A 70,806-nucleotide genomic window follows, 5' to 3' on the forward strand; every position below is an offset into this window, starting at 1 on the left:
CAAGTGCGTCTTGAGCCTTTTCTTGAAGGTGGAGAGACAGTCAGTATCTCTGATGGAGGTGGGGAGTTGATTCCACCACTGGGGGGCCAGACAGGAGAAGAGCTTGTGTTGGGACCGGGCGGTCTTGAGCGGTGGGACCACCAGGCGGTTGTCTGAAGAAGACCGTAGGTGACGGGTGGGGGTGTAAGGCTGCAGGAGAGACTTGATGTAGACGGGTGCAGTCCCGTTCACTGCTCGGAAGGTCAATACCAGGGTCTTGAATCTGATACGGGCCATGATAGGTAGCCAGTGAAGAGAGATGAGGAGCGGGGTAACATGGGAGCGTCTGGGTAGATTGTAGACCAGGCGGGCCGCTGCGTTCTGAATCCTCTGAAGAGGGCGGGTTGCACATGCTGGGAGACCAGCGAGCAGCGAGTTGCAATAGTCCAACTTGGAGAGGACAAGTGCTTGGACTAGCAGCTGGGTGGAGTGCTCAGACAGGTATCTCCTGATCTTCCGGATGTTGTAGAGGGTGAATCTACACGACCGGGAGACCGCAGCAATGTGGGCCGTGAGGGAGAGCTTGTCGTCCATGGTAACCCCAAGGTTCCTGGCAGAGGATGAAGGGGTCACCGTCGCAGATCCCAGGGTGATTGAGAGATCGTGGGAGATGGAGGGTTTAGCCGGGATGATGAGAAGTTCTGTTTTGGCGAGGTTCAGCTGGAGGTGGTGCTCGGTCATCCAGGCGGAGATGTCTGTGAGGCAGGCCTCAATCCTAGCTGAGATCCCCGGATCGGTCGGGGGGAACGACAGGTACAGCTGCGTGTCGTCAGCGTAGCAGTGGTATTTGTTTGCTTTGATATTGTTATCAAAATCTATCTTCGTTTTAAGAATGTTATTCTCATCACAGGGATGTAGAGTTTATCCCCCTTCCGTGTTTGACAGAGCAAGACTGGAGCGTTGGAGGGGCCTGAGGTGGACGGCTTTGTTAAAGACATGATGGAATTAGTTAAGGTGAGCAGGCATATTTACTGAAAACATGGCCACTGATATAAGGGCAAGGTACCTCTATGGAAACATTTAAACAACCAAAAGAGACACATCATGTAAGCAAATCTTAACAGGTAAACTGTACATATTATTCTCTCCTACCCCATTTCCTCTCTCCCCACCCTCCTACTCTTCCCAGCCCAGCATCATAGGTCCTGAGCTGGACAAGCTGCAAGCAGTGTTGCTTGGCCACTGATTTTAGTAGGCTATGTAGTGGTTTTCTGTTATACCAGAGGCCTGTTCCATAAATCCCGCTCAAATAAGTTGGACTGAAAGTCCCAAACCTGACTTGAATTAGATTCATTAGTCAAGCGGGGCTAAAGCGGTTCCATAAAGGCCAATTTCAGCTCACGCACTCCTACTAATTCAAGTCAGATTTAAGTAGGCAAGCTAATTGCGTGTGCACCCTATTCTTAAACAGCCCGAGAGGTAAAACATGGATCGGTTTTTTTTTTTACATTGTTTAAAATAAATAGCCTACTATTAATCAATACATTATCCAGTAGCCTAACTTTGTAACATGGTTTTTGTGCCGGGAAAATGGAGGATAGATGTAGGCCTATGGATTTAGGTTTGTTTTGCAATTGTAGGCTACTGTTAACAATTACATAGCTATGATAATTATAGCCTACTCGGCTAGTTACCATTGTAACCGAGTTCGAACTATGTTGAGCTAGCTTTATGGAACTGAATGAACTCAAATGAGTCCGACTAACTAACACAAGTCTGGCTTATTCAATAAACTCGCTTTATGGAACAGGCCTCTGTTTTCTTTGTTATTGTAGGTTTTGATATATGATGTTTAAAATTAAAATAAATAAATGGTGTAAAGTTAAATGCAAAGTAGCCTACTCTAGGGTTGCCACCCGTCCATTAAAATACGGAATCGTCTCGTATTTGAGAATAAAATAGCGCGTCCCGTTTTGAATCAAAAAGGAACGAGTTTTGTCCTGTATTTTCAGAGTTGTCTTCAACGCAGCATCCCATGCAAATCATCCCCCCCGCATTCTGTGAAGACTCGTCATATTCTACCCCTGATTGGGTAATACTCGCTGCCACCGTTGGTTTGATCGGTTTGTTTCAGGGTCACGGCCAATCAGAGTCAGAGGAGGGCGGGTCTCTTGGCGGAGAGTATCTGGAGCTCCAGATACCCCCCCCCCCCCCCCCCCCCCAACTTTGTTGGCCTATGTTTATAATCGTCTTAGCTGTGTATTCAGCTATGACGATATGACCACTTGAGTTGTGATAGAGAGAGACTGAGTGCATCTGTTCACACTGATTTCAATAGCAGATATCTTTTTATAATGTCCATGTATCAATCGGCTAAATGACTAAATAATCCCCCCCCCCCCCCCCACCCCCCGTTGCGGCAGGCGTCCCTTATTTTTCTGTATTGAAGGTGGCAAACCTATAGCTACCAAGACGAACACAGCAGTAGTCTAGTACTGTACTGTAATAGTACAATTTACCGGGGCAGCTTCTCCACACAGGGCTATATCGCATGTTGCGTTGTTACTGACAATGATCGCTACCAGTTTTTATGAATGAGCGATTTTCCACTAAATAAATGTCAAGCTTATTTACGTTTTTGGGGACATATTTTCAGTTAGCAGATGGTACTGTTTGAATCGCGATTCCATCTTCTACTGCCGGCTAACGTCGTAGAATAATCTTCAAAGGGGGTTCTTTATTAATGAATGAATGCAATATGAGTAGGCTAAATGCCTGAAAATATCACGAGAAGGGAAAAACTTAAAAGGACGTTTAAGTCATAGAGATTCGGTCAATTTTTACACCGGTCTGCCAAATGTATTCGTTTTGATTCAACTATGAGGCTGCCTCTAGCAGGGGAAATGAGAAGACATCTATTTCATTCTACACTTCACCTGTATTTTGAGTTGTAAATGAGCAGCAAAAAAAAAATGCTTTTAAATCTATGTAATCTTTATAAATAATAAGTATGCATTTTTATATAAAATATACAGAAATATCAGTTGTAAAAATGGAATTAAAAAACGGACCCCTGTGCAACCGAAGCAAGCAAGCACACCCTACAATTTCCCCAGAAATTGTACCCTCTCTAGTATTGTATTATGTTATGAATGTTCTGAAAATAATAAACAATGTTTGATCCATACCCTGCTATATTGGCTTATGAGAACATGACATTTGGTCATGTCCAGGAGAGAAATATGCTATATCTATGAATTATGTTGCTTGTGATATTGATAAATGGAGTTTGGTATGGTATGGTAAGATGTCTCTGTGGTACAGCCCCCTGCCCTGACACAGGGCCCAGTCCACTGGAAGTGCTTCTCATCTGTTGTGCATGGACGACCCCCACCCTACAGACACCCAGCCTGAGAGCCAGGCTGTATAGGGTGGGCGTATGGGCAGGTTGGTCAAGGCCTGGGACTGTCAAAAAATCCTTCCCTTAAGCCTAGGGTTCTCCCCTTTGGTCCTGGGCGGGCTTGGTGACAACAGCTGTGGATCAGGGCTGGGCTGTGATGTTGTGGGGGTTGGTGGACAGAGGGGTGAGTGTGGGGGCGAAGGTGCCATGTTTTCTGTAAGTGTCTCCTGTGTGTCGTAGGAACTACATGAACGACAGCCTGAGAACCAATGTGTTTGTGAGGTTCCAAGGTAAGCCTGTGCCTGCATCTTCCTCACTGCCAGAGCCCTGCAGGTGGGTGGTGTAGCTCTCTCATCTTCTCTCTTCCACCCCACGTCTCACCCCTTCACCTCTCTCACTGTTTGTAGATACTAGTTTGATCTCCAGTTGTTATTTTATCTTGCTATCCTTCTCTCTAGAAGCCCCTGCCCTCCAGACCTCACTGGTATCTGCTGTTCAGAGCCACTGACGAGATCAAGGAGATCTGCCTAACCACTATCAAATTCTACACCAGGAAGAAGGTAACACACACACAAAAAACTGTCCGCACTAAGCCACATATATATTCTTCTCTGTCTCCTCAGCCTAACTACAATCATCTGGAGAAGGAGGTGAAGAGGAGGAAGATGTTCCTGCAGGAGGCCAAGCTGAAGGCCAAGGGGCTGAATCCTGACGGGACCCCCGTGCTGTCTGCCCTGGGGGACTTCTCCCCCGGCTCCAAACCTTGTGAAGGCAACCTTTTAGTCTTCATTCAACCTTTATTTAACAAGGAAAACCTGTTGAGATATAATCTCCTTTTCAAGGAGACCTGGCCACGAATGGCAGTAGAGCGATATTCAAAAGTTACATTGACCACATGTATGACAGTACAAAATCAGTACGCACCTACTTCCAGTTATAACCATTGCCTTCCTTGTTCAGTAGATTGGACTGCAGCTTGGTCCACTACCAGAGGATGACGTGTGTGTGTGTGTTCTCCCAGGTTCTCCTAATGCTTTGAAGTCAAGAAGGAGCCTGACAACCCTGCGCTCCAAGGGCCCACACAATGGGTGAGACCCCTACACGCAAACATATACCCACACTACTACACACATACACACATACACACACTACTGCACACACAACACCACTGCACACTACTGCACACACACACACCACTGCACACTTGCCGGACCCTGACGATGACTCCTCCTGGGGCTCCTCTGACTCAGACCAGGGGGACGATGCGGCCCAGAGGAGCTCAGCTCTGCGGCCTCCTGGAGGGCTCCCGTCCTGGCCTGCCTCCTTCATTCAGCTTTGATTTCTTTCTCTTGTCCTCTGCAAACACTCCAGCAAAACCCTTTTTTAGTTTCAATGTAAAGTTATGGACTATGGAAGTGTAAATGTCATTTCCATAGTCCATAACTTTAGGCTTTAAAAGAACTGCTGACATATTGTGAACGCTTTGATTTATAAAATCCCTACTCAGTGGAAGAAGGAATGAGTATAAACAACAATAAAAGGATCGTTCAGGAACGACATCACGGCTTTTTGCACAACATAGACTATAACAGACAACTTACAAGGGTTGTGTTTGTTAGATCTATGATTTGGACAAGCGTGCATTCTTCTAAAACCGTACTCTGTACAGAGTACATGCCTCTAAGCCCCCAAGCCCCCAACACAAGACCCCTCTTCTAGAACGAGGTGCTGCGACGGGACGTATATCACTGCACTTCGTGCCGCTCAGTGGGGGTTTCATAAACAATTTATTCCACACATGACATTGTACAGAACACGGTCTGGTTGCGTGCATTACCACAGTCTACCACTAGATGGGAGCGGTAGCCTGTACAGATGTGCAACAGATGTACTCACTGTGTCAACTCATTGAGAATCTCTTCTGTGCTGTGAATTATATTCATAGGCAACACTCAGTCACACACCAATTTATATGGTAAGTCTACATTGTGATCCTTGCAGGTGTGCGCCAGCCGCCAGACCGTTATGTAAATCTGACTTTTGAGGTAAACAACGATACAGATCCTCGATCGCTAATTTTCCTGGCAGGACTACGCTGTCTCTACAGTGATTCTAACAAATAAATTGCAGTCATTCAATGCATTCTGTGTGAAAGCAAGGTTGAGTTTAGTCCACAAACTTGTTGTGTTAAGTGTGTGCTAAGAGTTTTGTAATTTCAGTACGAACAAATGTGCTTAACCGATTGTATTTGTTTTTTTTTAATGATTTTTTGTTGATGCTTGCCAAACTGTTTTGCTAATCTGTTTTGGATAGGTCACCGATTTCGTTACAACACCTACACCTGTATTGTTTAGTCTCGGGCTAGGGCAGAGATTGCAGAATTCAAGCGACAAACAACTGCAACAGGTGATTTAACTTTATTTTCTATTTGACCAAATAGCACAATGTTTTATTCTCCATCTTTCAATGTATTTTGCCTGTACATAAATGAACCTCGCAAAGTCATCGCAGATTAAAGTTACCATTCAAAATATTTATTGCTTTTATGAGGAGGTGGCAGAACCTATCGCTTATTGCCTGATGTCCAGTGCCCTTGGCTCGAGCACTCACGACACCAGCATAACAGAACTGAAGAGGTGCATTTACGCTGAACGAACTTGATGGGTACGTTTTTGGGGGGTAAGTCTTGCCTCATAAAATCATTCACAGCTGGGCCACTCAATGATTCTCTAAAAGGAGAGAACTCTAAAAGAGAGAATCATTCATTAGTTGTGTATCTCAACACCTTTGCCAAACTTAAAATAAAATGATATGACATTGTACAACATTGTATCCATAGAGGAACTTGACTCAAAGTATGGTGTCAAAATGAAGACTTTAATTAGAGAATCATTAAAAACATGATCATGAAACTATAACACTCTAATAAAGTAAACAACAATAAAAAGAAATAGGTGAAAATAATGCCTGTCTTGCTTGTTCTGGTTATTGATCTTCTGCTGTACTTTCTTTGTGCACAATCTGGTGTATTTAGCAGGACTTACAGTGAATGAAATCAAATGTCCTCAGACAGGTCTTTCCAAAGTCTTGGGTTGATGATGGTAAAATCCTTAACAATCCTTCAGTATTGACACAATTTTCAGAGTTCATCAGAACTACTAAGTATTGTATTCCCTAAATTACAGATACAGTTTCAAGAACAACCTGCATGACCCTCAACAGCTCTTGTAATTAAAACAATAAACAAATCAACCAATTTTACTCAACTGATGGGTCAAACACACAGACACTCTAAAGGGCTACAGAGATAAAGAGGTCAACCAGAAATTAATATTGAGCACCTTGATGGGTTTCTTATGAAATTACCAATGTGTGCTTCAAAACTGAAAGGTGTCAGCCAGTGTCTGCCAAGATTCTACCCAGTCTGACACAGCTTCCCCTCCATTGTTACAGGGGTAGAGTATCTTCCCTGTGTCCTGTCATGTTGGAATGTAGATCTGGTGTTACTGCATGTGCTGTCCCAGTCGGTGCAGGCCAGTAGTTATTCCAGCTGTGGGTCATACACAAGCTCTCTCAGGTGGTGACTGCTAAGACAGCTTGGCCCCAGTCATCACTGCTTTGGGGTTTTTCTATTGTGGACACGCAGGTGACTCTTCAGATGGCTATTTGTTTTACCTGAATAGTCACAGAAGTCACAGCTGTAGGGTTTCTCTCCAGTGTGGATTCTGCGGTGACCTGTGAAACTGCTACCACTGCTAAAGGTTTTACCACAGAGGTCACAGCTGTAGGGCTTCTCTCCAGTGTGGATTCTGCGGTGAACTGTGAAACTGCTACCACTGCTAAAGGTTTTACCACAGAGGTCACAGCTGTAGGGCTTCTCTCCAGTGTGGATCCTGCGGTGAACTGTCAATTCCCCAGTCTGTTTAAAGGTTTTACCACAGAGGTCACAGCTGTAGGGCTTTTCTCCAGTGTGGATCCTGCGGTGAACTGTCAATTCCCCAGTCTGTTTAAAGGTTTTACCACAGAGGTCACAGCTGTAGGGCTTCTCTCCAGTGTGGATTCTGCTGTGATTTTTCAAATAGCAAGCCCGGCTAAAGGTTTTACCACAGAAGTCACAGCTGTAGGGCTTTTCTCCAGTGTGGATCCTGCGGTGAACTGTGTAACTGCTAGCACGGCTAAAGGTTTTACCACAGAGGTCACAGCTGTAGGGCTTTTCTCCAGTGTGGATCCTGCGGTGAACTGTCAATTCTCCAGTCTGTTTAAAGGTTTTACCACAGAGGTCACAGCTGTAGGGCTTCTCTCCAGTGTGGATCCTGCGGTGAACTGTCAATTCCCCAGTCTGTTTAAAGGTTTTACTACAGAGGTCACAGCTGTAGGGCCTTTCTCCAGTGTGGATCCTGCGGTGAACTGTCAATTCCCCAGTCTCTTTAAAGGTTTTACCACAGAGGTCACAGCTGTAAGGCTTCTCTCCAGTGTGGATTCTGCGGTGAACTGTGAAACTGCTAGCCCAGCTAAAGGTTTTACCACAAAGGTCACAGCTGTAGGGCTTTTCTCCAGTGTGGATCCTGCGGTGAACTGTCAATTCTCCAGTCTGTTTAAAGGTTTTACCACAGAGGTCACAGCTGTAGGGCTTTTCTCCAGTGTGGATCCTGCGGTGAACTGTCAATTCCCCAGTCTGTTTAAAGGTTTTACCACAGAGGTCACAGCTGTAGGGCTTCTCTCCAGTGTGGATTCTGCTGTGATTTTTCAAATAGCAAGCCCGGCTAAAGGTTTTACCACAGAAGTCACAGCTGTAGGGCTTTTCTCCAGTGTGGATCCTGCGGTGAACTGTCAATTCCCCAGTCTGTTTAAAGGTTTTACCACAGAGGTCACAGCTGTAAGGCTTCTCTCCAGTGTGGATTCTGCGGTGAACTGTGAAACTGCTAGCACAGCTAAAGGTTTTACCACAAAGGTCACAGCTGTAGGGCTTTTCTCCAGTGTGGATCCTGCGGTGAACTGTCAATTCTCCAGTCTGTTTAAAGGTTTTACCACAGAGGTCACAGCTGTAGGGCTTTTCTCCAGTGCGGATCCTGCGGTGAACTGTCAATTCCCCAGTCTGTTTAAAGGTTTTACCACAGAGGTCACAGCTGTAGGGCTTCTCTCCAGTGTGGATTCTGCTGTGATTTTTCAAATTGCAAGCCCGGCTAAAGGTTTTACCACAGAAGTCACAGCTGTAGGGCTTTTCTCCAGTGTGGATCCTGCGGTGAACTGTGTAACTGCTAGCACGGCTAAAGGTTTTACCACAGAGGTCACAGCTGTAGGGCTTTTCTCCAGTGTGGATCCTGCGGTGAACTGTCAATTCTCCAGTCTGTTTAAAGGTTTTACCACAGAGGTCACAGCTGTAGGGCTTCTCTCCAGTGTGGATCCTGCGGTGAACTGTCAATTCCCCAGTCTGTTTAAAGGTTTTACTACAGAGGTCACAGCTGTAGGGCCTTTCTCCAGTGTGGATCCTGCGGTGAACTGTCAATTCCCCAGTCTCTTTAAAGGTTTTACCACAGAGGTCACAGCTGTAAGGCTTCTCTCCAGTGTGGATTCTGCGGTGAACTGTGAAACTGCTAGCCCAGCTAAAGGTTTTACCACAAAGGTCACAGCTGTAGGGCTTTTCTCCAGTGTGGATCCTGCGGTGAACTGTCAATTCTCCAGTCTGTTTAAAGGTTTTACCACAGAGGTCACAGCTGTAGGGCTTTTCTCCAGTGTGGATCCTGCGGTGAACTGTCAATTCCCCAGTCTGTTTAAAGGTTTTACCACAGAGGTCACAGCTGTAGGGCTTCTCTCCAGTGTGGATTCTGCTGTGATTTTTCAAATAGCAAGCCCGGCTAAAGGTTTTACCACAGAAGTCACAGCTGTAGGGCTTCTCTCCAGTGTGGATCCTGCGGTGAACTGTGTAACTGCTAGCACGGCTAAAGGTTTTACCACAGAGGTCACAGCTGTAGGGCTTTTCTCCAGTGTGGATCCTGCGGTGAACTGTCAATTCCCCAGTCTGTTTAAAGGTTTTACCACAGAGGTCACAGCTGTAGGGCTTTTCTCCAGTGTGGATCCTGCGGTGAACTGTCAATTCTCCAGTCTGTTTAAAGGTTTTACCACAGAGGTCACAGCTGTAGGGCTTCTCTCCAGTGTGGATCCTGCGGTGAACTGTGTAACTGCTAGCACGGCTAAAGGTTTTACCACAGAGGTCACAGCTGTAGGGCTTCTCTCCAGTGTGGATCCTCATGTGCCTCTTAAGGTTACTGGATGAGGAAAGGCTCTTCCCACATGTATCACAGTGATGTGTCTCCATAACTCAGCTCTCTCTTTGTTCTCTGTGTAGTCTCTCTGGATCCTGTCTTGTATGTAGTCTCTGGAAGCTTGTTTCTCTCGTTGATCCTCTGTCTGGTTACTGCTGTTTCTGGTTGAGTCTCTCTATGGTTGAGTCTCTCTCTGTAGTCTCTCGGATTGAGTCTCTGTTGTCTCTCTGGAGCCTTAAGATATCTTCTCTGTCTAGTCTCCGCCCATGACCAAGTATGATTGGCCAGTAGGGGATCTGGATGAAACAGTTCCAAGTTAATGAGAACTCAGCTTTCCCATATGAAGGAACTCTTTTGTCTGTCATAATGTCCACTTTGCACATGTAATGTTGATCATTTGGTGAGATGTGTATGTTTTTCAGGTTTGTTTTTACTGGAGAAAAACACAACTCTGTGACAAAAAAACTTTATCTTTGGCATACAACTCCTCTTTATTTTAATTGGGTTTTCTTCAAAATTATAGGCTATATGATTAACCTACACAATACAGATTAAATGCAAATTAACCATAAAATGACTTTGGATTGGAATTGCAAAGTTTTAAATCCAAATCTCTATTGTGTGTGTCTTAAGTTCTATTTAAAAACTGAGAATTTGTTGAGGAAAGTCATCTATGCTTCTATTTCATATGTTCTATATCTCTGTTGAATGATGAATATAATCTATGCTTCTGTTGAATAAAAATACAATCAATGGTTCAGATATACCAAAATGTGTAATGACCATGTTGAACATGTATTCCAGATACAATCAATGCTTCAGATAAAATAAGTAATGATTATAATTATGCACCAGTACATGACAGTGTCTGAAAGAGTGAGAAGATGGTCATTCTCAGATAATGTATCCTTTCATGAGAAGAGGAATGCAATTAGTCAGCGTACTGGCAGGGAGGGGTGCACAGGGTGATGTGATTTGCTGCAGAGAATGTGGAGGTCAAGGCCGGTGAGAGGCAAAGGATAGGGGAGGCAAGATTACCGCACCATGACCGCTCCATGACCGCACCATGACCGCACCATGACCGCACCATGACCACACCATGACCACACCATGACCACACCAAGGGACAAGGAAAGGGAACAATGGGCCTCACAACTCTTGAGAGTCAACACCAGGTCAGAAGAAACCAAAGGCTTTTGTCTTCTCTACTCTACGATGCTAGACTGGTAACATTGACTGGTATCGCCGATCTACACTGAGACACCTTGGTGTATTGTATTCATTGTTTGATTTGCATAATTTGTCATCTTATTAAACTATTAAGAAATTGGGCTGCCATTTCACCTGGTGTTCTTCTCCACCCAAATTAGAACCTCAACAAATGGTGACCTCCGACGTGTTTGGGGGAGAGATCTGGAAGAGTAGGTCCCCAAGAAGGGAACCCAGAAGGCGGAGTAAGGGGGCAGGGCGGTGGTGGTTGACTGACACTCACTCGGGCCCATCATAACCAGGTAAGCAGAGCCTGTTTAACCGAAACCTGCATAGCTTAGGACCCAGTAGCTTTAGGAGTGAGTGTCTGTAAACTGCTGTTAGGCCTGTGACCAAAGGCTGCTAGAACCAAAATGACACTGTAAAGAAACTTGTAGTTCAGATAAACTCAAGGATAGATAGATCCCTGATGTAATTTGTAATTTAAAGAAAAGCATTTCTTTTCCAGAGCAGCTGTAGGATTAACCAGACACTGTGAGTCTTGGAGCGATACAAGCCCAAAGCAGCAGTGAAGAGGGTTAGTGGGGGTAAGAACCAGCTAGAAAGGTTTTCAGTAATCAGAGGGAAGGCTAGGGTTAGGCTGTTAGGGATTGCAAACCAAAAAATGTGTAACCCTTGAAGAGGTCTGTCCTTCAGTAACCACTGATTAGTTAACGATGATTAAATATAATGATTACTTTATTACTTTTATACTGTTTAAAATGCTCTGAATATAATAAACAATGTTTGATCTATACCCTGCTAAATTAAGCTCAGGAGCACATAACCCTTGGTTATGTCCGGGAGAGAAATATGCTTATCTATTAATTATGTTTCTTGTATCATTGATAAACCGTTATTATGCTGTTTTCTTATGCCTGCATGGCCATAAGTTAGTTATTTGTCAGGTGCGACTAGGAAATGCCTGTGACACGAAAATAGAAGGAACATCAAGGCCATTTCTAGGAGCCCTATCTAAAGACCTAAACAAAAGCTATCTAGCATGCAGTATCCTTTTTTCTGTGCTTGTGATGGCTATGCTAATCGTCTCATATCCTCCCATATTGTGATACTATTTAAATCTATTTAACTCCCTTGATTTCCTGTATTCATTGTCCAGCCTTCTGAGTCACTCAAGTTGAGTATATCAGACACCTACACCTTACTGGATGTAGTCCACGGTATGGTAAGATGTGTCTGTGGTACAGTCCCCTTTCCCCCGACAAAGGGCCCAGTCCACTGGAAGTGCTTCTCATCTGTTGTGCATGGACATCCCCCACCCTACAAAGGACAAAGTTAACCTTGAGAGTCTGCGTTCCTGTTTCTGTGTTATGGTTCTACTGCAGTGTTGCTCCCCTCAAGCTTGCGCTCGCCACCCCGGCCTTGGACACAGCTGTGGCTTGCCGCAAGCTTTAGCTCCAGCCTATCTCCACCATCCCTCCCACACACCCAGCCTGAGAGCCAGGCTGTATAGGGTGGGCGTAAGGGCAGGTTGGTCAAGGCCTGGGACTGTCAAAAAAGCCTGCCTCAAGCCTAGGGCTCTCCCCTTTGGTCCTGGGCGGGCTTGGTGACCACAGCTGTGGATCAGGGCTGGGCTGTGTTGTTGTGGGGGTTGGTGGAAAGAGGGGTGAGTGTGGGGCCGAAGGTGCCATGTTTTCTGTATGTGTCTCCTGTGTGTCGTAGGAACTACATGAACGACAGCCTGAGGACCAACGTGTTTGTGAGGTTCCAAGGTGAGACCATCGCCTGTGCCTGCATCTTCCTCACTGCCAGAGCCCTGCAGGTGGGTGGTGTAGCTCTCTCCTCTTCTCTCTTCCACCCCACCTCTTGCCCCTTCACCTCTCTCACTGTTTGTAGATACTAGTTTGATCTCCAGTTGTTATTTTATCTTGCTATCCTTCTCTCTAGAAGCCCCTGCCCTCCAGACCTCACTGGTATCTGCTGTTCAGAGCCACTGACGAGGAGATCAAGGATATCTGCCTAACCACCCTCAAACTCTACACCAGGAAGAAGGTAACACACACACACACTGTCCGCACTAAGCCACATACATGTTCCACCACACTGTTTCCTACCTTTTTGGGATCCTTGATTGCAAGGGCATCTTCTCTGTCTCCTCAGCCTAACTACAATCATCTGGAGAAGGAGGTGGAGAGGAGGTAGATGTTCCTGCAGGAGGCCAAGCTGAAGGTCAAGGGGCTGAATCCTGACGGGACCCCCGTGCTGTCTGCCCTGGGGGACTTCTCCCCTGGCTCCAAACCTTGTGAAGGCAACCTTTTATTTTTCATTCAACCTTTATTTAACAAGGAAAACCTGTTGAGACATAATCTCTTTTTCAAGGAGACCTGGCCGCAAATGGCATTGGAGCGATATTCAAAAGTTACATTGACCACATGTATGACAGTACAAAATATGTAACCTACGCACAACTTCCTGTTATAACCATTGCCTTCCTTGTTCAGTAGATTGGACTGCAGCTTGGTCCACTACCAGAGGATGACACGTGTGTGTGTGTTCTCCCAGGTTCTCCTAATGTTGTGAAGTCAGAGGACAAGTCCCCAAACCCCCAGAACCTGAAACCTGTCAAGAAGGAGCCGGACAACCGAGCACAGGGCTCCAAGAGCCCACACAATGGGGGAGACACACACAAACAATACTGCACATTCACACACTACTGCACACACACACACACACACACTACTGCACACACACACACTACTGCACATACACACACACATTACTGCACATACACACACTACTGCACACACACACTACTGCACTTACACACACACACTACTGCACATACACACACACACTACTGCACACACACACACTACTGCACACACACACACACACACACACTACTGCACACACACACTACTGCACATACACACAACACCACTGCACACACACACACTACGGATTGCATTTTAGATATCGAAGTCTGTTAAATCACATTTCTTCTTCAGCTCTCAATATTTCCTGTTTATTACCATGAAAGCATTTCGGATCAATCGTGCATTACAACAGAGGTCCGTGTCTGATGAATGGAGGGCTTCTGAGCATGTCCAGGTGGGATACTAATGGAACAGGAAGATGTATTAACAGAACACAGTATGGTGTCTCATGGAGAGCGTGGGTTTCCATGGAAACCACTCCGCCCCATTCATCAAGAGAGGCAGGATCTGGATCACAAGTAATCACCTGACCTGTGGGCCACACAGTGGTCCAGTCGGATACAGCTAACACACTGTACACACACATATATTTTATACATATATAAATCTCAATATAAAGTTGAATCTGAACACAAATTACATCATTAAGAAGCACCAATATAACCAATGTTACCAATAATACATAGGAGTGTAACAAAAGTGTTTCTTTGGAAACACTATGCTAAAATGTACTTTACCATAGGCCTTCTAAGTATCTGACTAATATGGCAATGATATCACACATCAGTGAAAGTTTTCCCGTAGGCTGATGCAGCAAAAGACTTCCTCACAGCGTATGTACCATATACTGATCCGGAAGTTTATCTGCAAAGAAAGCAACCCATTATCAGATATGCAGTCAACAAACATGAGTAGAACGTTAGCGTGATAATAGTATCAGCTGCTGGAGCTGTGACCATGAACACACGTTTATTAATCTGTTGACAGTTACCTGTCAGGTGTCTCACCTACCACGCGATGGCTGGCAACAGACACCTCGATAAACAGATAGCATATGTGTGGCGGCCAGCGGAAACCCGTCAAATGTCGCGGCCGCTCATTGTTGGCTATAAGCCAGAGATTTGTTTTGTATAGCCTAGTTAACACCCTAAACTTCATTGTAATGTACAACAAGTTGATTGCTTGTGAAAAGCAGTTAATTTCAACGGGTTTTGGACATGTTAGCTAGCAAGATTTTCAAGCCATGTCAAATCGAATTATGAAACGGAGTGGAATCTTTCAATGCAGTTTTCTTGCTTTCTATCCCTTTTTGACACAGGTCAAAAAGGGACAGAAAGTTACTTTTGTAACTTCAGTTGTGATAAAGATATTTGAGTGATTTAAACAGATTTGTATTCAGGAGAGTTTGCAGTTTCCAAATATGTATAATACCCAGAAAGTCACATTTTCACCATATGAAGGGTTTCCGCAGGCCGCCACACATATACTGATATAAAATAGACTGATTTGGCAATTACATGCACCTGCTCACACACACATGCTCTCTCTCCACCTCCTCAAATTTACCCATCTTAATATCTAAGTGTAAGGCAAGGGAGACCTCTCCCGGTAAGGAAGGAATCATTACAGAGAACATTTGAATTGTTTCTCAGATAGGCTACCTACTGTAGCTAGGCTTCTGCTGTTTTGTTACACACACAGTTGACCGCTCATGCATTTTGCTCTTGTAGCCACTAGGTGGTGCAAGATTACCGAAATAATAGCTGCCGTGCTTCAAACTATTAGGGTTGCCAGGTTTGATTATAAACTAAAACAGTTTACGTGGCTTTCAAAGCCTTAGACGAATAACGTATTGATTATAGAACAAAAACTGTCAGCATACATATCCTAAAAACGTTGACTGCTTTGCCTTAAATATCTGTAGGTGTTGATGTTAAACAACGTTGGTTCAAAAGAAACATATTAGGCTACAATGTGTAGGAAGCCCATGATGACGTCCTATAATTGGTCTAATGAAAATATGTTTGGCAGAGTGGGAAGAGCACAACAAGCTCTTGTGGAGGTCTCAAGCGCCTTAATAGGGGGATAAAATCAAGTCATCTGGCAACCAAATCCTTTACCCCCAGACTCGGCTTCAAGCGCTTTGTATTGTGTTTGTGAGTCAGCTTGACGAGTCTCCATCGGAATTTACGCTGCTTGCGCTGTTCTCTTATCGAACACACTGAATAACCTTACTGGATTTTATTAGTGACATTTTATATCCTACTTTGAATATCACAATGATATCGGCGAGGGAACCATGGACTGTTTCTCAGAGTGGAATATAGAGGGGGCTTTAATTTCGTCGCCTTCGGTTCTCTCACCCCTGTTCTGAGAGAGCTTTGAACCCAGCCACAGGGTCGTGCTGGGTTGTTGTATTTCAGGTAAAGGTATAAGTGTTGCTAGCTTACAAAATATCGGACGGATATGTGGATAAATATCCCCCCACCTAAACAAAAATAAATAAATAAAGGACATATTCTTCTCATTAGTGTCCTTTGAAATTTGAACTTTACGGCATTGTTTTTTTCCTACCAATTATGCACAGGTTACCAATACATAAATAGAATGAATACATTGCACGCAGTATTATTGTTTTATCTGTTGCACAATCAGACTTGCACTGCTGACAAGCTGTCAAAAATCCAAACCTGCTTAGTTATGTGCTCCTAAGTCGCAGTATATTACAAGTGAATGTTTACACAGATGTCTTTTAACAAGACAAGTATGTCTGCATTTCTGTATAAATAGACTTGATATGCAGGGGAGATTCTAGGGCAAGCTGGGGCCAGGTGTACTGTGTACTGGTGTACTGCAAAATGCCATTATGTTTATGATTATTCTCCTTTCAGGGCTTGTGTTCAGGTTAGATATTAATCAGACAAACACCTATGTGTTCTCCCCAGGGGAACGCATTGGCGGGCCAGGCCTTTGAAAGAAACAGTTAAGAAGTTATAGCCACCAGTCGTCTCACTAAAGGCTGATAACAGATGGTGTCGGCAAAGTAATACGTGTCTTACTAGAGAGGGTACAATTTCTGGGGAAATTGTGAGGTGTGTTTGCGTCAGTTGCAGATGGATGCGTTTTTTTCTAACTTACATTTTACAAGTAATATTTCGGTCATTTAAATAGGTAGCCTATGCATACTTATTATTTATGAAGATTGCATAGATTTAAAACCATACATTTGTTGCTGCTCATTTACTAGGCTATTCCAAATACTAAGAGTGACGTCGTAGCCACCCAGGGGCCTTGAAGGCCTGATTTACAATGAAATAGGACTCAGAGACATTTAGCGTTAACATAATTGTCCTTTAATGCCGGATGTCAGGGTAAGGGTACTCACAGATCATTTCTGGAAAAAAGCATCGTGCTAATTATAACAAGGTCAAAATGAACGATTCAAGTAATTACAGGGGTATATGTTTCTTTCAGGGGCATCAATATGCTCTATTGATTAATTTACTTAAATGGCTTTAAATAAAAGCCATCTAACATAAAAATGTGTAGACATCCATAAATACCAACAAACTACAATCTTCATGTTTGTTTTACCTGGGATTGGGAGCAACAGTGGAAACGCACGTCATTGAGAGATGTGTGGTCGACCAGCCAACTCTTGTACTCGTCCATCTTGGTTTCAATGCCGCAGATGCCCCCATTGCGACATTCGTGGCTCCAGGTGCCGTACTCTCCCCACTCATTACCGTTACCCTCCAGAACTGGGTCGCTGCTGCAGCGGAATTTGATGTTATTGACGGCAGTGTCGTCATCCAATATGCCCCGGTGTGGCTCCACACGCAGCTGGAAGGAGACGAGTGTTCCCGTGGGGCAATACTGAGGGCTCGACCAGTCACCATAGCTGGAGACAATGAGTACAATGGGGAAGGGAGAGGGGGGAAAAGGTCAAAGAGATCATGAGGGAGCATGGAACAGACAGAAGGTGCTCTTTTGGTGAATTACCAGGGATATACAGGTAAAGTTACTCAAGTTTCCTCAATTCTCATATCTTAACAACATTTTTACAAAGAAATTACATGATCAGACAGAAGCCTGACCTGTACCCTATATTTAATCTACTCACACAAGGCAGAAGGCCAAAGTTTACAAAGAAGTTTAACAAGTCCGTAAGAGCTAAAGTGTTATCTTACTATCCAATGTGAGACTCGATTGTATGAAGGTAGCGCCTGTCCTCGCCTTTGGCACAAATGAGGCGAATGCCATTGAGGGAAGTGTCATCACTAGAATATTGATGAGGTTGCACCTGAAAGAGAGTAGATAGACACATGCTAGCATGAAATTAACCCAAATAGTAGTGTGGGTTACTTCTATGCACAACTGTATTGATTCCAAAACTGACAAACATTTGAACCAAACTCTCACAAACTTGCAATTTGTAAATTGACACACACAATACATAGTTTTTACCCTCAGACTGAACCCAACAGCATAGAACGTGTCAGGACACATCTCAGGCCATTTCCACGTCCCAAACTTCTCTCCATTGGACACGGTAAGCACAGATGAGTAGGGTCTGCTACTGTATGCCGTGCCTGCACGCTCTATGGACGTCTTCTCCCCATATGCAGAGAGGCCAGGGGACAACGTAGCAAGGACCACAGCAATTGGGAGAAAGATGGCCATGTTTACAGTCTCTCAGCCTGAAGACACAGAAAGCCAACTGAGAACTGATATCTCTTATAGCTTGACCTGGCCTAATGTGGCCTCCACATTGTAAATAATTAACATATAAATAACAGTCTTTTTACCAGCATGGGTAGTAGAACAGGGGGGTATTCCAGTAAGCAAGTTCAACAGACTGTGAACCTAACCCTGGTCTCTGACTTGATTTACTGTAAAATGGGAATCCTTTACTTTTCGGTTCCAGTAAAGCTGATATGAACTAGAGAGCAAGGCCGTAGCCATAGAGTCAACATTGGGGGGGGGGGGGGGGGGGGGGGGGGGGGATACAAATTTGAGGGAATGCAGACCTGCAACCTGCAAAAACTCATTTCAGGGAGGTGGCTCTTTTTGAGCTAGGGGTAGCTTGGCCCCTGCCTGATGGGAATGTTGTTATCTATATGTTGATTATTTACAGTCTTGTGAACCAGCATGGGTAGTAGAACAGGGGGGTATTTCAGAAAGCGAGTTCAACAAACTGTGAACCTAACCTAAGTTGATTTACCGTATTTTGCGTCATGAAAGCTTTAGGTATATGCAGGTAGCAAAATGGTGTTAACTTCACTTATGTACTGAACCATACTATTTAACTTACTATAATATTATCCTAAACCGTGCAACGATACAGCGACGCAACATTTCTTTTTGAAAATTTGTTTTTTTGGGAGCTAAAGGTGACGTAATTTTACAACAAGGGGTCTTACAGGGTTAAGATGGCGCCGCGACCACTGTGTGACGTCACATGAAACCCATGAATAGGCTACTTGCTCAGGTGCGTTAGGTGGGCTAGGTTTATTTGCATTTAAAATACCTTTGTTATTGGTTGCTCTGAATGTAGCGTTTGTTTTCTCTATTGATTTTGTTACATTGTCATCATGATTATCTTACTATTTTTCTTTGCATTTTAAGTTACTTGTCCTTGTGTCTGCTTTCAATTGTTGGACAATAGAAGTGGCTGAACTCCTAAGTCACTCTATCAAGAGAGAGCATTTTTATGTGTCCCTGAAAAACAAGAGGTGAATATGAGTTGTATATGCTGGTTTTAAAATGTAATCCTATTTCATGTATTTTTAGTTGTTTTATGTGTCCACAGGGGGATTGTGTTGTGAACTTGAATCGCTGTTTTTTCAACCACCACTGTTCTACCATTTAGTCTGATTGTTAGCTGAGTTCCAGTTCAAGTCTTTTATGGTCAGATGCACAAAACAACACAAGGTCAGACTGGGCACTGAAATTCTTAGGACAAGACAACGCAAAGCAACCTGGCATAACACATGCATCACATTTTTGTAATGTTTCCAGTGTTGTAAAATGTATATTTACTGGTTTTATAGCCAAGAGTTTTTTCGTGCAGAGGCCCAAAATGTGTTTACTTATTCTCTTGTCTTTGCAAAGACATATTTGGCCTACTGCAGCCACCGAGTACCGGTGATAGGCAATTTGAATTTGTATGTGTCAGGCAATTGTTCTTTCATATAGCCGGCGTCGCTATTTTGGTTTGCAGGATGGGTTTACAAAAGGAGAAGCTAAACCGATCAATGAGTTTGATTAGCCTACTATACTTGCTCAGGTGCAATAGGTGCGCTAGGTTTATTTGCATTTAAAATACCTTTGTTTTTGGTTGCTCTGAATGTAGCGTTTGTTTTCTCTATTAATTTTGTTACATTGTCATCATGATTATCTTACTATTTCGACGATAAACTGTTTGGTGTGAATGTCACATTTTTATCTTCTCTCTCTCTGTAGATCTGGAGGAAGTACGACGCAGACAGCAGTGGGTACATATCTGCAGTGGAGCTGAAAGTAATTTTGACCTTACCGTAAACAGACTCAAAGTAAAGTCCAGAAGTCTCCTAAAATAATGATGTTTAATTCCCTGTATTGTTATATTGAACTATAACGTAATCCTGTCATCTGCACCAGCATGTCAAACCCTAACCCTAGTTTGTCTTACTCTTACACTGGTGTGTCTGTCCTTTAAAACAGAGTTTCCTAAATGATCTGTTTCTACAACAACAGACAACTGTATTCTCCAGCAAACTGGAGGAGTACACAGATGCCATGGTAAGAGGTGACATCATTGCGTTTGCCTGAAGGAACATATACCGTATATGCGTGAAACACACATGCAAGCAGCTAATATAACCCAAACTCTTTCCCTATAACAAAGTGATTTATTCCTCTGCAGGGTGCGGCCTATGAGATCAGACAGCAGTCTAATTAGCTTAATGCAACCATCACCCTCTAGTGTGGCCGACATTAACTCAGTCCATAAAACAGTTTTTGTCTCATCTTCATCTTGGCGCAGCATCAAGCATTTCAGCTGATGCTACAAAAGTGACAAAAAACGATAATTTAAACACCTGACTTGAGCACCTGACATGAACATTCTGTATGAAAAGTTAGATTTATATTTCATTAATAGAAATAGAGGAAACTCCTGATGTACACTACTCGTGCTGTGGAGCTTGTCCAAGTTTTCTCATCTGCCAATACACTGTTCCACAGTCTCCATTTCAGAATTTGTAACTCAGACAAATGTTAAATTACCCTCTAGACTCATAACCCCATTTAGAGGAGAGCAGCTCTGACTCTGGGCAGATAGGGAGATCACAGCGCTCCAGAGAGACTAAGACAGACACCAGCTGAGTTTTCTGAAGTAAGTGAAATAAAGATGGATGCTTGGATTTGAACCATTTGGCCAGGTATTATATACCCTTCAGTCATTCTGCTCGACAGGTATTATATACCCTTCAGTCATTCTGCTGGACAGGTATTATATACCCTTTAGTCATTCTGCTAGACAGGTATTATAGCCTTCAGTCATTCTGCTAGACAGGTATTATACCCTTCAGTCATTTTGCTAGACTGTGTTTGGTGTTCTTGTGTCAACCACTACATGTTTGTGGAGATCTGAAGGAATGTGACCGTTTTGATTGGCTACTTGGAAATGCTGCCATACTGCTTGAACCTGTACAACACCTCAGATCTCAACAAGTGCATAGTCAGGGGTATAGTGTTTGATATTTTCCTTCTCTCATTTCAACATCGAAAGGATTTTCTGAACTAATAAGAGTTACATGTAATACCCCTAATAGAATACTGTCTCTGGAAGAGAACTTCCTGCTTGAGTTCAAACTGGATGTGAGTCCCTGCCTCCTTCGTCTCTTGTATTCCACAGCTTCATTTTCTTAGGAAAAACACAATTAATCTGCCGCTCTGTTTCTACAGGCCTGCAGCAAAGAGGAGAGGAAGAGAGACTTTGAACACATCTTTGACCACTATGATGTTGTGAGTGAGCCTGACTGAGAAAAACAAGATATAGATGCAAGGCTTCCTTTCAGATTAAAATGATACACATGTCCAACAAGAAACTATTATATATTATTGTGTTGTAGTTATGCCAATGACCGTCCCACTGTAGCTATGCAACAAGCTCATCCAATAAAGTCACCCCGATTCTTCTCTAATGAATAGGATCACATTAATTAAAATCCAATAAAAACAATTACAAAAACAATAAAAAACTAAACAGTGGAATGTTAATGATTATATATTCAATATGCATATTGTACACAATATTTTACATATTGTTTTCTTTCTGCTTCTCAGAATACGAGTCTCATCACATAAGAAATACGTTTTTCTTTTAGCTTTCGCTTTACATTTATTCATTTAGCAGACGTTTTTATCCAAAGCGACTTCCAAGAGAGAGCTTTACAAAGTGCATAGGTCACTGATCATAACAACAAGATAGCCAAAAAACATCGCGAGTAGCCAAAACATACATTGTGAACATACATTGTGAGCACACATTGTGAACAACCAAAGTAAGTGCCAAAGGGAAGAACCATAAGAGCATGTAGTTAAACAAGTTACAATTAAACAACATGAACCGCTATAAGTGCAAGTGTACCTGTGGAAAAAAGCAAGCAACAGTAATAAAAACAATATATCACAGCAAGAACAAAAATTTAAATCAGTTACCACTAACCACAAGAGCAACAAGTCTCTAAGCAAGAGTCATTGTGATCCTTGAGGAAACTAACATCGGGTCAAGCGAACCATTCCTAAGTACCGTTGTACTCCCGGAACAAGTGCGTCTTGAGCCTTTTCTTGAAGGTGGAGAGACAGTCAGTATCTCTGATGGAGGTGGGGAGTTGATTCCACCACTGGGGGGCCAGACAGGAGAAGAGCTTGTGTTGGGACCGGGCGGTCTTGAGCGGTGGGACCACCAGGCGGTTGTCTGAAGAAGACCGTAGGTGACGGGTGGGGGTGTAAGGCTGCAGGAGAGACTTGATGTAGACGGGTGCAGTCCCGTTCACTGCTCGGAAGGTCAATACCAGGGTCTTGAATCTGATACGGGCCATGATAGGTAGCCAGTGAAGAGAGATGAGGAGCGGGGTAACATGGGAGCGTCTGGGTAGATTGTAGACCAGGCGGGCCGCTGCGTTCTGAATCCTCTGAAGAGGGCGGGTTGCACATGCTGGGAGACCAGCGAGCAGCGAGTTGCAATAGTCCAACTTGGAGAGGACAAGTGCTTGGACTAGCAGCTGGGTGGAGTGCTCAGACAGGTATCTCCTGATCTTCCGGATGTTGTAGAGGGTGAATCTACACGACCGGGAGACCGCAGCAATGTGGGCCGTGAGGGAGAGCTTGTCGTCCATGGTAACCCCAAGGTTCCTGGCAGAGGATGAAGGGGTCACCGTCGCAGATCCCAGGGTGATTGAGAGATCGTGGGAGATGGAGGGTTTAGCCGGGATGATGAGAAGTTCTGTTTTGGCGAGGTTCAGCTGGAGGTGGTGCTCGGTCATCCAGGCGGAGATGTCTGTGAGGCAGGCCTCAATCCTAGCTGAGATCCCCGGATCGGTCGGGGGGAACGACAGGTACAGCTGCGTGTCGTCAGCGTAGCAGTGGTATTTGTTTGCTTTGATATTGTTATCAAAATCTATCTTCGTTTTAAGAATGTTATTCTCATCACAGGGATGTAGAGTTTATCCCCCTTCCGTGTTTGACAGAGCAAGACTGGAGCGTTGGAGGGGCCTGAGGTGGACGGCTTTGTTAAAGACATGATGGAATTAGTTAAGGTGAGCAGGCATATTTACTGAAAACATGGCCACTGATATAAGGGCAAGGTACCTCTATGGAAACATTTAAACAACCAAAAGAGACACATCATGTAAGCAAATCTTAACAGGTAAACTGTACATATTATTCTCTCCTACCCCATTTCCTCTCTCCCCACCCTCCTACTCTTCCCAGCCCAGCATCATAGGTCCTGAGCTGGACAAGCTGCAAGCAGTGTTGCTTGGCCACTGATTTTAGTAGGCTATGTAGTGGTTTTCTGTTATACCAGAGGCCTGTTCCATAAATCCCGCTCAAATAAGTTGGACTGAAAGTCCCAAACCTGACTTGAATTAGATTCATTAGTCAAGCGGGGCTAAAGCGGTTCCATAAAGGCCAATTTCAGCTCACGCACTCCTACTAATTCAAGTCAGATTTAAGTAGGCAAGCTAATTGCGTGTGCACCCTATTCTTAAACAGCCCGAGAGGTAAAACATGGATCGGTTTTTTTTTTTACATTGTTTAAAATAAATAGCCTACTATTAATCAATACATTATCCAGTAGCCTAACTTTGTAACATGGTTTTTGTGCCGGGAAAATGGAGGATAGATGTAGGCCTATGGATTTAGGTTTGTTTTGCAATTGTAGGCTACTGTTAACAATTACATAGCTATGATAATTATAGCCTACTCGGCTAGTTACCATTGTAACCGAGTTCGAACTATGTTGAGCTAGCTTTATGGAACCGAATGAACTAGAAATGAGTCCGACTAACTAACACAAGTCTGGCTTATTCAATAAACTCGCTTTATGGAACAGGCCTCTGTTTTCTTTGTTATTGTAGGTTTTGATATATGATGTTTAAAATTAAAATAAATAAATGGTGTAAAGTTAAATGCAAAGTAGCCTACTCTAGGGTTGCCACCCGTCCATTAAAATACGGAATCGTCTCGTATTTGAGAATAAAATAGCGCGTCCCGTTTTGAATCAAAAAGGAACGAGTTTTGTCCTGTATTTTCAGAGTTGGATTCAACGCAGCATCCCATGCAAATCATCCCCCCCGCATTCTGTGAAGACTCGTCATATTCTACCCCTGATTGGGTAATACTCGCTGCCACCGTTGGTTTGATCGGTTTGTTTCAGGGTCACGGCCAATCAGAGTCAGAGGAGGGCGGGTCTCTTGGCGGAGAGTATCTGGAGCTCCAGATACCCCCCCCAACTTTGTTGGCCTATGTTTATAATCGTCTTAGCTGTGTATTCAGCTATGACGATATGACCACTTGAGTTGTGATAGAGAGAGACTGAGTGCATCTGTTCACACTGATTTCAATAGCAGATATCTTTTTATAATGTCCATGTATCAATCGGCTAAATGACTAAATAATCCCCCCCACCCCCCCACCCCCCGTTGCGGCAGGCGTCCCTTATTTTTCTGTATTGAAGGTGGCAAACCTATAGCTACCAAGACGAACACAGCAGTAGTCTAGTACTGTACTGTAATAGTACAATTTACCGGGGCAGCTTCTCCACACAGGGCTATATCGCATGTTGCGTTGTTACTGACAATGATCGCTACCAGTTTTTATGAATGAGCGATTTTCCACTAAATAAATGTCAAGCTTATTTACGTTTTTGGGGACATATTTTCAGTTAGCAGATGGTACTGTTTGAATTGAGATTCCATCTTCTACTGCCGGCTAACGTCGTAGAATAATCTTCAAAGGGGGTTCTTTATTAATGAATGAATGCAATATGAGTAGGCTAAATGCCTGAAAATATCACGAGAAGGGAAAAACTTAAAAGGACGTTTAAGTCATAGAGATTCGGTCAATTTTTACACCGGTCTGCCAAATGTATTCGTTTTGATTCAACTATGAGGCTGCCTCTAGCAGGGGAAATGAGAAGACATCTATTTCATTCTACACTTCACCTGTATTTTGAGTTGTAAATGAGCAGCAAAAAAAAAATGCTTTTAAATCTATGTAATCTTTATAAATAATAAGTATGCATTTTTATCAGTTGTAAAAATGGAATTAAAAAACGGACCCCTGTGCAACCGAAGCAAGCAAGCACACCCTACAATTTCCCCAGAAATTGTACCCTCTCTAGTATTGTATTATGTTATGAATGTTCTGAAAATAATAAACAATGTTTGATCCATACCCTGCTATATTGGCTTATGAGAACATGACATTTGGTCATGTCCAGGAGAGAAATATGCTATATCTATGAATTATGTTGCTTGTGATATTGATAGATGGAGTTTGGTATGGTATGGTAAGATGTCTCTGTGGTACAGCCCCCTGCCCTGACACAGGGCCCAGTCCACTGGAAGTGCTTCTCATCTGTTGTGCATGGACGACCCCCACCCTACAGACACCCAGCCTGAGAGCCAGGCTGTATAGGGTGGGCGTAAGGGCAGGTTGGTCAAGGCCTGGGACTGTCAAAAAATCCTTCCCTTAAGCCTAGGGCTCTCCCCTTTGGTCCTGGGCAGGCTTGGTGACCACAGCTGTGGATCAGGGCTGGGCTGTGATGTTGTGGGGGTTGGTGGACAGAGGGGTGAGTGTGGGGGCGAAGGTGCCATGTTTTCTGTATGTGTCTCCTGTGTGTCGTAGGAACTACATGAACGACAGCCTGAGGACTAACGTGTTTGTGAGGGTCCAAGCTGAGACCATCGCCTGTGCCTGCATCTTCCTTGCTGCCAGAGCCCTGCCAGAGCTCTCTCCTCTTCTCTCTTCCACCCCACCTCTTGCCTCCAGTACTTCATTCAGATTTGATTTCTTTCTCTTCGTCCTCTGCAAACATCCCCCCCCCCCCTTTTTTTGTTTCAATGTAAAGTTATGGACTATGGAAATGACATTTAAAGTGTAAAGATGGTTTAAATGCTGACGTATTGGGAACTCTTTGATTTATAAAAGCCCTACTCAGTGGAAGAAGGAATGAGTATGTACAGTACCAGTCAAACGTTTGGACACATTTTCCCATTTAATTGAATGTACAACAATAAAAGGATCGTTCAGGAACGAATTTTTTGCACATAACAGACAACTAACAAGGGTTGTGTTTGTTAGATCTATGATTTGGACAAGCGTGCGTTCTTCTAAAGCCGTATTCTGTAAAAACACAAAGATTAGCCGGGGGTCTCCAGAATGAGAGAAAGGGAGGCCATATTTTTTTACAGCTGTATGCAGACTCTTGATTTCCAAACCTTTTAGGATTGTGGTGAATTTGTTACACTGGTTTTTAGTCTGCACGTGTTCATGTCAGATTTGTACTCAATAAAATAAAAATAAACCATGACAGCAGCGTCACTGGGTTCTGTCTATGAAGCTGGTTGAACGAAGTCCTACCCTGCAGAAGGTGAGTCAGGCTTCTCTGTGTGAACGTAAAAGCAACATGAAGAATGATGTCTTGATGTCATGTTCTGGTATACATGCCTCTGAGACCCCAAACCCCAACACAAGACCCCTCTTCTAGAACGAGGTGCTGCGACGGGACGTGTATCACTGCGCTTCGTTCCGCTCAGTGGGGGTTTCATAAACAATTTATTCCACACATGACATTGTACAGAACACGGTCTGGTTGCGTGCATTACCACAGTCTACCACTAGATGGGAGCGGTAGCCTGTACAGATGTGCAACAGATGTACTCACTGTGTCAACTCATTGAGAATCTCTTCTGTGCTGTGAATTATATTCATAGGCAACACTCAGTCACACACCAATTTATATGGTAAGTCTACATTGTGATCCTTGCAGGTGTGCGCCAGCCGCCAGACCGTTATGTAAATCTGACTTTTGAGGTAAACAACGATACAGATCCTCGATCGCTAATTTTCCTGGCAGGACTACGCTGTCTCTACAGTGATTCTAACAAATAAATTGCAGTCATTCAATGCATTCTGTGTGAAAGCAAGGTTGAGTTTAGTCCACAAACTTGTTGTGTTAAGTGTGTGCTAAGAGTTTTGTAATTTCAGTACGAACAAATGTGCTTAACCGATTGTATTTGTTTTTTTTTAATGATTTTTTGTTGATGCTTGCCACACTGTTTTGCTAATCTGTTTTGGATAGGTCACCGATTTCGTTACAACACCTACACCTGTATTGTTTAGTCTCGGGCTAGGGCAGAGATTGCAGAATTCAAGCGACAAACAACTGCAACAGGTGATTTAACTTTATTTTCTATTTGACCAAATAGCACAATGTTTTATTCTCCATCTTTCAATGTATTTTGCCTGTACATAAATGAACCTCGCAAAGTCATCGCAGATTAAAGTTACCATTCAAAATATTTATTGCTTTTATGAGGAGGTGGCAGAACCTATCGCTTATTGCCTGATGTCCAGTGCCCTTGGCTCGAGCACTCAAGACACCAGCATAACAGAACTGAAGAGGTGCATTGACGCTGAACGAACTTGATGGGTACGTTTTTGGTGGGTAAGTCTTGCCTCATAAAATCATTCACAGCTGGGCCACTCAATGATTCTCTAAAAGGAGAGAACTCTAAAAGAGAGAATCATTCATTAGTTGTGTATCTCAACACCTTTGCCAAACTTAAAATAAAATGATATGACATTGTACAACATTGTATCCATAGAGGAACTTGACTCAAAGTATGGTGTCAAAATGAAGACTTTAATTAGAGAATCATTAAAAACATGATCATGAAACTATAAACACTCTAATAAAGTAAACAACAATAAAAAGAAATATATATAAAAATAATGCCTGTCTTGCTTGTTCTGGTTATTGATCTTCTGCTGTACTTTCTTTGTGCACAATCTGGTGTATTTAGCATGACGTACAGTGAATGAAATCAAATGTCCTCAGACAGGTCTTTCCAAAGTCTTGGGTTGATGATGGTAAAATCCTTAACAATCCTTCAGTATTGACACAATTTTCAGAGTTCATCAGAACTACTAAGTATTGTATTCCCTAAATTACAGATACAGTTTCAAGAACAACCTGCATGACCCTCAACAGCTCTTGTAATTAAAACAATAAACAAATCAACCAATTTTACTCAACTGATGGGTCAAACACACAGACACTCTAAAGGGCTACAGAGATAAAGAGGTCAACCAGAAATTAATATTGAGCACCTTGATGGGTTTCTTATGAAATTACCAATGTGTGCTTCAAAACTGAAATGTGTCAGCCAGTGTCTGCCAAGATTCTACCCAGTCTGACACAGCTTCCCCTCCATTGTTACAGGGGTAGAGTATCTTCCCTGTGTCCTGTCATGTTGGAATGTAGATCTGGTGTTACTGCATGTGCTGTCCCAGTCGGTGCAGGCCAGTAGTTATTCCAGCTGTGGGTCATACACAAGCTCTCTCAGGTGGTGACTGCTAAGACAGCTTGGCCCCAGACATCACTGCTTTGGGGTTTTTCTATTGTGGACACGCAGGTGACTCTTCAGATGGCTATTTGTTTTACCTGAATAGTCACAGAAGTCACAGCTGTAGGGTTTCTCTCCAGTGTGGATTCTGCGGTGACCTGTGAAACTGCTACCACTGCTAAAGGTTTTACCACAGAGGTCACAGCTGTAGGGCTTCTCTCCAGTGTGGATTCTGCGGTGAACTGTGAAACTGCTACCACTGCTAAAGGTTTTACCACAGAGGTCACAGCTGTAGGGCTTCTCTCCAGTGTGGATCCTGCGGTGAACTGTCAATTCCCCAGTCTGTTTAAAGGTTTTACCACAGAGGTCACAGCTGTAGGGCTTCTCTCCAGTGTGGATTCTGCTGTGATTTTTCAAATAGCAAGCCCGGCTAAAGGTTTTACCACAGAAGTCACAGCTGTAGGGCTTCTCTCCAGTGTGGATCCTGCGGTGAACTGTGTAACTGCTAGCACGGCTAAAGGTTTTACCACAGAGGTCACAGCTGTAGGGCTTTTCTCCAGTGTGGATCCTGCGGTGAACTGTCAATTCCCCAGTCTGTTTGAAGGTTTTACCACAGAGGTCACAGCTGTAAGGCTTCTCTCCAGTGTGGATTCTGCGGTGAACTGTGAAACTGCTAGCACAGCTAAAGGTTTTACCACAAAGGTCACAGCTGTAGGGCTTTTCTCCAGTGTGGATCCTGCGGTGAACTGTCAATTCTCCAGTCTGTTTAAAGGTTTTACCACAGAGGTCACAGCTGTAGGGCTTCTCTCCAGTGTGGATTCTGCTGTGATTTTTCAAATAGCAAGCCCGGCTAAAGGTTTTACCACAGAAGTCACAGCTGTAGGGCTTCTCTCCAGTGTGGATCCTGCGGTGAACTGTGTAACTGCTAGCACGGCTAAAGGTTTTACCACAGAGGTCACAGCTGTAGGGCTTCTCTCCAGTTTGGATCCTGCAGTGTATTCTGAATGTGCCAGCCTGGCTAAAGGTTTTACCACAGAGGTCACAGCTGTAGGGCTTCTCTCCAGTGTGGATCCTCATGTGCCTCTTAAGGTTACTGGATGAGGAAAGGCTCTTCCCACATGTATCACAGTGATGTGTCTCCATAACTCAGCTCTCTCTTTGTTCTCTGTCTAGTCTCTCTGGATCCTGTCTTGTATCTAGTCTCTGGAAGCTTGTTTCTCTCGTTGATCCTCTGTCTGGTTACTGCTGTTTCTGGTTGAGTCTCTCTATGGTTGAGTTTCTCTCTGTAGTCTCTCGGATTGAGTCTCTGTTGTCTCTCTGGAGCCTTAAGATATCTTCTCTGTCTAGTCTCCGCCCATGACCAAGTATGATTGGCCAGTAGGGGATCTGGATGAAACAGTTCCAAGTTAATGAGAACTCAGCTTTCCCATATGAAGGAACTCTTTTGTCTGTCATAATGTCCACTTTGCACATGTAATGTTGATCATTTGGTGAGATGTGTATGTTTTTCAGGTTTGTTTTTACTGGAGAAAAACACAACTCTGTGACAAAAAAACTTTATCTTTGGCATACAACTCCTCTTTATTTTAATTGGGTTTTCTTCAAAATTATAGGCTATATGATTAACCTACACAATACAGATTAAATGCAAATTAACCATAAAATGACTTTGGATTGGAATTGCAAAGTTTTAAATCCAAATCTCTATTGTGTGTGTCTTAAGTTCTATTTAAAAACTGAGAATTTGTTGAGGAAAGTCATCTATGCCTCTATTTCATATGTTCTATATCTCTGTTGAATGATGAATATAATCTATGCTTCTGTTGAATAAAAATACAATCAATGGTTCAGATATACCAAAATGTGTAATGACCATTGTAATGACCGGCTTTTTGTTTTGATGTTTCTGGGCTGACTTACGTCATCACGTAAGGTGCGTGCAGCTGTGAAGCGCTAAATTACCTGAAAGAAGTTTAATGCAGACGTTGTTATAAGGAGCAGCATTTCGTTTATGGATGGTCGTGTGGTGAACATGAGTCTACATTTGTATGGTTTCCCTTTGGAAAGCGGAGCGAGGTAATTTGTATATGTGTCAAACTTGTCTTGTAATATTTTACCTCCGCACGTATAATTGAATGTAGTTGTAGCACATGTTCGAGACATGATCACATGTTTGTAATAGTAGCACATGTTTCGAGACATGATTTCCTTTGTGCTATATGTGTATTTACATTGTTGTATTTGTGTATTCTTTGTGTAGTTTTACGGTGTCTAGAAGTCTTCGTGTACGATGTATGTTGATGCATAGTACTACAAAGAAATCAACGTCGAACGGCGATAGCTAATAAAGACATCAGTGAGAACCCTCTGCCTCCTCGTACTTCCGTCAAGGGGTTGCTAACAGTAAAACTCGACGCTTCAGCAAGATTCGACGTTGGAGTAAACGCTTCAACAAGACTCGACGTTGGAGTAGCAAGATCGGTTCAACAAAGACTGAAAGCAGGTCCTATTCATTTGGTGCTTTGATAAGTTTAATATACGTTAATGCAGAGTTGTATTAGCTGTATTTACGTGGCTAGGTATTTGAAAAGTTTGAATGTCTGACTTATGGTGTTGCACAAAAGATTGTTTCCTGTTTGTTAAATATTGGAGTGTCAAAATAGATGTCTGATACGAGTAGGTCAGTACCCTATTTAAAATTAAAGACAGACAAATGGAGAAAGACACAATTATGCAAACAGCAGCACAAGTTAGGGAAATGTCAGCCTCTGCAGAGGAATCTAACTGTCCTTCAGAAACGCAACAAATAAGATCAAGTTCACGAAAGGGAAGTCTTACAAAGAAAGGCCTAGAGATGCGTAACCAGGAATCGAAGAAACACGAGAAGGCTTTTAACAAGGCTTATGACTCCTGGAAGCAATTAGCTAAAGAAACTAGGTCTACATTAAAAACTTTCTGCTCAGGTGAAGATCTTGACCAAATCCAGAGAGACGTTCAAAACAGACAAGATATAGTTAGCCAAGAGTATGCCCCCTTGTTACGCAATCAAACTACAACACCAGAGATTATTAAAAGAATGGATACCTGCACCACGCTCACTACAGAAATATGTGATGTGGGGAGCAAACGATTAGAAACATTAGATGATACTCAAAATGAAGAAACTGTCAAAGAAAGAGTTAGACAAATGTTAAACAAAGATGAGTATGAATCTGTTTTTGGTTGTACAAACACAGATACAGTCGTGTCAGAGTCATCTCAAGATACTAATATATCCCATGAGATTAAGTCAAAGACCTCCTCGGCTTCCAGTAGGAGAGCTGATGCAGAAGCAGAACTTGCAGCCAAAATAGAGCAAGCAAAAGCCATGCAAGAAATATATGATCAGCAAGCAAAACTGCGCAAAATAGAGACTGACTGGAAGCTTAACGAAGTAAAAATGCAAGCAGAAATTAAACAGAAAGAAACTGAGATGTCTTTAAGACTTGATGAGGAGAAAACAAAGCTTCAGATGCTACAAGCAGATAAAGAAGTTAAAGTAGCTGCAGCTCGTGTAAAGGCATACAATGATTTTGAGGACAATCCTGAAGATTACAACAGAGGTGAAAATGAAACAGAGTTTGGTGCAGAGGAGTGTAATAACAGATTCCAGCTAAATCCTAAGGCAGAGCCATTCCAGCACCAACAAACCTCTCCTGAGGTGAAGACTAGTCAAGAGACTGTGAGCTTAGCCCAAGCATTAGTAAACTCCTTAAGTTTAAGTCGACTTCCTGTTCCAGAACCAATTATTTTCACTGGTGATCCACTAAAGTTTGTCAACTGGAAGATGTCATTCACAGCCCTCATTGACCGCAAAGTAACTCTAGCAAATGAGAAGATGTTTTACTTGAAAAACTACCTGGCCGGAGAAGCTCTAAAGGCTGTTGAAGGATTCTTTTATAGAGACTCGGAAGATGCGTATCGAGGTGCCTGGCAGGTCCTTGAAGAAAGATATGGCAATTCTTTCATTGTTCAGAGAGCCTTTCGCGAAAAACTTATGAAGTGGCCAAAAATTGGAGCAAATGATCCTCTCTCCTTGCGAGAGTTTACAGACTTTCTACAAAGCTGTGTTGAAGCAATCCCGCACGTAAAGGGTTTGTCAATCCTGAATGACAGCGAGGAAAACTTCAAACTACTCAAGAAACTACCCGAGTGGATAATAAGGAAATGGAACAGACTTGTGGTTGAAGAGTTGGATGCGTCTGGTGACTATCCAAGCTTCAAAAGGTTTGCAGAGTTTCTGAAAAGGGAATCCAAGATAGCTTGTAACCCTGTAACCTCTTCACTTTTTATGAGCTGTAAGGTCTCAGAAGATAAATTCCCAAAAAGGGTCAAAGCGCTCAACACAACAGTTAAGGTTAAGGGTGCTGCAACAAAAACACAAGAGTTCAATCAAACGAAACCATGTTCTGTTTGTGAGAGTGAAACCCACTACATTGCCAAATGTCCGACCTTTGCAGCAAAGTCTACAGACGACAAAAGGTCTTTCATTCGTGAAAAACGACTTTGTTTCGGATGTCTCAGAACGGGACACATTACCAAGACCTGTAAGAAGAGACACACTTGTGGCATATGTGGACTGCGTCACCCTACTTGCTTGCACGAAGACAGAGTCAAGGGAGCAGTGAAAGCTTTAAGATCAGACGCAGAAGTAGAGACTAGTCAAGAAGTCCAAAATGTTATGTCTTATGCACTGACACAACGGGCTTCTGCTACGTCCAGTATTGTTCCTGTCCTCATCTCTACAGGGGAGGAGCCACAAAATGAAATACTCACTTATGCTCTACTTGACACCCAAAGTGACTCTACTTTCATCTTGAAAGACATTCTTGATGAACTAGAAGTTAACAGTCAACCAGTGAAGCTTAGGCTCAGTACCATGACAGCCAATGATACTGTCACCACTAGTTTTAAAGTCAGAGGTCTACGAGTTCGAGGACTCAGTGGTGGAAACCCCATTAAGGTGCAGCAAGCCTATTCATGTGACTTCATCCCTGTTGACAAGTCGTATATACCAACCAAAGAGACAGCTTTGCAATGGCCTCATCTTAAGCACATAACAAGTGAGCTGTCACCACTCCAGAGCTGCGATATAGGGTTGCTGATTGGATACGACTGTCCTTCAGCATTGGCTCCGTTAAAAGTAATTGTTGGCAGTGAAAATGAGCCTTTTGCACAGAAAACGGAGCTTGGATGGAGCATCATAGGCCTTTGCAACCCCCATCTGGACAGACAAGGAAGCCAAAGCTTCGTTCATCGAGTCTCAGTGAAAGAGATATCACTTCCATCGGCTAATGATGTTTTGAGGGTACTGGAGTCGGACTTCAATGAGAGGAGCTATGAGGACAAACATGTGTCCCAAGAGGACGTTCGTTTCATCAGTCTTCTTAGCGACAAAATCGAGCAGAAAGATGATGGACATTATCAACTACCTCTTCCCTTTAAGAGTAGCAGTCCTCCTTTACTACCTAACAACAAAAGGCTAGCTACTGCTCGACTGCATCACCTTAAGAAAAGGCTGAAGACCAACCAACAGTATTATGACAATTATAAGGTCTTTATGGAAGAGATGTTTAGCAGGGGAGATGCAGAGCCAACCCATCCACCATCTGAGAGAGAAATGGCATGGTATATACCACATCATGGTGTATACCACCCTCTAAAGCCAGACAAGTTGAGAGTGGTGTTCGACTGTTCTGCAAAATTCTGTGGTGTTTCTCTCAACGATACTCTGCTCACTGGCCCAGACTTGATCAACTCCTTGGTGGGAGTACTTTGCCGGTTTAGGAAGGAAGAGGTTGCTGTGACCTGTGACATCGAAAAGATGTTCCACCAGTTTCGTGTTCCTTCAAATGATAGGAATTACCTGAGGTTCTTGTGGTGGGAGAATGGAGACTTGGAGAAAGAACCTCAAGAGTACAGAATGGCTGTGCACCTTTTTGGTGCTGCCTCATCCCCTGGATGTGCCAACTTTGGCCTTAAGTACTTAGCAGAACAGTACAAGTCTGAGTACCCGTCAGCGTCGTCATTTGTGAAGACAAATTTTTATGTGGATGATGGCTTGATCTCCGTTCCTTCGATCCAGGAAGCTAAAGAGCTTGTCATTGAGTCTCAAGCACTGTGCAAGCGTGGAGGTCTACGACTTCATAAATTCAATTCGAATGAGAAAGAAGTTCTACGCTGTGTAGACTCTTCAGAATGGTCAACAACCACCACACCACTCAACCTTAACCCTGAAACTACAGGACACGTTCTTGGCATTCAGTGGTCCACAAAAGATGATACGTTGAGCTTTGATGTCAAACTGAAGGACCAGCCAGTAACACGTCGTGGGATACTGTCAATCACTGCTTCAGTGTATGACCCTCTTGGAACCATCGCTCCCTTCCTTCTTAAGGGAAAATGCATCTTGCAGGAGTTGTGCCGTAGGAATGTTGGATGGGATGACGCCATTCCTGAGGATGTGCTTCCACGGTGGGAGGAGTGGAAAAATAGCCTCCAGGGGCTGAAGGACTTCAGCATTCCAAGGTGTTACCACCCTCCGTCTTTCAGTGACATAGTCAGGACTGAGCTGCACCACTTCTCAGATGCAAGCAACATAGGATATGGTGCATGTTCTTACCTGAGGTTCAAAAATGACAAGAATGAAATACACTGCAGTCTTGTGATTGCCAAAGCCAGAGTGGCACCCACAAAGATCAAAAGTATTCCACGGTTGGAATTGACCGCAGCTGTTGTTGCCGCAAAGTTGAGTTCTATGTTAAAGGCTGAGCTGGAGATGAAGATTGATCAGGAGTTCTTCTGGACTGACTCACAGGTGGTGTTAGCATATATTAATAATGAAGCAAGGAGGTTTCATGTATTCGTGGCAAATCGGGTTCAGCTGATAAGAGAACTCACAGACACAAGCCAGTGGTTTTACGTAAATACATGTGAAAATCCTGCTGATCACGCCTCAAGAGGTCTTTATGCTTCAGACTTAACGACAACAACCTGGATATCAGGACCTAAGTTCCGGTGGAAAAGAGAATACCTAATGAACATATCTCTACGGCAGAAGTGGCATGTTCCCCGACGAAATGTTAAAGTTGATGACGTAGTCATTATCAAGGAAGACATGCTGCCAAGAAACCAATGGCAGTTAGGCCGAGTGGTTGAAGTCACTCATGGAAGTGATGGCCTAGTTAGAAAGGTGAAAGTTCAAACCAGTGAGCGATCAAAACCTAATCAGAAACACACTAAATCTACAATAATCGAAAGACCAGTTCAGAAATTAGTGGTCTTACTTGAGAGTAATACATGACATACTCATATCAGACGAATGGTTTCTAAATGTGATTTGTCAAATTGTCAATGCATTTACTTGTCTGAGTTTGTGTGGTCATCAAGGTTAATATCATGTATGATTTGTTTCATGTGTTTGTTTATCATAACATGATTGGTGGGAGTGTAATGACCGGCTTTTTGTTTTGATGTTTCTGGGCTGACTTACGTCATCACGTAAGGTGCGTGCAGCTGTGAAGCGCTAAATTACCTGAAAGAAGTTTAATGCAGACGTTGTTATAAGGAGCAGCATTTCGTTTATGGATGGTCGTGTGGTGAACATGAGTCTACATTTGTATGGTTTCCCTTTGGAAAGCGGAGCGAGGTAATTTGTATATGTGTCAAACTTGTCTTGTAATATTTTACCTCCGCACGTATAATTGAATGTAGTTGTAGCACATGTTCGAGACATGATCACATGTTTGTAATAGTAGCACATGTTTCGAGACATGATTTCCTTTGTGCTATATGTGTATTTACATTGTTGTATTTGTGTATTCTTTGTGTAGTTTTACGGTGTCTAGAAGTCTTCGTGTACGATGTATGTTGATGCATAGTACTACAAAGAAATCAACGTCGAACGGCGATAGCTAATAAAGACATCAGTGAGAACCCTCTGCCTCCTCGTACTTCCGTCAAGGGGTTGCTAACAACCATGTTGAACATGTATTCCAGATACAATCAATGCTTCAGATAAAATAAGTAATGATTATGATTATGCACCAGTACATGACAGTGTCTGAAAGAGTGAGAAGATGGTCATTCTCAGATAATGTATCCTTTCATGAGAAGAGGAATGCAATTAGTCAGCGTACTGGCAGGGAGGGGTGCACATGGTGATGTGATTTGCTGCAGAGAATTTGGGCAAGGCCGGTGAGAGGCAAAGGATAGGGGAGGCAAGATTACCGCACCATGACCGCACCATGACCGCACCATGACTGCACCATGACCGCTCCATGACCGCACCATGAACGCACCATGACCGCACCATGACCACACCATGACCACACCATGACCACACCAAGGGACAAGGAAAGGGAACAATGGGCCTCACAACTCTTGAGAGTCAACACCAGGTGAGAAGAACCAAAGGCTTTTGTCTTCTCTACTCTACGATGCTAGACTGGTAACATTGACTGGTATCGCCGATCTACACTGAGACACCTTGGTGTATTGTATTCATTGTTTGATTTGCATAATTTGTCATCTTATTAAACTATTAACCTGTTTTTCGTCCGGGCCGCCCGCGGGCCCGAAAACACTGCCCCCTACCCCCCGTTACTACGCACTAAATGTTAATAAATACAAATTTTAGACTACTACACATGTTACACATCATTGGAAAGCTACGATTCTTGTGCTTGTAGATATGTAAACCATTTCAAGATCGAGTCACAACAACAAGTTTAGTCAACGTCTTTGTCCAGTCACCACTTTGGTGTTGTTTACAAAGCCAAACGTCTCTACTTACCCTCAAAGGTTCTGTGTCGTCCAGGTATGCAAACAACACATCAAAACTTGATCTGCGTACATTCCCAAGGGTTCAAAGTATCTAACCATGTAAAGTAATTCGTCCAAATACAATGTTTTACGTTCATGAATAGCCATTATCCTTTGTTTCATTATGCAAGTTAGCCGACGGAAGAAACAACTTGTTCACATAAAAGTGTTCTGTTCTCCGGTTAGCAACGGAGTATTTACGATATGAAGGAATCAAAATGTCCGTTGAACCCTCCCCTTTTGATTGACACCTTGTTTGACCCAATAGGAGCTTCCATGCCCCGTTGACAGCCCTCTAAAGCCAATTAGGTCTGTGCGTCCTGCCCCCCCCCCCGCCCCCCCCCCCCCCCCCCACACTCTTTCTAAACAAATTTCTCGAACTGGCTTCGACTGGCTCTGAAATGAGCTCGTTAGCCTTGTAGCTGAAAGCTAGCTGAAAATGCCAATACCTCATTTGTATGTGTCTGTGGAGCCGTCAAAATAAAAGTCGATTGCGCAATAGGGTTGACAGAATCAGTTTTCTTTGTGCGCCAATCCTGGGAATCAGATAAAGCACTCCAATGTGTTCATGCTTCAATTTTTGTGTTTCAGTAATACTAATTAGGGATTTAGCTATTATATATGATAGTTCTAAGTACCACCTTTCATTAGAGATAACAATTATGAAAAATAATACCTTTTATCCTGAGTATTTGACCTTGGTTACAAAGGGTCATTTTGGAGTCTCCAAAAGGCCCTTTTAGAAAATGAATGGATGTACTCTTATAAAAACATGTGTCAAATATGAATATATTGTGGTATTATGTTTGACTTTTGATTTGAATTGGGTAAGGCTTCAACCTGTGGTCCAATTTAGTCTTCCAGCTAATACCTACCACCTCTAGGCCTCTTCAGGCCTCTGTTTTCAAAACAAAATCTAGGCGGAAATAGAAATTTTCACTTTCCTTGTGTTCAAGCTTCTATTACTCAACACTAGTAGGACTGACAGGGGTCCTGACAACAGGGGACATAACTTCAGAGTGTCAGCTTTCAAAAGAGATCATTTACATGCATGTACTCCAAATGGTTCAAGAACAGCTTCCAATTTACTTTGGGTATGCTGTTTAGGCGTTTTCAGGCAAATTTAACAGGATTATTTAAGAAATTGGTCTGCCATTTCACCTGGTATTCTTCTCCACCCAAATTAGAACCTCAACAAATGGTGACCTCCGACGTGTTTGGGGGAGAGATCTGGAAGAGTAGGTCCCCAAGAAGGGAACCCAGAAGGCGGAGTAAGGGGGCAGGGCGGTGGTGGTTGACTGACACTCACTCGGGCCCATCATAACCAGGTAAGCAGAGCCTGTTTAACTGAAACCTGCATAGCTTAGGACCCAGTAGCTTTAGGAGTGAGTGTCTGTAAACTGCTGTTAGGCCTGTGACCAAAGGCTGCTAGAACCAAAATGACACTGTAAAGATACTTGTAGTTCAGATAAACTCAAGGATAGATAGATCCCTGATGTAATTTGTAATTTAAAGAAAAGCATTTTTTTTCCAGAGCAGCTGTAGGATTAACCAGACACTGTGAGTCTTGGAGCGATACAAGCCCAAAGCAGCAGTGAAGAGGGTTAGTGGGGGTAAGAACCAGCTAGAAAGGTTTTCAGTAATCAGAGGGAAGGCTAGGGTTAGGCTGTTAGGGATTGCAAACCAAAAAATGTGTAACCCTTGAAGAGGTCTGTCCTTCAGTAACCACTGATTAGTTAACGATGATTAAATATAATCATTACTTTATTACTTTTATACTGTTTAAAATGCTCTGAATATAATAAACAATGTTTGATCTATACCCTGCTAAATTAAGCTCAGGAGCACATAACCCTTGGTTATGTCCGGGAGAGAAATATGCCTATCTATTAATTATGTTTCTTGTATCATTGATAAACCGTTATTATGCTGTTTTCTTATGCCTGCATGGCCATAAGTTAGTTATTTGTCAGGTGCGACTAGGAAATGCCTGTGACACTTGGGTAGGTGAGAGGTCACAATATTACCAAAGTGTATAATGCCATGCAACTTTTAATTAGGAAAATAGAAGGAACATCAAGGCCATTTCTAGGAGCCCTATCTAAAGACCTAAACAAAAGCTATCTAGCATGCAGTGTCCTTTTTTCTGTGCTTGTGATGGCTATGCTAATCGTCTCATATCCTCCCATATTGTGATACTATTTAAATCTATTTAACTCCCTTGATTTCCTGTATTCATTGTCCAGCCTTCTGAGTCACTCAAGTTGAGTATATCAGACACCTGCACCTTACTGGATTTAGTCCACGGTATGGTAAGATGTGTCTGTGGTACAGTCCCCTTTCCCCCGACAAAGGGCCCAGTCCACTGGAAGTGCTTCTCATCTGTTGTGCATGGACATCCCCCACCCTACAAAGGACAAAGTTAACCTTGAGAGTCTGCGTTCCTGTTTCTGTGTTATGGTTCTACTGCAGTGTTGCTCCCCTCAAGCTTGCGCTCGCCACCCCGGCCTTGGACACAGCTGTGGCTTGCCGCAAGCTTTTGCTCCAGCCTATCTCCACCATCCCTCCCACACACCCAGCCTGAGAGCCAGGCTGTATAGGGTGGGCGTAAGGGCAGGTTGGTCAAGGCCTGGGACTGTCAAAAAAGCCTGCCTCAAGCCTAGGGCTCTCCCCTTTGGTCCTGGGCGGGCTTGGTGACCACAGCTGTGGATCAGGGCTGGGCTGTGTTGTTGTGGGGGTTGGTGGAAAGAGGGGTGAGTGTGGGGCCGAAGGTGCCATGTTTTCTGTATGTGTCTCCTGTGTGTCGTAGGAACTACATGAACGACAGCCTGAGGACCAACGTGTTTGTGAGGTTCCAAGGTGAGACCATCGCCTGTGCCTGCATCTTCCTCACTGCCAGAGCCCTGCAGGTGGGTGGTGTAGCTCTCTCCTCTTCTCTCTTCCACCCCACCTCTTGCCCCTTCACCTCTCTCACTGTTTGTAGATACTAGTTTGATCTCCAGTTGTTATTTTATCTTGCTATCCTTCTCTCTAGAAGCCCCTGCCCTCCAGACCTCACTGGTATCTGCTGTTCAGAGCCACTGACGAGGAGATCAAGGATATCTGCCTAACCACCCTCAAACTCTACACCAGGAAGAAGGTAACACACACACACACTGTCCGCACTAAGCCACATACATGTTCCACTACACTGTTTCCTACCTTTTTGGGATCCTTGATTGCAAGGGCATCTTCTCTGTCTCCTCAGCCTAACTACAATCATCTGGAGAAGGAGGTGGAGAGGAGGTAGATGTTCCTGCAGGAGGCCAAGCTGAAGGCCAAGGGGCTGAATCCTGACGGGACCCCCGTGCTGTCTGCCCTGGGGGACTTCTCCCCCGGCTCCAAACCTTGTGAAGGCAACCTTTTATTTTTCATTCAACCTTTATTTAACAAGGAAAACCTGTTGAGACATAATCTCTTTTTCAAGGAGACCTGGCCGCAAATGGCATTGGAGCGATATTCAAAAGTTACATTGACCACATGTATGACAGTACAAAATATGTAGCCTACGCACAACTTCCTGTTATAACCATTGCCTTCCTTGTTCAGTAGATTGGACTGCAGCTTGGTCCACTACCAGAGGATGACACGTGTGCGTGTGTTCTCCCAGGTTCTCCTAATGTTGTGAAGTCAGAGGACAAGTCCCCAAACCCCCAGAACCTGAAACCTGTCAAGAAGGAGCCGGACAACCGAGCACAGGGCTCCAAGAGCCCACACAATGGGGGAGACACACACAAACAATACTGCACATTCACACACTACTGCACACACACACACACTACTGCACACACACACACTACTGCACATACACACACACACTACTGCACATACACACACTACTGCACACACACACTACTGCACATACACACACACTACTGCACGCACACACACTACTGCACACACACACACACACACTACTGCACACACACACTACTGCACATACACACACTACTGCACACACACACACTACTGCACATACACACACTACTGCACACACACACACACTACTGCACACACACACACACTACTGCACACACACACACCACTGCACACTTGCTTCATACTCCCTCTAGGCCCAGAGCCGTGTGAAGCTCATCTCCTCTGAGTGTAACGTCTCTTCTCTGCCCCCCCGTCTCTCAGGATGAGGAAGGAGGCCAGGATTGGCAGGAACAGCAGGAGTGGGAGTGGCTCCCGGTCCAGAACACGCTCTCACTCGTGTTCCCGCTCTCCTCGCAGACAGTAAGACACCTTTCCTGCATCTTTAACCTGGGGTATGTCATTTCCATAGTCCATAACTTTAGGCTTTAAAAGAACTGCTGACGTATTGTGAATGCTTTGATTTATAAAAGCCCTACTCAGTGGAAGAAGGAATGAGTATGTATAAACAACAATAAAAGGATCGTTCAGGAACGACATCACAGCTATTTGCACAAAATAGACTATAACAGACAACTTACAAGGGTTGTGTTTGTTAGATCTATGTTTTGGACAAGCGTGCATTCTTCTAAAAACGTACTCTGTACAGACGCAAAGATAAACCGGGGGTCTCCAGAATAAGAGAAAGGGAGGCAATATTTTTTTACAGCTGTATGCAGACTCTTGATTTCCAAACCTTTTAGGATTGTTGTGAATTTGTTACACTGGTTTTTAGTCTGCACGTGTTCATGTCAGATTTTTACTCAATAAAAAAAACAAAAACCATGACAGCTGCATCACTGGGTTCTGTCTATGAAGCTGGTTGAACGCAGAAGGTGGGTCAGGCTTCTCTGTGTGAACGTAAAAGCAACATGAAGAATGATGTCTTGATGTCATGTTCTGGTATACATGCCTCTGAGACCCCAAGCCCCCAACACAAGACCCCTCTTCTAGAACACTTTAAGGTGCTGCGACGGGACGTGTTGAGCTAGCTTTATGGAACCGAATGAACTAGAAATGAGTCCGACTAACTGACACAAGTCTGGCTTATTCAGTAAACTCACTTTATGGAACAGGTCTCTGTTTTCTTTGTTATTGTAGGTTTTGATATATGATGTTTAAAATTAAAATAAAGAAATTATGTAAAGTTAAATGCAAAGTACTCTAGGGTTGCCACCCGTCCATTAAAATACGGAATCGTCACGTATTTGAGAATAAAATAGTGCGTCCAGTTTTGAATCAATATGGAACGGGTTTTGTCACGTATTTTCAGAGTTGTCTTCAATGCAGCATCCCATGCAAATCATCCCACCCGCATTCTGTGAAGACTCGTCATATTCTACCCCTGATTGGGTAATACTCGCTGCCATCGTTGGTTTGATCGGTTTGTTTCAGGGTCACGGCCAATCACAGTCAGAGGAGGGCGGGTCTCTTGGCGGAGAGTATCTGGAGCTCCAGATACCCCCCCACCCCCACCTAATAAGAAGTACACTTATAAAAGGAAGTAGGGTTGACATGCTCCAATACTGCAGCCTACTACTTCTGGTCCAGTGATGTTATCATGTTCATGATGTTCATGGAAGATCCTTTGCAAGTCTCCTGCACCAGCCTATATTTTTTTTTTCCCAATATACCTTTTTGAGTATCAAAGCATTTGTTTAATTTAAAGTTAATAAGTTATGGATATGTTAATTTAATAAGTTAATAAAATATGGTTCACATCTCACAAGTTCCTCCAAAAGCTTATTTTTTGTGGTCTCACTGTCAAACTTTGTTGGCCTATGTTTATTATTGTCATAGCTGTGTATTCAGCTATGACGATATGACCACTTGAGTTGTGATAGAGAGAGACTGAGTGCATCTGTTCACACTGATTTCAATAGCAGATATTTTTTTATAATGTCCATGTATCAATCCCCCCCCCCCCCCCCCCCCGCTGCGGCAGGCATCCCTTATTTTTCTGTATTGAAGGTGGCAACCCTAACTTTGTTGTTTCTATAAAATATCAAGAATGACACCTGTTTCCTTCATACATATGCTGTTCCACCGACAGATAGCACAGTGTAACGATGCAGCAGGCTAACAGAAGGTCAAACGTTTAAAACACTTATGCCACAGCTCAACACTTAGCAAGAGGAAAAAGGGAACCCAATTGTGTGTGGGTGACTTCCTGCAAAGCTGCAATGAGCCGTATACCTCTTAGGCAAACAGGACACTACACAGGCACCCAATAGACTCTAATGATGCTAGTCTTAAGTGGATACAGGCTTAGATCCCTCGCTATTTGCTCTCATTGTTCAGTGAGATGTGTGTCGTGGTGGACTGTGTTTGGTTTGTTATCTGGGCGTGGCGGGTGGGCGGGGGGATGAGTGAAACAGCTGCCCATTGACAAACAATTTACTGCTTTTAGGGTTGTATGTTATGTTCAGAGGACTAACTTTAACATTGGTGCCAGACGTTTCTATTTGTTTGGGGGTAAGCATGAAGTCTGTTAGTGTCAGGATTGCATTTTAGATATCGAAGTCTGTTAAATCACATTTCTTCTTCAGCTCTTAATATTTCCTGTTTATTACCATGAAAGCATTTCGGATCAATCGTGCATTACAACAGAGGTCCGTGTCTGATGAATGGAGGGCTTCTGAGCATGTCCAGGTGGGATACTAATGGAACAGAAAGATGTATTAACAGAACACAGTATGGTGTCTCATGGAGAGCGTGGGTTTCCATGGAAACCACTCCGCCCCATTCATCAAGAGAGGCAGGATCTGGATCACAAGTAATCACCTGACCTGTGGGCCACACAGTGGTCCAGTCGGATACAGCTAACACACTGTACACACACATATATTTTATACATATATAAATCTCAATATAAAGTTGAATCTGAACACAAATTACATCATTAAGAAGCACCAATATAACCAATGTTACCAAAAATACATAGGAGTGTAACAAAAGTGTTTCTTAGGAAACACTATGCTAAAATGTACTTTACCATAGGCCTTCTAAGTATCTGACTAATATGGCAATGATATCACACATCAGTGAAAGTTTTCCCGTAGGCTGATGCAGCAAAAGACTTCCTCACAGCGTATGTACCATATACTGATCCGGAAGTTTATCTGCAAAGAAAGCAACCCATTATCAGATATGCAGTCAACAAACATGAGTAGAACGTTAGCGTGATAATAGTATCAGCTGCTGGAACTGTGACCATGAACACACGTTTATTAATCTGTTGACAGTTACCTGTCAGGTGTCTCACCTACCACGCGATGGCTGGCAACAGACACCTCGATAAACAGATAGCATGTGTGGCGGCCAGCGGAAACCCGTCAAATGTCGCGGCCGCTCATTGTTGGCTATAAGCCAGAGATTTGTTTTGTATAGCCTAGTTAACACCCTAAACTTCATTGTAATGTACAACAAGTTGATTGCTTGTGAAAAGCAGTTAATTTCAACGGGTTTTGGTCATGTTAGCTAGCAAGATTTTCAAGCCATGTCAAATCGAATTATGAAACGGAGTGGAATCTCTCAATGCAGTTTTCTTGCTTTCTATCGCTTTTCGACACAGGTCAACTTTAAAATGGTGTAACTTCAGTTGTGATAAACATATTTGAGTGATTTAAACAGATTTGTATTCAGGAGAGTTTGTAATTTCCAAATATGTATAATACCCAGAAAGTCACATTTTCACCATGTGAAGGGTTTCCGCAGGCCGCCACACATATACTGATATAAAATAGACTGATTTGGCAATTACATGCACCTGCTCACACACACATGGTCTCTCTCCACCTCCTCAAATTTACCCATCTTACAGTTTTTCTCAATTGTTTACACACAAATACTGATACTTGAGACACAATGACCACAACATGTAACTCATGCACCAACCCCATGAACCAATTCTGCTCAACTACAAGCACAATTCCTGCTTTACACTCAAATTGCAGTTCTAAAACACATTTTTTTAACACTACACACAATTCTCTGCATTTGGCACAATTTTCATGAAGAAAATCTCTTGTTTTCACAAGGAACACACTGCCATTCAAATATGCACACTGACTCATCGCATGGGCAAACACCTGTCACACAGTTTTACAATTAGCAATCAGAGCTTTAGCATAAAAGGTCAACAGGTGAGCTCTTCTGTTTTGGAGCAATGGATGCCAACATTGGTAACAGAGGCAGAGCCAGAGGAGTGAGAGTGAGAGGAGGAGGACGGCGCGGACGGGGAGGAAGAGGATGAGGACGAGGAAGGCCAAGGACCGTAATCTCAGATGAGATCCGAGCCACTTTGGTTGACCATGTGGTCAACCATGGGCTAACAATGAGGGAGGCTGGGCAACGAGTACAGCCAAATCTGAGCAGGTTTACTGTGGCATCCATCATCAGGACTTTCCGAAATGAGAATAGGTAAGATCTCACTAGAAAATTGCAGTACTGCATATCAATACAGTACTCAGTGAGTACAGTAGTACAGTATTGCCTGTGGGATGTTCTGTAGGACTGTAAAAAATAAAGTAATTGGGAAATGTATTCCTACACAATATTTAAAGTATTTTATTTGTTTGGCAGAACTGAAAGATTACCAACGCAAGGTGGTCGGCAACATCTTCTGTCACCTGAACAAGAAACAGCAATCATAAACATGGTCCTAGAAAACAATGCCATAACTTTACGCCAAATACAAAGCAAAATAATAGAAAACAATGAGATATTTGAAAATATTGATAGGGTAAGCTTATCAACACTGGACCGTGTCTTGCGCAGAAATAATTTAAGGATGAAGCAGGTCTACAGGGTGCCATTTGAACGCAATTCAGAAAGGGTCAAAGAATTGCGACAACTATGTGCAAGTGAGTCTTATAGCCTATAGGATTGTATATACAATCCCACAATTGCTGCATACTCTCAACACTGTATAAATTATACATATTTCAGTATTGTAATTATAATGATTGTGCTTCACAATAGTGACCACTCCATGTCTATTTCTGATATTGTCATGTGTGTTTCAGACAGTCCTTGACCTAGACGTGGCTGCAGTGGAGCACCAGTTCATCTTCATTGATGAGGTTGGATTCAACCTCACAAAAAGACGATGCAGGGGAAGGAATATCATCGGCCAGCGTGCCATTGTTGAAGTCCCAGGCCAGCGCGGAGGGAACATCACAATGTGTGCAGCGATTACCCACAATGGCGTCATCCATCACCATGCTACCCTTGGCCCCTACAATACTGCCCATCTGATAACATTCCTGGACACCCTACACAACACACTCATTCCACCAGATCAGATAGACGGCCCAGAGCAGCTCAGGTACGTTGTCATTTGGGACAATGTAAGTTTCTACCGGGCTGCTATGGTTCGTAACTGGTTCACTGCCCACCCACGCTTTTCAGTTGTTTATCTCCCTCCATATTCTCCATTCCTCAATCCTATTGAGGAATTCTTTTCTGCCTGGAGATGGAAAGTGTATGACCGAAATCCACAAACGCGTATACCCCTTCTCCAAGCTATGGAAGACGCATGTGGAGATATAGCAGTTGATGCTTTTCATGGCTGGATTCGCTATGCTAGGCGATATTTCCCCCGCTGCTTGGCCAGGGAAAACATTGCTTGTGACGTGAATGAGGTGCTGTGGCCAGACCGAAACAGGAGAGGATGCATAGCGTTTTTTTTTTTTTTCTGTAACTGTATACAGTACATTCTTCTGTTTTGTATGTAGACCATTATGTGACACTTTGTTGGTTGGGATGTACACTCTGTACATTGTTTTGGGGGGAAAAATAAAATATATCTGTTACCGTGTATTTGTGTGTTCTGAGTATAAAAACAATATTCTCAATATTTTATAACCCACTGAACAAAAAAAGGCCTAAATCACTATGATGATAGTGTTTTACATTGAGCACATCAGTGTTCAAATGGTTCTTATAAATGTCGATTCATATGATGGGTTGTGTGTATCATTTGAAGACAAAATACAATTTTGAGAAGAAATAACATTGTTTTGAATGTAAAGTTTAATTTTGCAGGAGAAGTGAGGGGTTTTGCCCATTGTGTGTGTGTTTTTTTGATTTGTGTGTAGAGTTCGAGAGTATGAGGTATGCATTCAGAAAATGTGTGTAACCAATCGAGAAAAACTGTAATATCTAAGTGTAAGGCAAGGGAGACCTCTCCCGGTAAGGAAGGAATCATTACAGAGAACATTTGAATTGTTTCTCAGATAGGCTACCTACTGTAGCTAGGCTTCTGCTGTTTTGTTACACACACAGTTGACCGCTCAGGCATTTTGCTCTTGTAGCCACTAGGTGGTGCAACATTACCGAAATAATAGCTGCCGTGCTTCAAACTATTAGGGTTGCCAGGTTTGATTATAAACTAAAACAGTTTACGTGGCTTTCAAAGCCTTAGGCGAATAACGTATTTATTATAGAACAAAAACTGTCAGCATACATATCCTAAAAACGTTGACTGCTTTGCCTTAAATATCTGTAGGTATTGATGGTAAACAACGTTGGTTCAAAAGAAACATATTAGGCTACAATGTGTAGGAAGCCCATGATGACGTCCTATAATTGGTCTAATGAAAATATGTTTGGCAGAGGCATCTGTGGGAAGAGCACAACAAGCTCTTGTGGAGGTCTCAAGCGCCTTAATAGGGGGATAAAATCAAGTCATCTGGCAACCAAATCCTTTACCCCCAGACTCGGCTTCAAGCGCTTTGTATTGTGTTTGTGAGTCAGCTTGACGAGTCTCCATCGGAATTTACGCTGCTTGCGCTGTTCTCTTATCGAACACACTGAATAACCTTACTGGATTTTATTAGTGACATTTTATATCCTACTTTGAATATCACAATGATATCGGCGAGGGAACCATGGACTGTTTCTCAGAGTGGAATATAGAGGGGGCTTTAATTTCGTCGCCTTCGGTTCTCTCACCCCTGTTCTGAGAGAGCTTTGAACCCAGCCACAGGGTCGTGCTGGGTTGTTGTATTTCAGGTAAAGGTATAAGTGTTGCTAGCTTACAAAATATCGGACGGATATGTGGATAAATATCCCCCCACCTAAACAAAAATAAATAAATAAAGGACAGATTTTTCTCATTAGTTTCCTTTGAAATTTGAACTTCACGGCATTGTTTTTTTCATACCAATTATGCACAGGTTACCAATACATAAATAGAATGAATACATTGCACGCAGTATTATTGTTTTATCTGTTGCACAGTCAGACTTGCACTGCTGACAAGCTGTCAAAAATCCAAACCTGCTTAGTTATGTGCTCCTAAGTCGCAGTATATTACAAGTGAATGTTTACACAGATGTCTTTTAACAAGACAAGTATGTCTGCATTTCTGTATAAATAGACTTGATATGCAGGGGAGATTCTAGGGCAAGCTGGGGCCAGGTGTACTGTTAGCGGGGCCAGTTACATTCAACATTATTGTTGTCAAATAGTTTTCTTCATCTTTTCACACATTAACAGGCAAAATGCCATTATGTTTATGATTATTCTCCTTTCAGGGCTTGTGTTCATGTTAGATATTAATCAGACAAACACCTATGTGTTCTCCCCAGGGGAACGCATTGGCGGGCCAGGCCTTTGAAAGGAGCAGTTAAGAAGTTATAGCCACCAGTCGTCTCACTAAAGGCTGATAACAGATGGTGTCGGCAAAGTGATACGTGTCTAACTAGAGGGGGTACAATTTCTGGGGAAATTGTGAGGTGTGTTTGCGTCAGTTGCAGATGGGTGCGTTGTTTTCTAACTTACATTTTACAAGTAATATTTCGGTCATTTAAATAGGTAGCCTATGCATACTTATTATTTATGAAGATTGCATAGATTTAAAACCATACATTTGTTGCTGCTCATTTACTAGGCTATTCCAAATACTAAGAGTGACGTCGTAGCAACCCAGGGGCCTTGAAGGCCTGATTTACAATGAAATAGGACTCAGAGACATTTAGCGTTAACAAATTGTCCTTTAATGACGGATGTCATTTAAATTTCAATTTAAATAACAACGTTTAGCAACAACAACATTTAGCCTAATGCATAAAAAAATGATGAACAATGATTTGATACACATAGCCGTTAAATGTATGGCTATGGTAGTTTGTGATTTGAAATGTTTAGGCATCAGGCATAAGCCCATATCTCAATCTAAATTATCCAAGTATAATTATCATAGCTATACCTATAATTGTTAACAGTAGCCTACAATTGCAAAACTAACCTAAAATCCATATCCTCCATTTTCCCGACACAAAAACCATGTTAAAAAGTTAGGCTACTGGATAATGTAAAAAGTTTTTAAAAAATTACAAAAAAGTTTACTGGAAGCAATCATTGTCAGTAACAACGCAAAATACAACCGTTTCGTCCAAGTTTGTGTTCCAGGTTGAGGTGGTTCACGATCTGTTACTCACAGATCATTTCTGGAAAAAAGCATCATGCTAATTATAACAAGGTCAAAATGAACGATTCCAGTAATTACAGGGGTATATGTTTCTTTCAGGGGCATCAATACAGTATATGCTCTGTTGATTAATTTACTTAAATGGCTTTAAATAAAAGCCATCTAACATAAAAATGTGTAGACATCCATAAATACCAACAAACTACAATCTTCATGTTTGTTTTACCTGGGATTGGGAGCAACAGTGGAAACGCACGTCATTGAGAGATGTGTGGTCGACCAGCCAACTCTTGTACTCGTCCATCTTGGTTTCAATGCCGCAGATGCCCCCATTGCGACATTCCTGGCTCCAGGTGCCGTACTCTCCCCACTCATTACCGTTACCCTCCAGAACTGGGTCGCTGCTGCAGCGGAATTTGATGTTATTGACGGCAGTGTCGTCATCCAATATGCCCCGGTGTGGCTCCACACGCAGCTGGAAGGAGACGAGTGTTCCCGTGGGGCAATACTGAGGGCTCGACCAGTCACCATAGCTGGAGACAATGAGTACAATGGGGAAGGGAGAGGGGGAAAAAGGTCAAAGAGATCATGAGGGAGCATGGAACAGACAGAAGGTGCTCTTTTGGTGAATTACCGGGGATATACAGGTAAAGTTACTCAAGTTTCCTCAATTCTCATATCTTAACAACATTTTTACAAAGAAATTACATGATCAGACAGAAGCCTGACCTGTACCCTATATTTAATCTACTCACACAAGGCAGAAGGCCAAAGTTTACAAAGAAGTTTAACAAGTCCGTAAGAGCTAAAGTGTTATCTTACTATCCAATGTGAGACTCGATTGTATGAAGGTAGCGCCTGTCCTCGCCTTTGGCACAAATGAGGCGAATGCCATTGAGGGAAGTGTCATCACTAGAATATTGATGAGGTTGCACCTGAAAGAGAGTAGATAGACACATGTTAGCATGAAATTAACCCAAATAGTAGTGTGGGTTACTTCTATGCACAACTGTATTGATTCCAAAACTGACAAACATTTGAACCAAACTCTCACAAACTTGCAATTTGTAAATTGACACACACAATACATAGTTTTTACCCTCAGACTGAACCCAACAGCATAGAACGTGTCAGGACACATCTCAGGCCATTTCCACGTCCCAAACTTCTCTCCATTGGACACGGTAAGCACAGATGAGTAGGGTCTGCTACTGTATGCCGTGCCTGCACGCTCTATGGACGTCTTCTCCCCATATGCAGAGAGGCCAGGGGACAACGTAGCAAGGACCACAGCAATTGGGAGAAAGATGGCCATGTTTACAGTCTCTCAGCCTGAAGACACAGAAAGCCAACTGAGAACTGATATCTCTTATAGCTTGACCTGGCCTAATGTGGCCTCCACATTGTAAATAATTAACATATAAATAACAGTCTTTTTACCAGCATGGGTAGTAGAACAGGGGGGTATTCCAGTAAGCAAGTTCAACAGACTGTGAACCTAACCCTGGTCTCTGACTTGATTTACTGTAAAATGGGAATCCTTTACTTTTCGGTTCCAGTAAAGCTGATATGAACTAGAGAGCAAGGCCGTAGCCATAGAGTCAACATTGGGGGGGGGGGGGGGGGGGGGGGGGGATACAAATTTGAGGGAATGCAGACCTGCAACCTGCAAAAACTCATTTCAGGGAGGTGGCTCTTTTTGAGCTAGGGGTAGCTTGGCCCCTGCCTGATGGGAATGTTGTTATCTATATGTTGATTATTTACAGTCTTGTGAACCAGCATGGGTAGTAGAACACGGGGGTATTTCAGAAAGCGAGTTCAACAAACTGTGAACCTAACCTAAGTTGATTTACCGTATTTTGCGTCACGAAAGCTTTAGGTATATGCAGGTAGCAAAATGATGTTAACTTCACTTATGTACTGAACCATACTATTTAACTTACTATAATATTATCCTAAACCGTGCAACGATACAGCGACGCAACATTTCTTTTTGTTAAGATGGCGCCGCGACCACTGTGTGACGTCACATTAAACCCATGAATAGGCTACTTGCTCAGGTGCGTTAGGTGGGCTAGGTTTATTTGCATTTAAAATACCTTTGTTATTGGTTGCTCTGAATGTAGCGTTTGTTTTCTCTATTGATTTTGTTACATTGTCATCATGATTATCGTACTATTTGTTTTTTGCATTTTAAGTTACTTGTCTGCTTTCAATTGTTGGACAATAGAAGTGGCTGAACTCCTAAGTCACTCTATCAAGAGAGAGCATTTTTATGTGTCCCTGAAAAACAAGAGGTGAATATGAGTTGTATGTGCTGGTTTTAAAATGTAATCCTATTTCATGTATTTTTAGTTGTTTTATGTGTCCACAGGGGGATTGTGTTGTGAACTTGAATCGCTGTTTTTTCAACCACCACTGTTCTACCATTTAGTCTGATTGTTAGCTGAGTTCCAGTTCAAGTCTTTTATGGTCAGATGCACAAAACAACACAAGGTCAGACTGGGCACTGAAATTCTTAGGACAAGACAACGCAAAGCAACCTGGCATAACACATGCATCACATTCTAGTAATGTTTTCAGTGTTGTAAAATGTATATTTACTGGTTTTATAGCCAAGAGTTTTTTCGTGCAGAGGCCCAAAATGTGTTTACTTATTCTCTTGTCTTTGCAAAGACATATTTGGCCTACTGCAGCCACCGAGTACCGGTGATAGGCAATTTGAATTTGTATGTGTCAGGCAATTGTTCTTTCATATAACCGCTATTTTGGTTTGCAGGATGGGTTTACAAAAGGAGAAGCTAAACCGATCACTGAGTTTGATTAGCCTACTATACTTGCTCAGGTGCGTTAGGTGCGCTAGGTTTATTTGCAATTAAAATACCTTTGTTTTTGGTTGCTCTGAATTGTCATCATGATTATCTTACTATTTCGACGATAAACTGTTTGGTGTGAATGTCACATTTTTATCTTCTCTCTCTCTGTAGATCTGGAGGAAGTACAACGCAGACAGCAGTGGGTACATATCTGCAGTGGAGCTGAAAGTAATTTTGACCTTACCGTAAACAGACTCAAAGTAAAGTCCAGAAGTCTCCTAAAATAATGATGTTTAATTCCCTGTATTGTTATATTGAACTGTAACGTAATCCTGTCATCTGCACCAGCATGTCAAACCCTAACCCTAGTTTGTCTTACTCTTACACTGGTGTGTCTGTCCTTTAAAACAGAGTTTCCTAAATGATCTGTTTCTACAACAACAGACAACTGTATTCTCCAGCAAACTGGAGGAGTACACAGATGCCATGGTAAGAGGTGACATCATTGCGTTTGCCTGAAGGAACATATACCGTATATGCGTGAAACACGCATGCAAGCAGCTAATACAACCCAAACTCTTTCCCTATAACAAAGTGATTTATTCCTCTGCAGGGTGCGGCCTATGAGATCAGACAGCAGTCTAATTAGCTTAATGCAACCATCACCCTCTAGTGTGGCCGACATTAACTCAGTCCATAAAACAGTTTTTGTCTCATCTTCATCTTGGCGCAGCATCAAGCATTTCAGCTGATGCTACAAAAGTGACAAAAAACGATAATTTAAATGACTTGAGCACCTGACATGAACATTCTGTATGAAAAGTTAGATTTATATTTCATTAATAGAAATAGAGGAAACTCCTGATGTACACTACTCGTGCTGTGGAGCTTGTCCAAGTTTTCTCATCTGCCAATACACTGTTCCACAGTCTCCATTTCAGAATTTGTAACTCAGACAAATGTTAAATTACCCTCTAGACTCATAACCCCATTTAGAGGAGAGCAGCTCTGACTCTGGGCAGATAGGGAGATCACAGCGCTCCAGAAAGACTAAGACAGACACCAGCTGAGTTTTCTGAAGTAAGTGAAATAAAGATGGATGCTTGGATTTGAACGATTTGGCCAGGTATTATATACCCTTCAGTCATTCTGCTCGACAGGTATTATATACCCTTCAGTCATTCTGCTCGACAGGTATTATATACCCTTCAGTCATTCTGCTAGACAGGTATTATAGCCTTCAGTCATTCTGCTAGACAGGTATTATACCCTTCAGTCATTTTGCTAGACTGTGTTTGGTGTTCTTGTGTCAACCACTACATGTTTGTGGAGATCTGAAGGAATGTGACCGTTTTGATTGGCTACTTGGAAATGCTGCCATACTGCTTGAACCTGTACAACACCTCAGATCTCCACAAGTGCATAGTCAGGGGTATAGTGTTTGATATTTTCCTTCTCTCATTTCAACATCGAAAGGATTTTCTGAACTAATAAGAGTTACATGTACTACCCCTAATAGAATACTGTCTCTGGAAGAGAACTTCATGCTTGAGTTCAAACTGGATGTGAGTCCCTGCCTCCTTCGTCTCTTGTATTCCACAGCTTCATTTTCTTAGGAAAAACACAATTAATCTGCCGCTCTGTTTCTACAGGCCTGCAGCAAAGAGGAGAGGAAGAGAGACTTTGAACACATCTTTGACCACTATGATGTTGTGAGTGAGCCTGACTGAGAAAAACAAGATATAGATGCAAGGCTTCCTTTCAGATTAAAATGATACACATGTCCAACAAGAAACTATTATATATTATTGTGTTGTAGTTATGCCAATGACTGTCCCACTGTAGCTATGCAACAAGCTCATCCAATAAAGTCACCCCGATTCTTCTCTAATGAATAGGATCACATTAATTAAAATCCAATAAAAACAATTACAAAAACAATAAAAAACTAAACAGTGGAATGTTAATGATTATATATTCAATATGCATATTGTACACAATATTTTACATATTGTTTTCTTTCTGCTTCTCAGAATACGAGTCTCATCACATAAGAAATACGTTTTTCTTTTAGCTTTCGCTTTACATTTATTCATTTAGCAGACGTTTTTATCCAAAGCGACTTCCAAGAGAGAGCTTTACAAAGTGCATAGGTCACTGATCATAACAACAAGATAGCCAAAAAACATCGCGAGTAGCCAAAACATACATTGTGAACATACATTGTGAACACACATTGTGAACAACCAAAGTAAGTGCCAAAGGGAAGAACCATAAGAGCATGTAGTTAAACAAGTTACAATTAAACAACATGAACCGCTATAAGTGCAAGTGTACCTGTGGAAAAAAGCAAGCAACAGTAATAAAAACAATATATCACAGCAAGAACAAAAATTTAAATCAGTTACCACTAACCACAAGAGCAACAAGTCTCTAAGCAAGAGTCATTGTGATCCTTGAGGAAACTAACATCGGGTCAAGCGAACCATTCCTAAGTACCGTTGTACTCCCGGAACAAGTGCGTCTTGAGCCTTTTCTTGAACGTGGAGAGACAGTCAGTATCTCTGATGGAGGTGGGGAGTTGATTCCACCACTGGGGGGCCAGACAGGAGAAGAGCTTGTGTTGGGACCAGGCGGTCTTGAGCGGTGGGACCACCAGGCGGTTGTCTGAAGAAGACCGTAGGTGACGGGTGGGGGTGTAAGGCTGCAGGAGAGACTTGATGTAGACGGGTGCAGTCCCGTTCACTGCTCGGAAGGTCAATACCAGGGTCTTGAATCTGATACGGGCCATGATAGGTAGCCAGTGAAGAGAGATGAGGAGCGGGGTAACATGGGAGCGTCTGGGTAGATTGTAGACCAGGCGGGCCGCTGCGTTCTGAATCCTCTGAAGAGGGCGGGTTGCACATGCTGGGAGAGCAGCGAGTTGCAATAGTCCAACTTGGAGAGGACAAGTGCTTGGACTAGCAGCTGGGTGGAGTGCTCAGACAGGTATCTCCTGATCTTCCGGATGTTGTAGAGGGTGAATCTACACGACCGGGAGACCGCAGCAATGTGGGCCGTGAGGGAGAGCTTGTCGTCCATGGTAACCCCAAGGTTCCTGGCAGAGGATGAAGGGGTCACCGTCGCAGATCCCAGGGTGATTGAGAGATCGTGGGAGATGGAGGGTTTAGCCGGGATGATGAGAAGTTCTGTTTTGGCGAGGTTCAGCTGGAGGTGGTGCTCGGTCATCCAGGCGGAGATGTCTGTGAGGCAGGCCTCAATCCTAGCTGAGATCCCCGGATCGGTCGGGGGGAACGACAGGTACAGCTGCGTGTCGTCAGCGTAGCAGTGGTATTTGTTTGCTTTGATATTGTTATCAAAATCTATCTTCGTTTTAAGAATGTTATTCTCATCACAGGGATGTAGAGTTTATCCCCCTTCCGTGTTTGACAGAGCAAGACTGGAGCGTTGGAGGGGCCTGAGGTGGACGGCTTTGTTAAAGACATGATGGAATTAGTTAAGGTGAGCAGGCATATTTACTGAAAACATGGCCACTGATATAAGGGCAAGGTACCTCTATGGAAACATTTAAACAACCAAAAGAGACACATCATGTAAGCAAATCTTAACAGGCAAACTGTACATATTGTTCTCTCCTACCCCATTTCCTCTCTCCCCACCCTCCTACTCTTCCCAGCCCAGCATCATAGGTCCTGAGCTGGACAAGCTGCAAGCAGTGTTGCTTGGCCACTGATTTTAGTAGGCTTTGTAGTGGTTTTCTGTTATACCAGAGGCCTGTTCCATAAATCCCGCTCAAATAAGTTGGACTGAAAGTCCCAAACCTGACTTGAATTAGATTCATTAGTCAAGCGGGGCTAAAGCGGTTCCATAAAGGCCAATTTCAGCTCACGCACTCCTACTAATTCAAGTCAGATTTAAGTAGGCAAGCTAATTGGGTGTGCTCAAGCCTTCGGCGAGAGCACAACCTTTGTTCTCTCACATATATATTTATTGGGTGTGCTTTGCCTTCGGCAAGGGCACAACCTTTGTTCTCTCACATATATATTATTATTATTTTTATTATTCTTTTTGCCCCCCTAAAACTCAGTCAATATTTGGCCTACATAGACAAAGTAGGTGTCAAAAGTTTTGTCTTGGTAGCGATTGAGTTGCTTCTATTGGAATTTACGTTCCGTTGCATGGTTTAGGCTGAAGTTAAGTTTTTGTGGCGAAAAGTGAAGCTAACGGTGGCTAATTTGCTAGCCACAGTCACTGACGTTACTAACGTCACTACGTCACTAACGTCACGAAAACCCGCGTGACTACCTTTGGCAGAACATTCGTTTCGCATCTGTTAACTTGGGGGATAGCTAGGCTAACTATAGCTTTACTGCAAGGCAGCTGCAGAAACGCCACAAGAAAAGAGGCCAGGGTGATAACTATTTACTCATTTTACTTTGTGATATGACACACAATTGTGATGTGTAATGTACAATATAAGCTGGTATTATTAAGGAAGTACATCTACTTTCGGAAACAGTAGTCTACTATTTCACTGAAGTATTAGCATCATGACATTAGCCTGTGTTGCCCGGGCAACACATACTACAGTGGTCTATGATGTAGCGTTATCTGTTTTCAATCGTTAAAATAAACATTCCTCACATATACATTTTCGTTGTAGGATTTATTCTGCCATTAGTAAACGATTTGTTGGTGAAATTACCATTACCTGTCGTTTCAAACCAGTGTAGCTCACTGCAACGCTGTAGCTTACGCGAGACACACTACAAAAACATCTACACTACACAGCTGTTTAGGAAGTCAAACAGCGACAGAACATGTTCGGCACTGTCCTTAAATCAAAAGTCTATCTAACTACTAACCTGAACTTCATTGCCACAGCCTAAACCATGTCAATCTGTTCATGAAAATAATTAATTTCAGCCTAAACCGTACAACGGAACGTTAAATCCAATTCAACCAACGCAATCGCTACCAAGACGAACACAGCAGTACTGTAGTCTAGTACTGTACCGTAGTAGTACAATTTACCGGGGCAGCTTCTCCACACAGGGCTATATCGCATTTTGCGTTGTTACTGACAATGGTCGCTACCAGTGAGCTTTTTATGAATGAGCGATTTTCCACTAAATAAATGTCAAGCTTATTTACGTTTTGGGGGGCATATTTTCAGTTAGCAGATGGTACTGTTTGAATCGCGATTCAATCTTCTACTGCCGGTAACATCGTAGAATAATCTTCAAAGGGGGTTCTTTATTCATGAATGAATGCAATATGAGTAGGCTAAATGCTTGAAAATATCACGAGAAGGGAAAAACTTAAAAGGACGTTTAAGTCATAGAGATTAGGTAAATTTTTACACCGGTCTGCCAAATGTATTCGTTTTGATTCAACGATGAGGCTGCCTCTTGCAGGGGAAATGAGAAGACATCTATTTCATTCTACACTTCACTCGTATTTTCAGTTGTAAACGAGCAGCAAAAAAAATATGCTTTTAAATCTATGTAATCTTTATAAATAATAAGTATGCATTTTTATATAACATATACAGAAATATCAGTTGTAAAAATGTCATTCAAAAACGGACCCCTGTGCAACCGACGCAAGCAAGCACACCCTACAATTTCCCCAGAAATTGTACCCTCTCTAGTTATTATTACTAGGCTTTTCTTTTATTTATTTTTTAAGGAAAGTAGTACGACTGCCTCGAAAACATTTTAGATAGCTACTTTGCATGACACCATCTCTCGCTAGCTGGCCCCGCCAGCTGCGCCAATCCAAGTGAACTGTTCCTGCTGCAGAAGAGGTTCAGTGCAGGAGAGGAACTGTATCAAGTCGTCATTTTAAAGGGAGTTATTGTAGCTTCCCAATAAGGGCCGACAATTTTGAGCAAGAAACAGAAGGGTACTGCACATGTTTACCCTTCTGTTCCTTACTCAAAATGTCAAATAATTGTCCTAAAGCTTTTGAAAGTGAAAGAAAAAGGTGCAGTGGTCTCTCAATTTCTTTCAGAGCTTATGTCAAATGTCTTACCTTCAAGGTTAAAATATTTACTGAACAGATAGGTGACCATGTCAATACAGGACATGCTAGGACTTTTGCTTATAATGAAACCATGCCCAATCTCAACACCGATCTGTCACAAGGATGATACCAAGCGTTTTATTGGACGCTTATAGACTCCAATGTTTTCTACCCATACCCACCCAGAGACATACATTGTTGATTGATAGGGCTGGGATGTTTTGGTACATTGAAGTACATAGTGGAAATTGTGTTACATGGTTGTATAGGGAGACTGGAGGTAAAAAATATCACACTCAATCTCTCATGTTCTCCCTCTCTTTCTACCTGTCTCACACTTACACAAACTACATCTCCATCTATCAGAGGTATGGGAATGCTGATCATTCTGTAAAAAAATCAATTCCCAATTACCTTAATCACTTTTGCTTTCAATTGATCACAGAGTAGAAAACAGTAAATAATTTGAAAATAGAAAAGTATTTCTAAAAATGGTTGGAATGTATGTCATTTCATATTACGACAACTGAAAAAATCTGTACATTCTCAATAATTGAAAGAGAGCAGTCCATCTGTGACACGGATATTTTCAACTTGATTGATATAATGTGGCTTTGAACCCCAGAAATGTCTTTCGATGTGATATTTCACCTGAGCAAATAGATGACATGGTGAAGACAGGAATGGAATACGAAACGGTTTCTGACACGTTGACAGGTAATACAGACTGAGATACAAAGTTCAAATTTAGGGGCCATAAACCATATACATGGAAGAAGGGACTGGCTTCACAGTCTTTTGTCCTCGGTATTTCCATCTAGATTGTTTAAATATTTCATATTTCACCTCTAAATAAATGTGACTAATGCCAGCATACTCCCACACATCCAACACAAACACACTTGATATGCTCTCCAAGAATCCAAAGACTATAAGGCAAAAAACACACACACACATTATTACCAGAAGCAGTGTACCCGATTTTTGCTGAAGGCATTACTGGCACCACACACACAGCTGTGTAACCCACAAAACAATGAGAAACATTTCCTCTTCCTCAGAAATGGTCGAATGTACTTATATCAACACTCCGGGTCTTAATCTCAGAGCCAAATTTGACAAGTGGCTGGGATGATAATCTCTCCGTTACAGCCCCTGGAATAAGGCAGTCGTGCCATTGAAGACACAGGCTTTTCATACACACGGATGTTGTGGAATTTGGAATGTTTCATAGATATCTAGAGCATGTATGTATGAAACCTGTTAGAATTGTGTTTGTGAACTCAGAGAAAGAGTAGTTCAGTCAAGACAATCACGTATTAGATTTGAGCATTTATTGTTACATGACATGGACATGTAGATTTAACTTTGGCGGAGTGGATGATCTAAGGGAAGCACTCCCTGCCTCCTCGATGCAACACATACATACATGACATATGAGGCAGGGAGCAATAGAGATATAATCCCCCGGAGGGATCGAACAGACAGACAGCACGGGGGAGAAAGGGGATGGTGGAGGGCGGCAGCAGCACTGATCATACAACAACCGGGGTGAGTGTGGGCATATCCGTGCGTCTTTTAAAGACGCCTTATCGGACGTGGCCCAATGGATATGCGCTGCTAACATGGGTGTGGTAGTGGGCAGAGGAAGGAAGGTGGAGTAAGACGCCTTACGTCCCCGATGACTGACGCGCGCTGCCCGATTGCCCTGCCTGAACGAGCTGCGCTTATTTCTGTTAGATGCCAACAATGAGGCTTGCAGAAGGGAGAGTGGATGAGTCTGTTGCAGGGTGCTGGGCCTCCTGATAAACACAAGGCCACAAGGATGCTTTGGGAAATCCTCTAGGCAGCATTTTCCCTCGGCACTGTTTCTGTTGAAGCACTCACTCCAGGGGTCAGGTGGCTGAGCGGTTAGGGAATTGGGCTAGTAATCAGAAGGTTGCCAGTTCGATTCCCGGCCGTGCCAAATGATGTTGTGTCCTTGGGTAAGGCACTTCACCTTACTTGCCTCGGGGGGAATGTCCTTGTACTTACTGTAAGTCGCTCTGGATAAGAGCGTCTGCTAAATGAATAAATGTAAATGTAAATGTTAGCAGTCTGAACTGAGTGAAGATCACACAGAGAGAAAGTCAGAGACCGATAAAGCTCTCTCCCCACACAACGTCGTTCTCAATTCCTCATTCAAGAAACACAAACCCAGGATTCGAAGCAAGGTCCCTACACATCACGATCTATTATGCACACACATTACATTTACATTTAGTCATTTAGCAGACGCTCTTATCCAGAGCGACTTACAGTAAGTACAGGGACATTCCCCCGAGGCAAGTTGGGTGAAGTGTCTTGCCCAAGGACAAAACGTCATTTTGCACGGCCGGGAATCAAACTGGCAACCTTCAGATTACTAGCCCAATTCCCTAACCGCTCAGCCATCTGACCCCACACACAGAGACAAATGACTTCCAGTTTTACCTGAGGTTGAAATCTTGGTGTTCGTTGCTGGTTTTGGATTCAGCGTTTCTTATGGCTCCAGTCAGAACTGTGGTCAAGAGTTTGTGGTTCCAGTTGGTGCTGAAGTGTTCTGCTTGGGTTCAACTAGACGTGGGGAGCAAGTGGGTCTGGACTGAGGTCTGGTTCTAGGCCACAGCGGGTACAGCTGGCACATCCAGAACTGGCATGTAGCTGGCAGTGCCCACAGTCTTTCCCCAGGATGACCACAGCATGCTGGTCTTCCTCCTGTTCCTTCTCAACCTCGTCTCCAACAACTTCCTGGTCATATTAGTGCCGCCCCGGAACAGAAACACACCCTCATCACCCCTCTGAACATCCTCATCCTCAGACTTATTTACTTTCCCGTCACCCTCCTCGCCACAGTCACCAACTCGTATGGCTACTATGTCCTCGGAGAAGGATTCTGCATCATACAGGGCTTGGCGATCAATTACTTTGGTAAGTCGGTTTAAAAGGTTTACATGTTCCCTCTTCCACATGCACTCCATGCTGTGCATATTCATGTGTTTTTAAAGTATGGTTCTGGTCAATAAAAACAACTGAAAAACGTGTTCCATGCACCACAATGTGTAATGGAGGAGGAAGACCAGCTGTGTTCACATTCTAACATAACGGTTGGTAACAAGTAGTCTCTGTTTTACAGATAAAGTGCACCAAAGGGTTATTTTCTTAAATAGGCTGCCATGCAAAGTAATTTAGGCTTACAGCATTACGGTGCGAGATGACCAAATGAATAGTCGGCTATAGTTTATTAGGCTGGCAACCATCAAAAAGCAATACCAAATGAAACACAAAATGATAACTTTATTGAGAAAAACATTTAGTCAAGCATCTGTGATTTGAGAGTGAGAGAGAGAGAGAGAGAGAGAGAGAGAGAGAGAGAGAGAGAGAGAGAGAGAGAGAGAGAATGTGTGTGTATGTGTGTGTAAGGGTGGAGTGTAACTGATGATGTCATATGTGTGTATGTCTACATGATCTCTGTGTAGTGAAAGACAGAGAGAGAGAAAGAGCATGAGTATGCATGCATGATGTTTGTTAAACATCTGAACAACAGCCGCATATCAGTTTGCTCGACAGCCACTGGAGAAACCTGTCAATCATAAGAAAAAACATAAAATGTAATCTGCCACACCAGTACGCATTCTCACATCCTTACAATGACTGTCTTGATGTCTTTACCCACATTCTACCACCCCCTCCATTTAGCCTTTCTGCTATCTGTCCTCACCTCTTTCCCACATTCTTCTTTTTCTTTTTCTCCTCCTTCACATCGTTTTTAGAGTATTCCTCTGGCTGTTTGTTACTGACTTCCAACACAAGCAGTGGTTTGACATACAACTGTGTTTTGGCCGTCTTCTCCCCTTTGCCGGTGTTCTTCCTCTCCCCTTTGCCAGGCTTCTTCTCTTCCGTCACATCCTGAAAGCAGAACACAAGCTTACATGGATGAATCACTGAGCTGAGAAAAAAATGGAACCAATGAAATCATGGTTCTTTTCCAGACTCATTAGTCCGCAATGTATTTAATTAATTTAAATGTATTTATGCTTTAACAGTGAATATCATCATATATTTGCCCATGATGATAATGACCTACCGGTTGGAGCCCTTCCAGTCCTCCTTGGAGCAGCCTCTTTACATCAGCGCTCAAGTGGGTGATTGGTGTCAGACGAGGGGGGGGTAAATACCCCACAGCAGGCGGAGTCTCAGGCCAACTAGGAGTCACAACTCCAACGGTGACACGGTTGAGGGGAGTCAAAGCCCGGGGAACCTGCTGGTCGAAGAGGAGGGCCTCGGGAGTAGGAGGAGTCAGAGGGGGGGATTCCATGGCGTCGTCCTCAATGGTGAAGGGGACCACAGGAGTGGTCTCTGTCTCAGATAGATCCTGGGGAGACAGAGTCACAAGAGAAGACATCACCTTTTGGCATGTGGGACCTGGGATCTTTCCATGGCTCTTTAGGATGATAATCAACAAACAGTGCCATGCCATACCTTGAATCAAACAATAGCTGAATAAACGAATACGTACAGTACGTCTGTACTGATTACTTACAAAGCGTTGGATGGAGGGCTTTTCTTCCTGAGAGGGTTGGACCTGTGGTGGGGAACTACACACCTCGGGTGGTTGGATCCTCTCAGTGCAGGCCCTGCAGGCCATGCGTAGCTTCTTAACCTCTTTCTTCCAGTTCTTCAGGCCCGTCAGATTGAAGTCATCTCTGCAGTCCTTCATCACCTCTTGGATCAGCGCATCGAAATCTTGGCTGACCCGTATATATTTCTGCGCCTGAATCCTCTGGAGCCTTCTCCCTCTGACGTTATAAACCAGTCTTCTCAGAGACGCACCCATCAGGCCTTTTCCCTGGCTCTTCACACGAGACATCTCTTTGAAGTACTCGTTGGTGTTCAGGATCTCCTCCTTGGTTGTCATAAGGTCCTGTTCCAGGGCAACCAGGGATTTTTGGAACCTTATCATGACCTTTTCTCTTGTGACACGGGACTGCCTGTCGCGCCTCTTCTGATCGTGTAGCATGGTGGGGTGCACGTCATTAGTGACGCAAGGCTTGGTCACGGCTCTCACCGAGGAAGGAAGAAGGCCCTGGGCTTCGTAATCCATAACAGGATTCTAGGGAGACCAAGAGTAAAGTACAATGTGCAGGAACAGGGCAGACAGGAAAATGTGAAAATATGAAGATCCATATGGTGAGGGAGGAGGTCAGGTGGGTCAGATGGCTGAGCAGTTAGGGAATTGGGCTATTAATCAGGAGGTTGACAGTTTGATTCCCGGCCGTGCAAAATGAAGTTGTGTCCTTGGGCAAGGCACTTCACCCTACTTGCCTCGGGGGAATGTCCCTGTACTTACTGTAAGTCGCTCTGGATAAGAGCGTCTGCTAAATGACTAAATGTAAATGAGGGAAAAGATGATTCAGCACTAAGAGAAAAAGACAATTCATTGACCTTTTGCCACACACATACACATACCAGGCTTCTATCCGGAAGTGGATTCTGCTGGCGGTCCTCATCAGACTGTGAGTCAGATGGAAACATATTGTTCACACAGTCTATCTTCAAAATGTAATGTACCTTGATGCTTTTGATGCACAAACTGACCAGAAAATCTCTCTCGCTGACTGAACGGAGAGAGAGGTCATCGTAATCTTGGGTCTGATGGATAGTGTTCCCACCACGTTCCACTTCCTATATTAGAGACACAGTCACTCAGAGGTATTTGACCATGTTTGCTATTTAACCATTTAAGTGTATGTAAAATAAGGATCTTACCAATTCGGTGTCATCCCTTTCACCTATCGCTATACATAAACAACTGACCAGAAAATCTGCCTCATCGAATGAATGGAGAGACAGATCATCCCGATTTTTCCAATCCGTTTCCACCTCTTCAATAGTTGTCCCATCATGGTCAACTTTCTACATTAGAGACACGGTCACTCAGAGAGGTATATGTTTGCTGTTTAAACATTTACATTTAAGTTGATATAAGGCTCTTACCATTTCTGCGCCGTCCATTTGTCGAACCAGTATCCGTTTGGATCTCTTTCCACTGTCCCCACGACGGTGATCAGGATCATCAAACTGTGTCAGATAGATCGTTAGTTTTCATAAATAAATTCTCTGAAAACCACTGCATTAGGCTATGGCCAATAACAGTGATTATGGGAACGTGTTATTTGAGAGGAGCTGACCTGACTGGAAGAGTTTGGTATCGGCATCACAATGATTGGCTGTGAAGCAATTGAGAGAGAAAACTTGTAACTTTTGTAACTGCAATGCTGTTGAGGTTTGATTTACAGGCCATTTGTGGACTGAGTCTTGAGTCTCTTTTTATTGATGTGGTCAGTTATAACAAAACACAAAAAGAAAACCATGTATCAAAACTTGCTTTAAATGTATTTGATGCGATGATATTGACGGTAACTGCATAACGAAAGTGTGGATTAAATTGAGAATGAAATTATGTTTTACGTTTAAGATTACAATAAGTAGGGGAAACATTAATGTGTAAATAAGAATTACTCACCAAAAAGCACAAAATTGTCTGAATAGCCTGAGACAATCTTCTGAGAAAGCTTACAATACAAGTCTTCAAGTTGCTATTCACCTGCCTGTTCAGAAGAAATGTGATGTAGCTGTATAATGTTTAATTGAAGTATGAATATACACCATTATGACGTTTTTGTACGTAATCATGTGTAGCATTCAAACATACTTGTTATACATAACGTATGTCCGTAAAATAAATGTGTCAATATTCTTCATTAGAAATGTGTAATTACACACAAGCATGTAGCTCAGATGACTCCAATAAATAATACGCAAACAATGCCCACTATGCAAACTACAACACGTAGGCTATGCGATAATTGTTACTTGGCCCATCTGCACTACACGTTCCGTCATGTAGGACAGATTTGATTTTGAAATCCATACAGCCCAGCAGTCCTTTAAATTGGCAACATCTTTCTTGTCTGTATAGGTACCGACCAGAGCCATTAAATTATTAAGCTTTATTGATTGATTTATTATCAAAACTTTGATATGCTTTAAATGTATTAGAATTTTGAATCTGAGAGACATTTTCTTAGTTGTACAGCCATGATATTTACGGTAACTGCATAACGAAAGTGTGAATTAAATTTAGCATAAAATTATGTTTTGTGTAAGATTACAATAAATAGGGGAAACATTAATGTGTAAATAAGAATTACTCACCAACAAGCACAAAATTGTCTGAAGAGTCTGAGAAAATCTTCTGAGAAAGCTTACAATAGTCTTCAAGTTACTATTCGCCTGCCTGTTCAGAAGAAATGTGATGTAGCTCTGTAATGTTTCATTGAAGTATGAATATACACCATTGTGACGTTTACGCCACATCATGTGTAGCATTCGGACATACTTTTATACAGATAGAACGCATCAAATAAATATGTCAATATTTCTCATTAGAAATGTGTAGTAGCCTACACACAACCATGTAGCTCAGATTACTCCAATAAATAATACGCAAACCAATGCCCACTACATACTACAACAGTATGCTATAATTGTTACTTGGCCCATCTGCACTACACGTTCCGTCATGTTGGACAGATTTTATTTTGAAATCCATACACAGCCAGCAGTCCTTAAATTGGCAAAATCTTTCCTGTCTGTATAGGTACGCCCAGAGCCATTTAATTATTATTACTAGGCTTTTCTTTTATTTATTTTTTAAGGAAAGTAGTACGACTGCCTCGAAAACATTTTAGATAGCTACTTTGCATGACACCATCTCTCGCTAGCTGGCCCCGCCAGCTGCGCCAATCCAAGTGAACTGTTCCTGCTGCAGAAGAGGTTCAGTGCAGGAGAGGAACTGTATCAAGTCGTCATTTTAAAGGGAGTTATTGTAGCTTCCCAATAAGGGCCGACAATTTTGAGCAAGAAACAGAAGGGTACTGCACATGTTTACCCTTCTGTTCCTTACTCAAAATGTCAAATAATTGTCCCAAAGCTTTTGAAAGTGAAAGAAAAAGGTGCAGTGGTCTCTCAATTTCTTTCAGAGCTTATGTCAAATGTCTTACCTTCAAGGTTAAAATATTTACTGAACAGATAGGTGACCATGTCAATACAGGACATGCTAGGACTTTTGCTTATAATGAAACCATGCCCAATCTCAACACCGATCTGTCACAAGGATGATACCAAGCGTTTTATTGGACGCTTATAGACTCCAATGTTTTCTACCCATACCCACCCAGAGACATACATTGTTGATTGATAGGGCTGGGATGTTTTGGTACATTGAAGTACATAGTGGAAATTGTGTTACATGGTTGTATAGGGAGACTGGAGGTAAAAAATATCACACTCAATCTCTCATGTTCTCCCTCTCTTTCTACCTGTCTCACACTTACACAAACTACATCTCCATCTATCAGAGGTATGGGAATGCTGATCATTCTGTAAAAAAATCAATTCCCAATTACCTTAATCACTTTTGCTTTCAATTGATCACAGAGTAGAAAACAGTAAATAATTTGAAAATAGAAAAGTATTTCTAAAAATGGTTGGAATGTATGTCATTTCATATTACGACAACTGAAAAAATCTGTACATTCTCAATAATTGAAAGAGAGCAGTCCATCTGTGACACGGATATTTTCAACTTGATTGATATAATGTGGCTTTGAACCCCAGAAATGTCTTTCGATGTGATATTTCACCTGAGCAAATAGATGACAAGGCGAAGACAGGAATGGAATACGAAACAGTTTCTGACACGTTGACAGGTAATACAGACTGAGATACAAAGTTCAGCTTTAGGGGCCATAAACCATATACATGGAAGAAGGGACTGGCTTCACAGTCTTTTGTCCTCAGTATTTCCATCTAGATTGTTTAAATATTTCATATTTCACCTCTAAATAAATGTGACTAATTCCAGCATACACCCACACATCCAACACAAACACACTTGATATGCTCTCCAAGAATCCAAAGACTATAAGGCAAAAAACACACACACACACATTATTACCAGAAGCAGTGTACCCGATTTTTGCTGAAGGCATTACTGGCACCACACACACAGCTGTGTAACCCACAAAACAATGAGAAACATTTCCTCTTCCTCAGAAATGGTCGAATGTACTTATATCAACACTCCGGGTCTTAATCTCAGAGCCAAATTTGACAAGTGGCTGGGATGATAATCTCTCCGTTACAGCCCCTGGAATAAGGCAGTCGTGCCATTGAAGACACAGGCTTTTCATACACACGGATGTTGTGGAATTTGGAATGTTTCATAGATATCTAGAGCATGCATGTATGAAACCTGTTAGAATTGTGTTTGTGAACTCAGAGAAAGAGTAGTTCAGTCAAGACAATCACGTATTAGATTTGAGCATTTATTGTTACATGACATGGACATGTAGATTTAACTTTGGCGGAGTGGATGATCTAAGGGAAGCACTCCCTGCCTCCTCGATGCAACACATACATACATGACATATGAGGCAGGGAGCAATAGAGATATAATCCCCCGGTGGGATCGAACAGACAGACAGCACGGGGGAGAAAGGGGATGGTGGAGGGCGGCAGCAGCACTGATCATACAACAACCGGGGTGAGTGTGGGCATATCCGCGCGTCTTTTAAAGACGCCTTATCGGACGTGGCCCAATGGATATGCGATGCTAACATGGGTGTGGTAGTGGGCAGAGGAAGGAAGGTGGAGTAAGACGCCTTACGTCCCCGATGACTGACGCGCGCTGCCCGATTGCCCTGCCTCAACGAGCTGCGCTTATTTCTGTTAGATGCCAACAATGAGGCTTGCAGAAGGGAGAGTGGATGAGTCTGTTGCAGGGTGCTGGGCCTCCTGATAAACACAAGGCCACAAGGATGCTTTGGGAAATCCTCAAGGCAGCATTTTCCCTCGGCACTGTTTCTGTTGAAGCACTCACTCCAGGGGTCAGGTGGCTGAGCGGTTAGGGAATTGGGCTAGTAATCAGAAGGTTGCCAGTTCGATTCCCGGCCGTGCCAAATGATGTTGTGTCCTTGGGTAAGGCACTTCACCTTACTTGCCTCGGGGGGAATGTCCTTGTACTTACTGTAAGTCGCTCTGGATAAGAGCGTCTGCTAAATGAATAAATGTAAATGTAAATGTTAGCAGTCTGAACTGAGTGAAGATCACACAGAGAGAAAGTCGGAGACCGATAAAGCTCTCTCCCCACACAACGTCGTTCTCAATTCCTCATTCAAGAAACACAAACCCAGGATTCGAAGCAACGTCCCTACACATCACGATCTATTATGCACACACATGACATTTACATTTAGTCATTTAGCAGACGCTCTTATCCAGAGCGACTTACAGTAAGTACAGGGACATTCCCCCGAGGCAAGTTGGGTGAAGTGTCTTGCCCAAGGACAAAACGTCATTTTGCACGGCCGGGAATCAAACTGGCAACCTTCAGATTACTAGCCCGATTCCCTAACCGCTCAGCCATCTGACCCCACACACAGAGACAAATGACTTCCAGTTTTACCTGAGGTTGAAATCTTGGTGTTCGTTGCTGGTTTTGGATTCAGCGTTTCTTATGGCTCCAGTCAGAACTGTGGTCAAGAGTTTGTGGTTCCAGTTGGTGCTGAAGTGTTCTGCTTGGGTTCAACTAGACGTGGGGAGCAAATGGGTCTGGACTGAGGTCTGGTTCTAGGCCACAGCGGGTACAGCTGGCACATCCAGAACTGGCATGGAGCTGGCAGTGCCCACAGTCTTTCCCCAGGATGACCACAGCATGCTGGTCTTCCTCCTGTTCCTTCTCAACCTCGTCTCCAACAACTTCCTGGTCATATTAGTGCCGCCCCGGAACAGAAACACACCCTCATCACCCCTCTGAACATCCTCATCCTCAGACTTATTTACTTTCCCGTCACCCTCCTCGCCACAGTCACCAACTCGTATGGCTACTATGTCCTCGGAGAAGGATTCTGCATCATACAGGGCTTGGCGATCAATTACTTTGGTAAGTCGGTTTAAAAGGTTTACATGTTCCCTCTTCCACATGCACTCCATGCTGTGCATATTCATGTGTTTTTAAAGTATGGTTCTGGTCAATAAAAACAACTGAAAAACGTGTTCCATGCACCACAATGTGTAATGGAGGAGGAAGACCAGCTGTGTTCACATTCTAACATAACGGTTGGTAACAAGTAGTCTCTGTTTTACAGATAAAGTGCACCAAAGGGTTATTTTCTTAAATAGGCTGCCATGCAAAGTAATTTAGGCTTACAGCATTACGGTGCGAGATGACCAAATGAATAGTCGGCTATAGTTTATTAGGCTGGCAACCATCAAAAAGCAATACCAAATGAAACACAAAATGATAACTTTATTGAGAAAAACATTTAGTCAAGCATCTGTGATTTGAGAGTGAGAGAGAGAGAGAGAGAGAGAGAGAGAGAGAGAGAGAGAGAGAGAGAGAGAGAGAGAGAGAGAGAGAAAGAGAGAGAGAGAGAATGTGTGTGTATGTGTGTGTAAGGGTGGAGTGTAACTGATGATGTCATATGTGTGTATGTCTACATGATCTCTGTGCAGTGAAAGACAGAGAGAGAGAAAGAGCATGAGTATGCATGCATGATGTTTGTTAAACATCTGAACAACAGCCGCATATCAGTTTGCTCGACAGCCACTGGAGAAACCTGTCAATCATAAGAAAAAACATAAAATGTAATCTGCCATACCAGTACGCATTCTCACATCCTTACAATGACTGTCTTGATGTCTTTACCCACATTCTACCACCCCCTCCATTTAGCCTTTCTGCTATCTGTCCTCACCTCTTTCCCACATTCTTCTTTTTCTTTTTCTCCTCCTTCACATCGTTTTTAGAGTATTCCTCTGGCTGTTTGTTACTGACTTCCAACACAAGCAGTGGTTTGACATACAACTGTGTTTTGGCCGTCTTCTCCCCTTTGCCGGTGTTCTTCCTCTCCCCTTTGCCAGGCTTCTTCTCTTCC

General features: G+C 42.9%; 5 protein-coding genes, 4 long non-coding RNA genes and 1 pseudogene across 9 annotated transcripts in view; 6 read left to right on the forward strand and 4 right to left on the reverse strand.

Moving 5' to 3' along the window:
* Nucleotides 1–6,989: 6,989 nt before the first annotated feature.
* Nucleotides 6,990–29,833, reverse strand: LOC136960513 (zinc finger protein 721-like). The gene is made up of 3 exons (XM_067255022.1): nt 28,858–29,833; nt 10,451–10,458; nt 6,990–9,635 (listed from the first exon to the last, which is right to left on the reverse strand). Exons 1-3 carry the CDS (start codon nt 29,831–29,833, stop codon nt 6,990–6,992), a joined length of 3,630 nt encoding a protein of 1,209 aa, XP_067111123.1.
* On the forward strand, nt 12,331–16,542 carry LOC136960419 (cyclin-L1-like; annotated as a pseudogene).
* On the reverse strand, nt 16,899–18,259 carry LOC136959960 (vitelline membrane outer layer protein 1 homolog). The gene is made up of 4 exons (XM_067254212.1): nt 18,036–18,259; nt 17,759–17,871; nt 17,163–17,469; nt 16,899–16,962 (listed from the first exon to the last, which is right to left on the reverse strand). Exons 1-4 carry the CDS (start codon nt 18,249–18,251, stop codon nt 16,957–16,959), a joined length of 642 nt encoding a protein of 213 aa, XP_067110313.1. The 5' UTR covers nt 18,252–18,259; the 3' UTR covers nt 16,899–16,956.
* Nucleotides 19,052–21,781, forward strand: LOC136959966 (uncharacterized). Its single transcript, XR_010878801.1, has 3 exons — nt 19,052–19,303; nt 20,034–20,351; nt 21,519–21,781. It is a non-coding gene; the product is annotated as an uncharacterized lncRNA (long non-coding RNA).
* Nucleotides 29,834–30,575: 742 nt separating the features above from the next.
* On the forward strand, nt 30,576–31,053 carry LOC136959969 (uncharacterized). Its single transcript, XR_010878804.1, has 2 exons — nt 30,576–30,766; nt 30,951–31,053. It is a non-coding gene; the product is annotated as an uncharacterized lncRNA (long non-coding RNA).
* A 4,699-nt stretch (nt 31,054–35,752) lies between these two features.
* On the forward strand, nt 35,753–36,664 carry LOC136959968 (uncharacterized). Its single transcript, XR_010878803.1, has 2 exons — nt 35,753–36,377; nt 36,562–36,664. It is a non-coding gene; the product is annotated as an uncharacterized lncRNA (long non-coding RNA).
* A 3,325-nt stretch (nt 36,665–39,989) lies between these two features.
* On the forward strand, nt 39,990–41,308 carry LOC136959964 (cyclin-L1-like). The gene is made up of 4 exons (XM_067254215.1): nt 39,990–40,461; nt 40,587–40,691; nt 40,800–40,941; nt 41,202–41,308. Exons 1-3 carry the CDS (start codon nt 40,369–40,371, stop codon nt 40,839–40,841), a joined length of 240 nt encoding a protein of 79 aa, XP_067110316.1. The 5' UTR covers nt 39,990–40,368; the 3' UTR covers nt 40,842–40,941; nt 41,202–41,308.
* An 8,178-nt stretch (nt 41,309–49,486) lies between these two features.
* Nucleotides 49,487–51,266, reverse strand: LOC136959963 (vitelline membrane outer layer protein 1-like). The gene is made up of 4 exons (XM_067254214.1): nt 51,043–51,266; nt 50,766–50,878; nt 50,170–50,476; nt 49,487–49,962 (listed from the first exon to the last, which is right to left on the reverse strand). The coding sequence occupies exons 1-4, from the start codon at nt 51,256–51,258 to the stop codon at nt 49,957–49,959; spliced, it is 642 nt and encodes a 213-aa protein (XP_067110315.1). The 5' UTR covers nt 51,259–51,266; the 3' UTR covers nt 49,487–49,956.
* A 1,708-nt stretch (nt 51,267–52,974) lies between these two features.
* LOC136959967 (uncharacterized) lies at nt 52,975–54,542 on the forward strand. Its single transcript, XR_010878802.1, has 3 exons — nt 52,975–53,019; nt 53,171–53,248; nt 54,412–54,542. It is a non-coding gene; the product is annotated as an uncharacterized lncRNA (long non-coding RNA).
* A 15,891-nt stretch (nt 54,543–70,433) lies between these two features.
* The window catches only part of LOC136960514 (uncharacterized), a 2,007-nt gene continuing 1,634 nt past the window's right edge, over nt 70,434–70,806 (reverse strand). Inside the window, exons 4-5 of the mRNA XM_067255024.1 lie at nt 70,627–70,806; nt 70,434–70,488 (exon numbers count right to left, since the gene is read on the reverse strand). The exon at nt 70,627–70,806 is cut by the window's right edge and continues 8 nt beyond it. Of these exons, the coding sequence (XP_067111125.1) occupies nt 70,434–70,488; nt 70,627–70,806 (235 nt within the window). The remainder of the gene's footprint in view (nt 70,489–70,626) is intronic.

The sequence above is a fragment of the Osmerus mordax genome, chromosome 17 (genome assembly GCF_038355195.1).
Source record: "Osmerus mordax isolate fOsmMor3 chromosome 17, fOsmMor3.pri, whole genome shotgun sequence".
NCBI classification, from domain to species: Eukaryota; Metazoa; Chordata; class Actinopteri; order Osmeriformes; family Osmeridae; genus Osmerus; species Osmerus mordax.

What these genes read in the sequence shown, in the direction of transcription:
- LOC136960513 (XM_067255022.1), bottom strand. Translation starts at nt 29,833, where the DNA reads ATGGAGACACATCACTGTGATACATGTGGGAAGAGCCTTTCCTCATCC.
- LOC136959960 (XM_067254212.1), bottom strand. Translation starts at nt 18,251, where the DNA reads ATGGCCATCTTTCTCCCAATTGCTGTGGTCCTTGCTACGTTGTCCCCT. An exon ending in CTGTTGGGTTCAGTCTGAGG is followed by an intron (nt 17,872 to 18,035) that starts GTAAAAACTATG and finishes ACTCTCTTTCAG; the next exon opens with GTGCAACCTCATCAATATTC. An exon ending in ATCGAGTCTCACATTGGATA is followed by an intron (nt 17,470 to 17,758) that starts GTAAGATAACAC and finishes CATTGTCTCCAG; the next exon opens with CTATGGTGACTGGTCGAGCC.
- LOC136959963 (XM_067254214.1), bottom strand. Translation starts at nt 51,258, where the DNA reads ATGGCCATCTTTCTCCCAATTGCTGTGGTCCTTGCTACGTTGTCCCCT. An exon ending in CTGTTGGGTTCAGTCTGAGG is followed by an intron (nt 50,879 to 51,042) that starts GTAAAAACTATG and finishes ACTCTCTTTCAG; the next exon opens with GTGCAACCTCATCAATATTC. An exon ending in ATCGAGTCTCACATTGGATA is followed by an intron (nt 50,477 to 50,765) that starts GTAAGATAACAC and finishes CATTGTCTCCAG; the next exon opens with CTATGGTGACTGGTCGAGCC.
- LOC136959964 (XM_067254215.1), top strand. Translation starts at nt 40,369, where the DNA reads ATGAACGACAGCCTGAGGACCAACGTGTTTGTGAGGTTCCAAGGTGAG. An exon ending in TCACTGCCAGAGCCCTGCAG is followed by an intron (nt 40,462 to 40,586) that starts GTGGGTGGTGTA and finishes CCTTCTCTCTAG; the next exon opens with AAGCCCCTGCCCTCCAGACC. An exon ending in AACTCTACACCAGGAAGAAG is followed by an intron (nt 40,692 to 40,799) that starts GTAACACACACA and finishes CTGTCTCCTCAG; the next exon opens with CCTAACTACAATCATCTGGA.